The sequence below is a fragment of the Aulonocara stuartgranti genome (assembly GCF_965226115.1).
Source record: "Aulonocara stuartgranti genome assembly, chromosome: 19".
Classification (NCBI taxonomy): domain Eukaryota; kingdom Metazoa; phylum Chordata; class Actinopteri; order Cichliformes; family Cichlidae; genus Aulonocara; species Aulonocara stuartgranti.
The window spans coordinates 5,668,538-5,726,108 of record NC_138955.1 but is presented as its reverse complement, the minus strand read 5'-3'; the positions used below and the strand labels follow the sequence as shown (position 1 = coordinate 5,726,108).

General features: G+C 39.7%; 2 protein-coding genes and 1 long non-coding RNA gene across 4 annotated transcripts; 1 reads left to right on the top strand and 2 right to left on the bottom strand.

Moving 5' to 3' along the window:
- The first annotated feature begins 415 nt into the window (after positions 1–415).
- Positions 416–11,552, top strand: dlk1 (delta like non-canonical Notch ligand 1). 2 transcript variants are annotated; one of them, XM_082516939.1, is made up of 7 exons: positions 416–609; positions 737–751; positions 1,069–1,148; positions 1,360–1,423; positions 1,863–1,993; positions 2,757–2,898; positions 9,332–11,552. In XM_082516939.1, exons 3-7 carry the CDS (start codon positions 1,097–1,099, stop codon positions 10,116–10,118), a joined length of 1,176 nt encoding a protein of 391 aa, XP_082373065.1. In that variant the 5' UTR covers positions 416–609; positions 737–751; positions 1,069–1,096; the 3' UTR covers positions 10,119–11,552. The 2 variants fall into 2 exon arrangements, with proteins under 2 accessions (XP_082373065.1, XP_082373066.1); XM_082516940.1 differs by having other exon boundaries at positions 734–751.
- Positions 11,553–17,450: 5,898 nt separating this feature from the next.
- Positions 17,451–18,881, bottom strand: dio3a (iodothyronine deiodinase 3a). Its single transcript, XM_082515105.1, has one exon. It carries the CDS (start codon positions 18,772–18,774, stop codon positions 17,989–17,991), a length of 786 nt encoding a protein of 261 aa, XP_082371231.1. The 5' UTR covers positions 18,775–18,881; the 3' UTR covers positions 17,451–17,988.
- A 30,290-nt stretch (positions 18,882–49,171) lies between these two features.
- Positions 49,172–52,523, bottom strand: LOC309695444. The gene is made up of 3 exons (XR_014273149.1): positions 52,295–52,523; positions 50,109–50,258; positions 49,172–49,529 (listed from the first exon to the last, which is right to left on the bottom strand). It is a non-coding gene; the product is annotated as an uncharacterized lncRNA (long non-coding RNA).
- Between the last annotated feature and the right edge of the window lie 5,048 nt (positions 52,524–57,571).

The following is a 57,571-nucleotide window of genomic DNA, read 5'->3' as shown; positions in this document are numbered from 1 at the left end:
ATTTCAGATATACCCTTACTTTTAATATTTCAAATACACGGCCTAGTTATGTACCTAAGCCTTAACTGTTTCTCCCTGTCTGTGGGGCTCGTGCGTAATGGATACCTTTGAGAGAAGACGTATATACTTCAGGTGTGTCCAATTTCCAAAAATAAAGATGAAGAATCATGTGTACAAGAATCATGTGTCTCCATCACCTTTGAATAATTTATTATTGCGTGAAAAACAAACAAGATATCCGTAGACATAGGTTCGTTTGTTTTCTTTCTTGTTTTCTTCCTTTGTTTTGCCCAAAGTTAGACATAAAGTTAGACATTTGCAAACTAAAGTCAGCCAGCCAGCTAATGTGACTACTGTACAACTATTGCACTTCTCTTGGTGCACGCATTCTCCCTCAGAAGGTGGGAGGAGCATGCAGCACTGGGACGCTTCACGATGCAGCAGTCCCGTCAAAACCTTCAGGTCCACCTTCAGCAGCCAGACCACGAGTACACCTGTGGTATCACTTTCATTAGCACGTTGCTTGGATTAAAGGAAAGAAAGCAGAAAAAAGCAAACCTGTGAAATATGGTCGAAGTCACTTGGGAGCAGAACGACTGGGCAACATAGGTAAGGCAGTTCATTTAAGTCAGAGGTTTTTGTTTTTTATTAAAAAAAAAAGATGAAGATTGTGTTTAAATGAATGTCTTTTCTCATTTTCTGCGTGCTCGTGCGTAATGGATACCTTTGGGAGAAGACGCATACGGTTCAGGTGCGTCAGTTTCCAAAAATAAACAGGAATACAGTAAATCACCCCCAAATATATACATGCATATGCATTTATATTTATATTTAAAGTCAAGCTCAGTGTATTTTAAAAAAAATCTCGTACAGATATATTTTTAAAACTAAAAATCTAAAAGCGCTATGTAGATCTTTTTGTGTAGGATCCTCTTAATTGTGAACGAATCTTAACGTGGTTTTCTATTTTCAAAAATCAACTTTTAACTAGTGTCCTTTTTCTAGATGGAAGATGTCGCTTCTCCACGAAGCGAGAGCTCTTTATATCAGCTGCTTTGTATTTTGCAGGACAAAAGGGGTCTTCCTCGAAATTACGATGCATCTCACAGCTGTGGTCTTAATTCTCTCCGTGACAAACATCGTCAAAGGTAATCTTAGATTTCGATCAGCCGAGGCAGCTGACAGCGACACAAAGAGATTTGAGTCAGTTCATGAAAAAAGAAAAAAGAAACAACCCCAACTCCTTTTCTCCCTGCGTGGAAATAGAAGACCAGGGATTTAATATTTTATTGTTGTGAATCTTTCGTGTGTGTTTTTTATTTTGTGAAGCCAACATGCTGATGTCTTCCTTTCTCAAAGGTTGGGAATGCAGCACAGGGTGCAGCACAGAAAAGGGTTTTTGTGAGAAGCCCGGGAAGTGCAGGTACTGAACGACCTCAGATTTCTGTGTAGATTCTATTTTACCTCAGGAGAAGCAAATGGCTTTTGGAGAAATACAATAACAATTCAGCCAAGTGAATCTCTGTTTTTGGCGCTTGCATTATGTGTAAGTCAGCTGCCAAGTCTGTTCTTTGTTTAAACAGTAAAAAGCATTGTTATCCCGACAGATAATTTAAAAGGTTTCCTCATGTTTTTGTTTCTGGCAAAACCTTCTGAATCTACTCTTTAGCCAAAATGACTGTACCCTGTTGCTGTGGGTATTTAGAAAGATTAACCAATTACAGCAATCGTAAATCGCAGCATTTGATGTCACTTTAATTGTAAAAACATGCAGATAATATCGGACCAAGAGCAGGACTGCGAAGCTCATTGGGTGGTGTATTAATAGTTCAGATTTAATGCCTTTATTTAACCTCATTCAGGTGCAAACCAGGGTGGCAAGGAGACAACTGTGACCACTGTGTACCCTTCCCTGGCTGTCTGCACGGCACATGTGAGAAGGCATGGCAGTGTATCTGTGAGGAGGGCTGGGTGGGCAGCCTTTGTGACCAAGGTAAGTGTCATTAGGCTCCCCAGGCACTCCTATCTCAATCTGCCCCCAATACTGATATACAAGAGGTCAGGGTGAGTCACAGAGCTCTAGAGATACATGGGTCCAGAGAGATCAGGCTGGTCTCTATAATATAGTTAACTGTATTTTTCCCAAGGGCATAGTCGGAGCATAAATAATCTGACTATGGAAATCTGCCAACAACAAGGAAAGCTGAAACCCCTAATAAAACTGCCAACATCCTCATGATAAACTACCTTCCCTTGTGCCATTGAATAACGCATGCGTTATTAATTTATGAAAATACCCCGATGAAAATGTTATTGTTAAAGTCACATTAACATTTAATTAGATGCCCTATTTTAGTTTAAGGATTTTGATTATAATCATAGTATCTATAGTGGCCATTATCACACAAAAGGACTTGGAGACCCTGGAGCAAAGGAAGAAACAAAGGAAGAAACAAAGGAAGAAGAAGAGAGATTTTTTTCTGGCTTCCAGCTCAGTGTGACCTCTTTATCAGCACGCATAGTGCATCTTTTATTCTGTTGGAGCATATGAGCCACTTGCCTGTGTAACGCAGTTGGTTATGTTCTCAGTTTTGTTCTTGGTGACAAGATGCTGTGGTGGGGAGTGTAGTGTGAGAGTGGAAACAAAGACGAGAGGAAAAATCAGCCACAGAGACACAGGGAGAGAGAGAGAACCTACAAGATCTAAAAACAGCATACTTATTAGTATTTTTTTTTCCTTTCTCTTTTTACCACAGATATTCGCTTGTGTTCATCCAGGCCTTGTGCTATTAATGCCACTTGCATAGAGACCGGAGAGGGACGATACCTGTGTGTCTGCCCCCCTGGCTTCTCTGGAGAAAACTGCCACCGGAGGAGAGGACTTTGTCTTACAAATGGGTACAAAAAACTTTTGAGTTCATAAGCAGGGGAATACTTATTTTCAGTCTTATCCCCTATGTTCCCTCAAATATTTTATGGTTATTTTTTCCTAATTGCTCTATTGCTATTTAGTATGCGTGTAGGTAGGTATATCAGCCCTCAGACTATACTATACAATGTACAATACTATACAATAGAGCAACAAATCGTAAACATAACATAACAGTCACACCTTTTACCTCCTCGGCTGTAAAAGGGTGATGGGATATTATTATCACAACACTGGCTGGGTAGGTGAACATGTCAACTCTAGAACGAGGCGACGTAGGATTTTCAAATTCGTACCACAAGTGCATCTAGTAGGAGCCTGAGGGGAAGCACCGGCGGCCGCCAGTATTTTTATATCTGTCAGAAGTGTCATGGGAACGGGTTTGCAGTGAACAGAGTGTGGCTCTAGATGCAGGACTCAGCAGATTGTCGTAACTCAAAATCACAGCTTCATTTTAACGCTGACAAAAGGGCAAAAGAAACAAAAAACACAAACTGAGCTAAGCAGGAATAAACTGACTTGAGGCTACACAGGCAGACAACGAGTCACACACCATGAGGGAGGCAGTGAGTGGAAAAATAGAATCTAACTGACGAGACGGGGGATGCAAAACATGACGCGGGTGAGATGAAGGACTGTCGAGATAAAACAGGAAGTGATAAACAGAGAGACCGGGACTAACTTGCCAGAACAAACAGGGAAACCAGACAACAATGGAGACAAAACACTGAGGGACCAGAGAGACACGGGGACATGACTGGGAAAACAGAAAGGAAAAATAGAGAAACCTAAAAATCCCCAAACTTAAAAGCCCTGGTCCAAAACCCAGGAACCGTGACAAAAAGTGGCTTATTTGCAAACACTGGCTGTATATAATAGATCATCATAACCTTTTTGAAGCCTTGCCTTTAGCTTTCGGCTATTGCCAGCTTGTTTTTTTTAAACCAGATGTGATGCAAGAGGTGGAACAAACTGCACACTCATACATTAAATGACTTACCAATCAAAAGAGAGCCACAGACTAAAGCTTGCACTGATTTATCATCAGTTCCACTTTAAATGGGAACATAATGTACAACTTAAAGTTTATGCTGGACTAAATAACACTTGAAAATATTGATTAACACTATGAATCCATAAGAAAAGTATTTACTCAGGGCCATGAATAAAGTCAGTCCTTGACTTATATGCAATCAGAGCACTTCTTCCAATCAGAGCAACTGGCCCTCTTGAAGAGTAGAGATAATGCATATTGTGTTGGCTTAAGTTTAAGATCTAGATGCTATGCCCATATTCTGTATCAAATGTCCTTCTCCACTAACTTTAAACTGTTGGTCACTAACACGGTCAGCCATGAAGTAAATTGCAGCCAAATACCCCAGTGTCACATTCATACCATGCTTTGTACTCATTTGATCTTTGTTGTTTTTTTGCATGATGGAATCATGCTTTACTTTCAACCAGCAATTGTAAAACACTGCAATGTGTAAGATGATGAGGCTCACTTAGCCAAAACAAACACAAAATATGGCTTTGGGCAAACAATTCCCCTTCATGTCAAATCCAAGACAGCTCGGTTGTATAAAGAAAGAATTTCAGTAAATTTGTAGCCCTGCAGCTATGTTTATTGTGCTCCTCCCTAAAGTAGCTGACTGTGTGTACCAGGGCAGCATCATAAGCTGCATCCCACTTCAGAGGCTTCATCCTTTAAAGTCAAATTTTCAAGATCAAATACACCATAATTGCTTGTCACATTTCGGATGATCCATCACTCAGAATGTGACCAGTAATCCGCTCGTCCTTTGGCAGCTGGAGAACACAACTGATGCGCACTTAACATCCGTCTGTATCAAAGATGAATTTCAAGGCCTTTGGCAGATCGTTCAGAAATATCATATTACCGTAGCACAAGGGTCATCACTCGTTGATATGATTGTTCCAAAGGCCTAAATATTTGGACAGTTACATTTTGATGCTTTGTTGTGCGCTCTTCAGCACCATAAATTTAAAATAAAACAACTGATCTGATTCATTAATCTCTTAAGTCTGAGCTTTCATTTCAATGGATTTATTTCACTGTCTGTGAGTGTGTGTTGTCTCAGTGTTAGTCCAAGCACAACAGAGCTCACGCGTGGCTCCCAGCTGATTGCGAGTTGACTTTTAGATTTAGGTGGAGTTGAATGTCAACAAAGAGGGGAAGAGGTGGGGGTCAAAAAGATGACAGCAACAAAGCAGGCTTCTATCATAGAGATATCAGTGGTTCTCCAAAATCAGTTGGATAACAACAGGTGTGCACGAAAATGCACAGGCTGGAAATCATTTGCATAATGATGAAATCCGCGATTGCTTTCATGACAGCTGGCTGTACCGAAGCCCCGGGAGAGCATCGCCAGGAAAATTTTAGAGCATCTACTCATGTCTGTCAGGGGCCTCATTACCTGCAAAAAATAGTAACTGTTGTAAACCGACTCAAAATCAGAGTTTTGTCATTTTTAATGTAATATCCAATATTATCGATATATAAGATTCAACTTCTGATTGGAAAATATGCTGCAAAGAGCCCTGCCATGTTAACACAGAACTTATATTTGAACTTAGAGATAAGTTTCTCAGGTTAATCACATCTATTTGCTTTTACCACTACTTAAGCTGTTAGAGTCACATTCCTAAAAACGTTCCACTTTTACTGGCTTATGAGCAACATTTGAGTATTAATCTGGTCATCCGTTCAATGGTAGGTGATGCTTTTAAACACAAACCCTGCCTGGACATTTGAGATAATATCACAACAAAAACAGCCTTGCATCCCGTGCCTGCACACAGATGGGTTGCAGACAGAATTGGTCCCTGAAGGAATCTTCCTCCTGCCTGTCAAATGAATATAAAAGACTCTCTGGGGATTCAGTTGTCTGACACAGCCCTCCACACTCTGAACCACAGCATGTATTTTCCTCTGTCAGGCAGCCTTGTTGTTGACTTGAAATACACCTAAAATTCAATAGCTTACATAACATCGATAGAGAATTGTCAGCTCTCCTCTTATTTTCAAAAATAATTACCCATCCATTCATTTTCTTAATCGCTTATCCAATCCAGCCTTGGATAAGCTCCTCGCAGGTTGGGAGGCATCACTGTGCTGCCCTCAGCAGCAAATCCATCTCCACATCTTATGTCATACAGCTACAGTGGGGCAAAAAAGTATTTAGTCAGCCACCGATTGTGCAAGTTCCCCCACTTAAAATGATGACAGAGGTCAGTAATTTGCACCAGAGGTACACTTCAACTGTGAGAGACAGAATGTGAAAAAAAAATCCATGAATCCACATGGTAGGATTTGTAAAGAATTTATTCGTAAATCAGGGTGGAAAATAAGTATTTGGTCAATAACAAAAATACAACTCAATACTTTGTAACATAACCTTTGTTGGCAATAACAGAGGTCAAATGTTTACTATAGGTCTTTACCAGGTTTGCACACACAGTAGCTGGTATTTTGGCCCATTCCTCCATGCAGATCTTCTCGAGAGCAGTGATGTTTTGGGGCTGTCGCCGAGCAACACGGACTTTCAACTCCCGCCACAGATTTTCTATGGGGTTGAGGTCTGGAGACTGGCTAGGCCACTCCAGGACTTTCAAATGCTTCTTACGGAGCCACTCCTTTGTTGCCCGGGCGGTGTGTTTTGGATCATTGTCATGTTGGAAGACCCAGCCTCGTTTCATCTTCAAAGTTCTCACTGATGGAAGGAGGTTTTGGCTCAAAATCTCACGATACATGGCCCCATTCATTCTGTCCTTAACACGGATCAGTCGTCCTGTCCCCTTGGCAGAAAAACAGCCCCATAGCATGATGTTTCCACCCCCATGCTTCACAGTAGGTATGGTGTTCTTGGGATGCAACTCAGTATTCTTCTTCCTCCAAACACGACGAGTTGAGTTTATACCAAAAAGTTCTACTTTGGTTCCATCTGACCACATGACATTCTCCCAATCCTCTGCTGTATCATCCATGTGCTCTCTGGCAAACTTCAGACGGGCCTGGACATGCACTGGCTTCAGCAGCGGAACACGTCTGGCACTGCGGGATTTGATTCCCTGCCGTTGTAGTGTGTTACTGATGGTGACCTTTGTTACTTTGGTCCCAGCTCTCTGCAGGTCATTCACCAGGTCCCCCCGTGTGGTTCTGGGATCTTTGCTCACCGTTCTCATGATCATTTTGACCCCACGGGATGAGATCTTGCGTGGAGCCCCAGATCGTGGGAGATTATCAGTGGTCTTGTATGTCTTCCATTTTCTGATGATTGCTCCCACAGTTGATTTTTTCACACCAAGCTGCTTGCCTATTGTAGATTCACTCTTCCCAGTCTGGTGCAGGTCTACAATACTTTTCCTGGTGTCCTTCGAAAGCTCTTTGGTCTTGGCCATGGCGGAGTTTGGAGTCTGACTGTTTGAGGCTGTGGACAGGTGTCTTTTATACAGATGATGAGTTCAAACAGGTGCCATTCATACAGGTAACGAGTGGGGGACAGAAAAGCTTCTTACAGAAGACGTTACAGGTCTGTGAGAGCCAGAGATTTTCCATGTTTGAGGTGACCAAATACTTATTTTCCACCCTAATTTACGAATAAATTCTTTACAAATCCTACCATGTGAATTCATGGATTTTTTTTTCACATTCTGTCTCTCACAGTTGAAGTGTACCTCTGGTGCAAATTACTGACCTCTGTCATCATTTTAAGTGGGGGAACTTGCACAATCGGTGGCTGACTAAATACTTTTTTGCCCCACTGTAAGTGCATTGCTTGGACTTCTCTCAGTGGTTAATAATGCTATATCCAGGATTATTTTTTTGGCTTTGTTTCTGGTTAAAAAAATAATCATTTAATCCCAACAGTGAGACAACTGAACCTTGACTTGTATTCTGGGGGAATTCATCTCAATTAGAAACCCTGCACGAGGTTTCATTAATCAGCTCCTCTGCGAGGCACCAGAGGCTTCTAAAAAAGGATGGCGCTATTATTCTTTTGACTCACTGAGGCACAGTGTTAGAGACTTGTGTAATTACATGAAATACTCCTACAGATATTGATTACTTTATATAACAGGTTCTCATCATGCACTTTGTGAAGCATGGTTACATCGATCAGATCTGCTGCTTATACGGCTGCGAGAAGATTAGCAGATGCAGCGCTGAGGCGTCATCATGATACTCGTACAGATTTTTAATTTGCACAAAATAAGCCATTAGTGCTGAGAGAAATGACCGAAATCAATATCACAGTATTAATAAGCATTACGTGCAGTAGCAATTACAAGTTTTGACTTCGATTGATTCAGTAATTTTGCAGTTGTGTCTCAGTTTCAGCCTTTTGTTTGTGAAGGTCTGATGCTTTTTTTGGTCTAAATTGTCTAATAAACTGTGTGTTTTTGTAAAAAGACAGGAGCTTGGTCAAAATAAGCAGTTTCAAAAGGTGTATTGGGTATTTATCAATACAGCCTCATCTTTGCCCTTTTATTTTCCTGAAGAACAAGAAAATAATCATGAGTGTAACCCCCAGATTAATAAATAAATAATTGCTAGTAGCAGTTCATATTCATCACAGTGTTAGAGTCATTACTCAAAAAAAGTAATGTATTATACATTTCTCACTTCTTCAAAAACAAGTTATAAAACTTTCCTACTCTCTAGAAAGTAATTAGCTTGACTACTAGTTTATTACCTCAGTATTTATCTGCCATATTTGTCTTAAATCCACAGAAATGTGCATATCTGGAAATGCTGTGATCAACTCTATCATTTTCATCCTGCACAAACTGAGGTCAGGCAATTGTTGTGCAATTGTGCACGACAGAGCAGGACGGAAGCAAGGAAATGTTTGATAAGGAACTGTATTGTTATTTAGAAATGTAGTTAACACATAAAGCGCAACACAGCAGGCAACAGCATTTTCCTTACTTTGAATTTCATGTTTGTCGGAAGGAGCTGTTGCGTTTAACAACAACACTAATTTTGCTCATTGTTAATTACACTTTCCTTGAACTTTTACATTTTATGTAACATCAAATGCATCAAATCCTTAAATGAAAGGACAGCCATGTATGTACAATAAATGTTTATTCCAGCTTTGTGAAAACTCATATTTCTGGTAATTCAGTGAGATTTTTTTGTAGCTTTAAGATTAGAGGAATTTTCTCCCCTGTTGAGGAATATTGATTCCTTTATTATTCCTGTAAATTTGCCATTAACATCTCTACCTTGAAATCGACACGTATGATTAAACCAATTTCCCCCTGCTTATTGCTGTTTTATAACCACAGGCTAAAGCATGCACTGTACTGCTCTACATTTATGTAAATCACAGGACACTCTGTTTTCCTTTATGTCTCTTATGTCCTGTCCTCCAGCTCTCCTTGCCAGAACGGAGGCACATGTATGGATGCCGAGGGCTCAGCAGCCTTTTCTTCCTGCTTATGTCCCCCTGGATTTTCCGGAGACTTCTGTGAGATCGGCATTGACAGCTGCCAGCCTAACCCTTGCCTCAACGGTGGCAACTGTACAAACCATGGCCTGACTTTCACATGTGTCTGTCCACACGGCTTCACTGGTTTCACTTGTAATGACACCACCAGCCTCTCTCCCTGCGCCGGGCGGCCCTGTGCCAACGAGGGCACCTGTGTCGGTCAACCTGATGGAACCTTCCGGTGCATTTGCCAGAAATGGTTTACAGGTCCCACATGCTCCCTGCTGCACAGACCAAGAAACAGATCCAAGCCGGTTGCTGCCAAGCCTGTGGACAGAGTGTTTGCTCTGACTCCACAGCACTACTCCCTCCCCGCTCATGCCTTCCACAAATTGCTGAGACCACCTGAGAGAGATCTGCTCAAGATCACCCTGAAGGAGACGGTTCACTCGTCCGGTGTCCTCGTTACGCATGGTCAGCTTGTCTGCTTCAGCTTGCTAGCACTGCTCACCTGCCTGGTCATCTTGGGCACTACAGGCATTGTGTTTTTTGGCCGCTGTGAGACGTGGCTGGCGAATGCCAAGTACAGCCAGCTTGTCCGGCAGCAAAGGGAGCACCTGCTGAGAGAAGCTGGCAGCACAAGCCAGGAAGAGGCGGAACACTCGGTAAACATCATCCTGCCAGAGAAGATTAGACTCACCAGCTTTGGGAGGCACTACACCTCCATCTGATAATATCATCTCGTCCTCACCCACACTCCCCCTGGAAGAAGTTGAATGTGAATGTGTAAAAATAGCAGCGATTAAAAAGCTATGACTGTCGTGCAGTTGTGTTTAAAGTGTGTATAACCGAGAGCTGGTGGGCTATCCCGGTACATGTTTGAATGTAAAGTCTGCTGGACCAAATGGATATACATGACGCTGGTTTGTAAATGTATTTTTAATCCAAAATTACCATTAAAATGTATAATTATGTGAAACATGTTCTCTCACATAGCATGTTGTTAAAAATATGTCATTGCGTGGCCTCTTTCTATTTACTTCTTTCTCATGAGTTGATCTAATTAGGAAGTGGGGTTAATTAAGAAAATGAAAAATATATTTGAATTCATAATAGTCGGTACAAAGTGACTGAGCTGCTGACTTTTAGTTTGTACTTTCATGAGCACCATCAGAGCTGCAATCTCTCATTTCAAAGATAAGCCAATAAGACGTCATCGTTTATTGTAGCCCAAACCTCCTTCATACAGCATGTTGTAAATTTCCAGATTCTTTATAAATGCAAAAATACATATTGTGAGTGTTTTCAGTGCAAATAACACGTGGCTATAGATCGTGTTACATGCCACCCAAACAGCTGTGCAAATCCTGCAGGGATGAACTCTACAGAAAATGTTGTTTTTAATGTAATAAATGTATTTCAGATGTCTAAAAAGGTAATTTACTTTTTCATATACCACACAGCTGCTACCCACTGCATCATATCAGACATTAATTTGAAAGGTAAGTATAGATGTCGAGTCTGATATAATGACATTATTTGTTTTGCTAACTCGTTTTCACCTATTTATATCAATGATTAATCCCTGGTCGTTCTAAAACTCGTGTTCCATGAGCTTTTATAAGATTTTCCACTAGTGCGTCTTACTGTCAGTGTTATTATGCATATCAATGAGCTCTGAAATTGGTACTGCAACACCTGTTTCAGTGTTATTAGTTTGCTTCACGCATGAGATGGCCATCCACTCTAAATGGAGGAAACGTGATTCCCATGAAAACCTAATATATGTCAAAATATTGAAAATACACGTCTGTTACACAGGAAATATGCAGACTGATGTGAATAGTACTGTGTGTAAAGCATCACTGCTGATATGAGGATTGCTGGGATTTCAAGGTTAAAGATTCTGTCGCTTTCTCAGTAAGTCCCCTTCAGCCTCCTTATTGTTTATCATAACTCTCTAATAGGCTGGTTATCTACATTTCATTTTCTGACATGCAGAAGTAAAACATAATGATGTACAAGTGGTTTATCTAGCAGGAGGTTGCAATTACAGTCATTTAGGACTTGTATTATTCTGAGATAATTCACTGTTGTACTTTGAAAACGTTTGCTTGTCTATCGCTTTTAATAAAATACGCCACAATGTGTCCGCCTAACTAAAATGCTTGCAGTGTCACATGCTTGTACACAAAGGTGACTTTAGTCTTGTATTTGACTTGATTTCCACCTTAGTTGGTCATTGGTCTTGATTTTATTGCTTTTAGCTGCTGTTTTCTTCACACAACAGACAGTTGGAGACAAGATCAGATCCTCCCCAAGGCTCATACAGTGCGTCAGCTGTTTAACAGTGCAAAGTCCAACTGATACACATGCTGCGAGTGCACCACCACCACCTGTTCTAAAATCATACAAACATCTGCTCTCCTGCTCTGATCTCCTTCATAAATTTTTCCCCAAGGCCGTCTTGATGGTTCTCAGCAGAGTGATAATAAAGGCTCTGTCCACACGCCTCCACTGGCTGTAAAGGTTTCAGATAACAGTCTGTGTCTCCATCTTCTGGTACAGTTATACATTACTCCTCTACGGCACCATTCCAGACAGCCATGTCAAATCTGGCAGGTCAACCCCTCGTAAAAGCCTAAAATGTTCTACAAATTGTAATAAAGATGTTTTTATAAGTTCTTTTTTATGATACATTGTTTCTCTGTTAGATCTTTGGATTTGATCATGTGTTTGCTATTTTTTATACTATCAACCATGGCTGGAAAAGATAGCAAGTGCAGTGTATGTTGGAGACTGTAGCAAAGGACAGTAAACAGGAAAAAGACAGTTTCAAATTGTTTCAGTCAAATTGTGTTTATGTGCCCGGTTAGTTTAAGGTGAAATTACAGTTTCTTCAAACTGTGTGTTAATGAGAATAATAAGTTAGTAGTAGAGTAGTAGATCCTGCCTCTCTTGTTTCATGTCGAGTTCATTTTGACTTAATTTTGATATAATAGTGTAACTCTCAATTTGCATTTATTACCATTTTAAAGAATAGAAGCAGAACAGATAGCAGGAAAGTGCCAGGCTGAAGTGATTGTAGTGACTAGAAGCTTGTTCCAAGTTACAACCTCTCAAACTTGCTGTTTGATCCACCGTGTGTACATTTCAGACTGTAAACTATAAACAGTGTATAACCGGATGAAGTTTTCCTAATCTAATGTCTGCAATTCAATCCAGTTTTATTCACATAACATACATTTACAACAAGACTCATCAAGGAGATTTATATTATAAAATAAAGACCCTATAATATTAGAATACTCAAGAATCAGACTACTCCCTAGAGCAAGCACTTTGTGACAGTGGGAAGGAAAAACTGATTTTTAACAGGAAGAACCCTCCAGCAGAACCAGGCTGAGGGAGGAGCGGCCATCTGCAGCTACTGACTGGGGGTGGGGGGAGATTGAACAATATTGATGTATAAACATATCAAGAGTGAAAGAAGAAAGGCTTAGCATGATGGGAAGCCACAGAAATCTAAGCTTACTGCAGCATAACGAAGTATAACATGCTAACAATGAGGTCATTAAGATATGACGAGGCCCGACTACACATGATTTTGTAGGTGAGGAGAAATTGTGAATTTGACAGGTGCAACAAAACCAAGCGCAGGGAGTGTGCAGATTTTTATGGAGCACTTCTACATTCCTAAATTGTCCCCAGAAAAGGCCCAAAGAGGTGCGTAAGTGAAAACACTTGTATAAGTGGAGAATAATTGTGCACAGGCTTTAACATCTAAATATTTAAAACAGTTTCCTCTAACTGCCATCGTGGGCCAGAGACATGGCAAATTTCCTTTGAACATTAAAAGCTCATCACATAGAACTTTATTATAACATCTAAAGAATCCAGCACTAAACATTCAATTAAAGCGTTGTTCATTTCAATATCAGAATGATAAACACATCGTCAGTTCTTCAAGTAGGACTGACATTTCTTTAACAATATAGTCGGAGGCTTTCTGTTTTCCATTAAGGCTCTCCAACATCAAAATAAGAGTTCAGCTGTGTTCCACTCACTGTGCTTCAGTCTGCTCTAAAAAAAAGCTATGCAGTCACCAAGTATGGCCACAGGGTGTCATCCATCTAAAGAAAGAGGAAAGGCTATAGCCACAAGCTGGACACCGAGTGCAGCATTTCAATGCACTGAGAACACTGCATTTTGCTTTCATCAGTTAATTATAAGTTATACACAGTTTTTATACATCTGGAAACAAGACAGCTGCCACTATATCATTTAAATCTATACAAAACCATTATTTTTTAAATGTTTTGCTTGATTAGTATTTTAATATTTCCTATATATAATATATACTTGTAATGTATGGAAACTGCATACTTGGTAAGATTGTAAAAATATGTAGGTTATGTTTTGCAGCTTCCATTCCGCTGCTCTTGTTCTGCACAATAATGCAAGCCATCACAAGACTCGGGGATGAGTGCTGCCTGTCCCACATAACAGCTCATTTTCCACTTTGTTGCCAGGCCATTTCAGTTCACGATTGGGGTGACAATCAGTGTTTTTTCCAAGTTACACCCAGCCATTTTTCACTGCTGACTGAGCTTCATTGGAAAATGTTTCAGGGACTCCTGCTGTGTTCCTGCATATCCCTCATCTGACACACACACTCACACAAACACACACATACTAAACCTATCCTTAAACAGAAAATTGAAATATCTTTTAGCATCTGTACTGCAAAAATAAAACATGAAACGAGTTCATGTTAATAATGCAACACTTCTTATTTCCATATAGTGCCTCTATTTCCAATTTCGTTGTACTCTGTACAATGACAATAAAGGCTATTCTATTCTATTCTATTCTATTTGTGTGTTTCACTTCAGAATTTGGATTTCTTTTTGACCATTATAAAATAGATGGTTTAAAAGCTGGTTAAGTAGTAACACGCTAGTTTCCCTGAAACCTTTTTGTGTGTGCTGAGGCCCCCCTCGCTCCCCACCACCAGACATTCATTTGTGGAGTTATGACCCTGGGGAGAGAGGGGCCCTCACCTTCAAAGCTGACCAGGGAAGCAGAAAAAAACCACCTCAGCAGACCCAGTCTGCTCCCTTCAAGTCATAAAACAAAACAGAGCAGCAAAAGTTAAATCTCACCACATAGCCGGAGACCCTTAACCCTTTGTTCCTGTCTGCCTCTCCGCAGAGAGATGAGACTCAGCATATGGAAAATCACACATGGAAAGAATCCAAATCTAAAGCATTCCAGTTGGGGTCTCTTTTGAGGGGTGCACACTGGATACACTGAAAGTTATATTTCACTCAGGCAGGTACCCCTCTGTCAGCTGTCAGCTCCGCATAAATACTGTGTGTTTGTGTGTTAAATGTGTTCCAGATGAGCCGTAAAGTCGGGTCACTGGTAAACCTCTGTAGTCAGACCAGCAACATGTTCTTTAACAGTGCTGGAGTTAATTCTCCTCTCTGTTACTCTGGCGCCAAATGTTTTGGGCTTGTGAGTTCCTAAAACAAAAAGATGTCTGCTATAAACTATTGTCAGGTCAACCAAGGTGGGTTCCATTTTATCTGTGCAATATTTATGCTCTTGTGATGCTCAACAACATTTTTTTAGTACATTTCTTTATTATGGGAGACTAATGTGGGGTGAGCGTGTCAATTGGCTGCTGAGTGTCTAATCCTGGGACCACAGACACTGAAAAAGGTCTGGTGGCCAGATACTTTAAACTGCAAGGGCATTGTCTGTTTTACTGCCGTGATTGATTGGTATTGATTGATTGGTAATTTATTTCAACATGTGAACAATATACAAGTACATTTAGAAAAGAAATGAGAGAGAAAAAATATACTATACAAATTACATACAAAAAAACATTCTGATTAATTTACATGTTGAAAGGGAGTGGGAAGAAGTATACACTTATTTAATCCCACCCCTGTCCCATAAATTATCAGTGAATATTTAGTCAGCTTCCTTACTGATATAATTTGTAATAAAAATAGTGAACAGATTTCTGATATACTATATACTATAATATCACATCATGAATTTTTTGTTTGTTTGTTTTTAAATAGAGACATTCACTTAATTTAAATATTTTCCTTTTCTTTATAGATCGAGAAGATCATATTTTTATAACTCTTTTTGAACAGTTTTATGTTTGGACATTGCTTTAATTCCATATTCAGTTTGTTCCATAGTTTCACTCCTTGAACAGAAACACAAAAGCCTTTTCTTGTAGTACGTACCTTCATTGTTTTGAAGTTACAAAAACCCCTTAAATTATAACTTCCTTCTTTCAAAAAAAACATACTCTGAATATTAACTGGCAGTTCTTTGTTTTTTGCTTTGAATAGAATTTGTGCTGTTTGGAATTTCACTATATCGTCAATTTTCAATATTTCAGACTGTAAAAATAGTGAGTTTGTATGTTCCCTATAACCTGCATTGTGGATGATTCGAATTGCTTTCTTTTGAAGAGTAAAAAGTGAATGTAATGTGGTTTTATAGTTATTGCCCCAGACCTCTGCACAATAGCTTAAGTATGGTGAAACCAGTGAACAGTAGAGAATATGAAGTGATGTTCTGTCGAATACCTGTTTTGCCTTGTTTAGTACTGCAATGCTTCGTGATACTTTGGAATGAATATATCTTACGTGAGCTCTCCAGTTAAGTTTTTCATCTATTATTACCCCCAGAAATTTATTTTCACTGACTCTTTCAATATCAACACCATTTATTTGAATCTTTGCATTTGTATTTAAACTACTATTTCCAAATAACATAAGTTTAGATTTATTCAAATTTAATGATAATTTGTTGGATAAAAGAGAAATCAGAGCGATGTAGTTTTCCTGAACCATAACAAAAGCCTCCTTTCATTTCCATCAACTCCACCCACTTATCTCACAGACCAAGTGATATTTAGAGCAAACTCTGATTCATTTCAAAGCAGTGATTCATAAGAACCGTTTTCTGACAAAGGAAAAAAAAAACCCACTTTGACAACAAAGAGCATCCTTGTGTCGTCAATACATTTACATTTCTAAAAGCTTGTTGTGTTGTGTCTACAGTGATTTGTGCCCCTGGTTGTGACTCCTTGCTGGAGGTAAGGACTCTGTATCCCAAAGCTGACTATGAATAATAACGACACAGGGAACCAAATCATCTGACAAGATGTTGCTCCATGTAAGGGCTGTGTCACAGTTATTATATGGTTTCCTGAGTCATCTGTGTCCAAGCCATTGCCCACTGTTGTGTCTTCATTGCGTTGTGACCTGTGTCTGAAGCATCAGAAGAGCTCTTTCTTCAGCTTTATACTTTTTACGCTGCATGGCTGAATTAAATCACATTAGATCATTACAAATCATTATGCATGTTTTTAGACCGGGTGATGCCACGGCATTGATATTCAGTATTAGCTGCAGACGTCTGACGTTTTGAAGGACTCTGTTCTGATGTGGGATTGGTTTGCTAACCCTGAAAACATAGTGTATTTAGACCCTTGCAGGTGGAAGTATCACTTAGCATAATAGGATAAACTCTGATGATCCTCATTTAATTGTAAGAGGTCAAAGGTTTAGGAAGGTGGGGGTGTGGAGAACAATGGATTTTTTCTCTCTCTCTCTTTTTTTCCTAGAGCCATCCCACCATAACCAACTGTATAGTTTAAGTGGTTGACCACTAATTACAAATGCAATATTTCACCATTTTTGCAAAGAGAAAACTTGCTTGCAGCAAATGGCTGATTTTAGAGAAAAAATATTGAAATTGATTCAATTTAAACAAAATTACCGTTATGCTCTTGAGAAAGATTTAATCTAAAACATCTTTCAGATGAGCAATCGTCTTTCACTTCTACGAGACCGAATGGCAGTTAAATCTGTACACAGCATGCTTCATTGTAAAAACAAAATATAAAGACACACACGCGCGCGCGCGCATGCCATAACCCTGGCTTGCATGCAGGCACCAATAATTTAACTTGTCCACTTTAAGTATTGTGCTTACAACAAACAAATAAACAAAAAAGGCCAAAAGAAGGAGTAAACCAAAGAATTTATTGGATACAATAAAATGCCATCCATAAAACGGAACATTTACAAAGTCTTTTTGCGCCACGCAAGGCAGAGAGAACCATCTTCACTCTTCTCACTAGTATGGAAAACATCAATATCGGTTCTCTGGATTTATCCCATTTAAAAACCGAACTTCATAACAATACTGGTGAGCAAAGTGATGCGCACATCTCTAAGTCCCGAGTGGGGGAAAAAAATCATAGAGGCGCATTTCCACGAGGAGAAAAAAGAACGTATACAGACATATACAAAGTGCATGTGTTCGGCACCAAAGTCCAAACAAACTAACCTTTTGTAGGTGGGTCCTAAGAGGATGTATAGATGTCCAGTATTAAAGGAAGGAGGACACCCTATACAGCACCTTTCTTTAATTCAGTCCCTTATGAAAAAATAAATACACCATTAATGAAAATCTATCTAAGGGTAGTTACAATACTGAAAAAATGCAGCATATGTTGTTTTATTTTTAAGTAGCAGCTCTAAAAGTGTGAAAATTAATCTACACGTGTATAACTTGGTTATTGGATCTGTCCAGCCCGTCTCTATATCGATTCAGCCAGTCTCTGAGCTCTGAGATCCGATACCCCTCAGGTCCTCTACCACCCTGGTAAACTATCTTTCCCTCCTGCAGGATATAAAGTCTGTCAAAATAAGCTCCGTATGCAGCGTTGGAGGAGTTTTCCATGCTGTCAACCACGACCAGGCTGCCGGGCACTTCCAGATGCATCAGCTGCGCAGCGTTCAGCCTGTCCTCCAGACACCGGTGTTTGGGGATCTGATATGGCGCGTCGGTGCTCATCCAGCCGTCGGAGGGGTGTGCTTCCTCGATGTATACAACTAAAGAGTCTGCTATGTCTGCATTCTCCCTCACAACCTCCTGGAAAGCCTTCAGACGTGCCATGAACGGTGGTCAGGTGCAGCTGCCAAAATTGAGGATAAGCGGTCTCTTGTCCTGTGCGTAGTCGAGGATACGGCTGCGCCGCTGATCCTCCAGCTGGACAACTTCGGTGTTGGGCGCTACCTGTCCAAGATGCGCTGCTTTCAGGAAGTCCAGTTTGTGTCCGTGCCAGACTGCCTTAAGGGACTCAAGGCTGAAGAGCCGATTGGAGTCCGATATGCACAGAGGAGGATCAATGGCATCGCCCTCCTGCTCCTTCATCCTGAAGAACACTCTTTTTCTTATGCATAAAAAGTCAAGCAGCCAAAACATGACAGCTGCCACCAAAAAACGAGGCAACAGGACTAAACAAACTATTGCATTTTTAATAGTTTTAAGAGTATTCATTATCACCTCTAATAACAACCCGATTTGTCTAGCGTTATGCCACGATCTTGTGGGTTGAAGTTGGGTTACTTGCAACTTCCCCTCTTTTTATAGCACTGGCAGATTTGAATGAATCACACCCCGCCTCCAAACCGGGGTCGAGGCCTCACATGGCGGGGATTACCTTCTGTCAATTCCGCAGCTTGTAGTCACAGCCAAAAGCCAACGGTGCTGGATAGGGTGCACCAAAGCGCTGCGTTATGGGCAGTCTCTCATATATAATTTGTTTTTGTTTTTAATCATCAGAATATCAAAAGAGATGTTAAAAGCAAGTCTTAGGTACAACTGTGGGAGAAATATAAGGATATGCAAAATCATTAATGTGACATTGGGGGGGGGGGGGAGCAGTTACATTTGAGGAAATTTTTATCATAAAAAATCTGAGCTTAAAAGGCTGACTCTGGAAAACAAAAAAGACAATTTTTAAAAAACAAAACAAACAAACACTTTTTTTAAAAAGAAAAAAAAAGCTTTTATTTCTCATAATTCTTAACTTAAACTCAGAAGAAAAACAAAGTCAAACTAGTAACACATTCCTGCTGTGAATTGTGAGGTCTTACATTTCAAATCACTCTCAGCCAAAATTGTTTTTCATGCGTCCCAAATCCTTTTCTTTTGTCCTCCATCACAACACAAGTGGACACATCTGTTTGTTGAGTAAAAGGGTGCCAGTGCTCCTCGCCTCACTCAGACGTCTCCAAAAATGTGGAACACCTTTGGTTTGTTTTGATTTCTTCTTGTTGGTTTTTGTTTTGATTTTTTTCTTTCCTGGTGTAAGGACTGAGGTCTCCACTGTTTTTGTGCCAGTTGTCTGATACAAAAAACAAAAATATCTGCCACATGTAAAAAGACTGTGCGGCATTGTCGGGCGGACTGTACCACAAAACAAGATTAGGCAGGCCATGTGCACACTGTTAAACGCAGACAGCCAATAATGGCCTAGTTCAAAGTAGACTTCAGACTATCTAAACTACATCACAATTTTTAATACTCATAATCAGATAACAACAATTTAGGGGGGGAAAAGTCATTTAGTTGAATAGATAACATACACTGACATCATTTCTGAAAAAGAAAATACACTTTTTTTGAGCCTGAGATAATCGGATGGGCATGGCTGACTGAACTCAAAAAATTAAATGCCATCGATACAGAAAATTAAACTCACTGATTCACTGCTTTGCCTGCAACACCCTCTCACCATGTATGCTTTATACCAATCACCTCTAAATTTCATTGATATTCCATTTATCCTGTTGTATTGTCAGACCACATGGTTGAGCAAAGCTGGTAGGCAACCATCAAGAGGGGAAAACCACACAGAGGAAAGGATGGTTTAAGCTTCATTTGTACTCTATTGAATCTTTACACAGCTTAGATTGTGGCCTCCACAACCAGCTGATGTCGTTTTAGGGCTAGGCTGTGTTTAGTTTCTTCATGTGCTTCCAACAATAGCATGTTAAGATAGGGAGACCATGCTGGAGTTATCTACTGAATCTATGCACAGACTGAAAGATAAAATGCCGTAGGTCTACACTGGTCATTCGTGTAGCATTGTGAACAGGCAAGATACATTTACAGCCTTATTTTGTTTCAGAGGTTTTATTCTAATCAGTGTACTGATTTTGCAATGCCTGTTCCCAAGAAGAACAATGACAGATGTTGTTTTACTGAAGAGGTGCTCATCAGACTTTGGTTTAGGGTTTCTGTCCCGCCCAGAGTTTAGCTAGGTGCCAGTTAGCTATTTTTTTTGTCTATACAGACTCAATTCATATGACAATAAAGGTTCAAATAATGAATAGTTATGGTGTTGGAATTCACACCTCGTCTTGTCTGATTATCAAATCATTGCACTAAACAGCTGAAGTCTGCCACACATGCACAAAACAAATTTAAAAAACAGCTGCAGGTAGAAACTGAGGCTACAAAGCTACAAGCTCACCTGCTGATCGCTGTGTTTGTTACCTGCTGAAAATCAACCTTTGGCTGCTTGAATGAACTCAGTATGCACTCAGCTTCAGGTTCTTTGCTGCTAGCTTAGTGTTAGCACATTGTCTTTGCAGATGCTTGGAAAAAGTTGATGTCATGTTAGCAGCAATGCAGACTTGTCTCTGGCCTTTGTGTAATTTGCACGTTGCCATCATGTTTTTGTCCTTTTCTTTAATATAACTGAAAGTCATGTTCATATTTTTACTAGTGAAATGCTGCAAATGCTCTCCCGCCACAGGAATTAAGTACACTGCCAGTAGCAAAACGATGCAGGGAAAGGGCCCCTCTTTTTGTTATCCACACATCATGCAAGTAGTTGAAAGACTAATGGAAATTAAATAAATAATTTCAGTAACTGTAATGTGATTACTGAATTTCATCACAGAAAAATGTAATGTGACTACTTCTCTACATCATCTACTAACCTGCAACCTATCCCCGTTTTTAACACTGCAGTGGAGACAGTTTCCTCGAGTGTTTTGACTCCTTGATTTCATCACCCTGTTGTTGCTGTCATCTGTCTGCCAGATATCGCGATCTCATCAACCTTACAACATGTTGCACAGACCCACTGTCTGTGTCTCTAAGCTGTATACCGGAATATCAATAAACACCCCATTAAAGCAAACACTGGAACAAGACTTTGGGGGATTTCTTCAACAATACATCCAAAATCCTTCCAAACCTTCTCACCACAGCTGTTAGAGACTTTCACAAAAATAAACCTTTAGAAGAAGCCTTAGAAATTGAAAGACAAATTATAAAGAACACAAGTTAAAGGAGGTATCGGAAACTTTTAAAAGACTTTTAATAAAGTGGCATTCTCACCGGGGAAGGACAATAAAACACCAGTGAGATTTCACCCATCGAAATAAACAGCCACACGTGCGACACGTATATAAAAAAGACACCAACTCGTTTCCAGAGGGAAGGATGATACTACGACTAAAGGCAGGTTCTCGGAGTAATGTTGCATGTTATGGATTTTTTTAAAAACCCAAACAGCCTGTGGATTAAGCTAAAGCAGAGCTGACACATCGGACAGTTAACAGACACTAGATGTGTAGCTTCTGTCAAAAACACAAGCAAACAGTTAACGGTTATGAAAATACAAGTTGGTTAGATTGTTTTAGAAGTGTCATATTTTCCTTTAGAGCCTGTCTAGTTTGATTATCAGGAAACACTGCAGCATAACATTGTCAAATAATATAATCAGTTCATAAGTTTGTACAAACTTCTTTCACATTCTGGCAATAAAAAACTGAAGTTTCTTTACAGTAGTTGCTATATGTTTTGTACCATGTATGTGTTTAATGTGTTTTCAAATTCTTATTTAAAATTTCATAAGGTATGAGTAGGAACAGAATCACCACGCGAAGAAGAAGACATGTGCATGTTTTATTTCCTCTGTAATTTGAAGCATCCCAGGTGAAGGTGTAGCAATATTTTGCATGTGTTATGTGACAACTGGGAATAAAATAAAAATATCTTCTCACGGGAAGTAATGCTTCATTTGTTGCATCAACGCTAAAACAAATGTACAAATTAAGCAACTCCGGAAGGAAAGCAGTAACTTTCATTTCTTCTTGTATGTATGCTGCTAATCACATGGGATTTTTTATAGAATGACAGACAAAGAAAAATGATTTTAACCCAACTTACACCTTAATAAAAGCAACTGAATGACATCATTTTAAGCCAGAGATTCTCACCCCTCTGATGCAGAGCAGATATTATTACACATGAGATGATTAGACATAGGAAGTACATATATCCTCATCAGATCCATGTCCATTAATCTGTGGGATCAATGTTAATGACTCAGTAACCGACCGTGCTTTTTGAAGGGTGTTCTGTTTAAAATCTTTTTGTGCTCCACAGGGATTTAACATCTGGTCATACATATTAGCCATTATAGACTAAAATGCCATTTACCGGTCTGGTGTGCTTATTTAACAAAAGCATTCCTGGTCTAGAGATCACATGGTATATCGGTTAAGCCCTAATCTCCTGTTACGGTAAATCCATGTCATGTATGACTGCAAGACGTCTGTAAACCACACAAGTAAAGATGTCATTTGTCTGTGGGTCACAGTCATTCTGATGAGTCAGACAGCAGATGGAGGGAAGAGAAACTGTAAGTTGATATCGCTGTCCAATTTTTGTGTGTGTGTGCGGTTCATCAGCTTAACAAAAGGATTTTTCTCAAGATCATATATCAGTTATTATGTAATCCGACAGAGACACATATGGGTTTTTCAGAAATCCTCAAACCATTTTGCTAAGATTGTGTATCTGTGTTTTGACTCCACAGTCAGTCATCACTTTATCATGACAATTACAATGTTTAGCTTTGTTCAAACTGTTTCAGGCAGGTGTTGATGGTGAGGTTTCATGATGCTATTTACACCAATCAGCCACAAAATTAAAACCACCGACAGCAGAAGTAAATAACATTGATCATCATGTTGTATCTCGTAAATACTATACTCAGCTGGGAATTTTTGGATCCTGGGATCCGTGTGGACGTTATTTACTGGTACCACCCACCTAAATATTGTTGCGAATCAAATGCGCACCCCCAAGGCAATGGCAGCCCCTGACAGCAGGGACCACCAGCAGCAGAGCAACATGTCCCACCGCAATACTAAAACTTCCCAAGAGTGGTTTGAGGTAATCAACAAAAAAGCAAGAAGCATGACCTGACCCCACATCAGGTCACAAAATCTTATTATTATTATCAATTGAGCACCTGCAGGATGCACTAGAAGAGCCTAAACCCCAGAGAAGCCTTTCGACAGTCTGCGAATTCAAAAGCTTCACTGCCAATGTCTCAGTGCCAAATGCCGCAAGAGTCCCTGCAGAGGATTCATTCTGATGCGTAAATGGGTCCGAGTTGTTTCTGAGACATGTGTGGGAACCACACGATATTCGACAGGCTGTTTTAATGTTGAAGATACAATAAATACCATCTTAATATATTTTAACATCAAACATTTTAACCTTTATGAATACAGGATTTATTGTCAGGCTGTAGTATTAGACTAATTTTATTTCATTTGGTATACTGTCTTATTTTGGCCTTTTTCCTTTTTCTATCTGACTTTGTTTCTTTGGAAATTTTAAACTCACGAAATACTAGTATGTGTTACTGTATCTACATATTTTCTGCATCATGCTTTTTCCTTAAATATTAAACACCACTTGATCTAACACCTAAAACTGAATGTTTCTTAAGCTCAAGTATAACCTGATAAATTTTTGGCATCTTAATTTGTTTGATTATAGGCTGAGCAAAAACAACCAATTCAATGACCTGAACAAAGGCAGACATTTCAAAAAATTAATAACAGGAAACATCGGCGTTGTTAATGTAATCGTAACATTATCGATAGCGTGTTGTACCTACAAATTAAATCCTGTTAGATGTGTTTAAAAGTGTTCAAATATGCGTGGACAGTGGCATCTGATCAGACTTCATATTGCACAGACCTGATGTTTGACTTAAAGAGAATAAATGGGACGTTTGCTTATAATGTGCCTGGTATGTTTCACTGCTACAAGAGATGCGTGTGATGACAGGCTGCTTCTTTATTGGGCGTCTCATTTAGACTGGGAAGCAGAAACATGACTGTAATGAATTCAGCAGCTGACTCACCATTCCTCAATCTGCCGTTCTCTTTTTTGGGAGACATTTTAACATATCTGCCGTCGTTTAATCCTCCAGCTCTTTCACTTCGGAGCCGTTTTCTCCCTCCGCCAACCTTCCTACTCCTTCCCCCTTTGCTTCCTCCCCACGCTGAAACTGTATTAACACTCTATTATCTAAACCTTCTTTACTTTCTCACAGCGCGAAAACAGAAGTGTGCTGGTGGAAAAAAGGCTCACCTACTGTGCCTAAATTTGCTTTGAGGAATTACTCTTTTGTTCTTGCTGCTGAAAACCAGAGATGTATTCTAACCTACTTACTTTTACCTCCTATAAACTTTGCTGGATTCTTGGCAGTGGCTCCAGGTTCATCTGAGGACAATGCAGATCTGGGAAAACAGCCCTTTTCTGCTGCTTACTTGTTGAGTTGGCGAAACTCCAGAAACCACAACTGATGAAATATCATAAAGACTAACCCACAAAACAGATTTATGATAAGTTTCAATGCTTGCTCCTTCTCTTTCAAGTCACTGATATCTCTCTCTCATTGCACTGAATTGAATAGAGGATAAAAAATCTACCTCTTCCCCATCCTCTGCTTCACCTTCCCTGACCCCGTCTAAATCAAAGAGAACTAGTGTTCACGCTCAACTTGAATGAACTGCTGTTGCTTGTCCCATGGGCTGTTTGTATCTCAGCAACTGGCGAGCCAATGAGGAGTGAACCAACGTGTTATAATAATCTGTTTCATCTTGCTGGTCACATCGCTCACGAGACGATTCAAGTAGTCCTTCAGTTTAAGCACGCCAGAAAAGAAGTCTTTGAAGAAACAGCGTTTTAACAATTTACTTTCTTTCTTTCTTTCTTTTTTCTAAACCTACTTTTACCTTTTCTGAAAGAATAAGAAATGCTTGATGTTTTTGAAATCCTCGTCTTCTGTGAGACTGTCAAGGTGTCACCGATACTGTCACTCTATACAGTCTTTAACTTTGATGGCATTGTGATGTCTCTGCAGTATACCTTTAGGGTCTGTGCTAGTGTTTCAAAAATACAACCTGTTGAAGTTTAGATGGTTTAGCTGATATTAGTTTCTGTCTCTCTTTGTCTGGCGTTAAACAAAACAACGCATTTCCACGCCAGATCTCAAGAGAAGTGCTGACATCTGAGCTGCTGTGGGCATTGTCTGTGGATAGAGGACAACATTTCATCAGGTAAACGATTTAATAACTCCATTAGGACGCAGCTAGTTTGAGCAAATGAAATTGCACTTGTGGATTTAAACTGCGAGTAGGAAAAAAAGACAAAAATATATAAGAAGCGGCACAAAAGAAGGAGCCGTTAGGGCTGCTGTGTTGACGTCGTAAATTTAAATGCAGTGGAAAGTCAATGAAAAGGTGAGAACTTACTGATGCATAGTTGCTCTGAGTGGTGCGAGCTGAGGCTAAGACAATATTTGGAACTATTTTTCAGCTTTTTGCTCACTGCGGGGCGGTTAAAGCTCCAGAGATGAAAGAATAAAGAAGCAAAACAGCAGAAAGAACAGCAGTGTCGGAGCCTGTGCTGAACACACTCTAGACATACAGTCATTTACATTTCGTACATTTACTGCTCAGGGCAAAAATGGCCAGACTGCATGGCGCGTTCAGCATGCAAATCTTCTCGACTGAAACAAGGTGAAAACGCGCTCCGTGCTTGTCTGAACACACTGTAACGCGCACTGCCTGCAGGTGGCACAAGTGCCAGAAGTGCAGGAACTTTCGCTTTCTCCACCAATAGATGATGCACGTCTGAATGGTGCAGTCCTGCAATTTTAAAGCCAATTTCATTTTCTTTTCATGTGCAGCTCGCGTAGTTCTGCAGTTGCGGCTGCAGTTGAATGAGTCTATACTTGGCCTAGATTTGGCCAGTTTACGTCACTACCTCTGCCCGTCTGTGTTGCAGCATCACAAGTCTACACTTATTTTCATATCCTCGTAACAGTCCGCTTTCAGCACAACATTTAAAAAGTAAGCCTAAATGTATGTGTATCTTCTTTAATATTTCTTGGGGGGAGGGGTGAAAAAAGTGCTTCTGATTGACCTACTTAACAAAGGTTTTATTACAATTTACTTTTCATTTGTAGCAAAATCCTTTTACTGTGTGTTAATATACTTTCAAAGCTATTTACAAAAAACCTTGAGAGCAACTTTGCTTGTTTCTCACAGATATTTTATCTGTAGTCTGAGGGGTTTCTGGCAGGTCTCCACACAGGCTAGAGTCTTTAGTGTTCCCTGGCCTTATTTGCACTCTCCAAGTAATGATGATGGTGTGCATGTCGCACGATGTCCTCATGTGGCTTCTTTCACTGCTGTTTGAGCTTATTAGTGAGTTCCCTTCTGTGCACTGTAACACTGATGCCAGTCCTCAGGACAGATGGTGGCAAGACAGGGTGAGTGAGAAAACCTCTGACATACACTCCCGCTCTCTCTCTCTGTCTGTCTTTCTCTGTCTCGATGTCTCTCGCCCCCTGAGGCGCACTCACAGCTGCTGTAAACAATTTTCTTTATGTTCTCTTGTGTGATGTTGGTCCATTTATGAATTGTTATTTTTGATGAAATGGGATCAGATGTTTCTTTTTTTGAAAATCAGCCATGTACGACATTTTGGTGCAGTACAAAGCATTTAGTGTGACTCAGTTTTCACAGTTTGGGAAAGAATGTTGAATCCTGGTTTTCCATCCACAAACGATGTGTCCTTTCAGTTTTAAATAAGCCAGAATTAGCTGCTTTTGAAGAGTGGAAAAGGTTAATGCGAGGTTTATGTGTTTACCAAAAACCAAATCCCTGGAGAATTAAAGCACTGCTGTCCTCATAAGGTCATTGTGCACTCAACAGTGTTTAACAGGATGTGTTTTCTGCCCTGAGTTGTCTCTGCGGGATACCGCTAAAGCAGTGGGACAAACATCAACTGGCAGCATTTATGATGCTGGACAGGAAGGTGAAGCAAAACACTGATTTTCAGGCAAGCTGAGGGCAGACTAGGTTAACAAACTGAGGCGCAGACATTAACTGGGATGACCTGTGAAACGTGATTGCTCATGGAGGTTTTACCTATTTACTTAATTATCCCCCCCCCCCCCCCCCCCCAGGTAATTTAAACAGTTTCAAATTGTTTACTCAACATTATCCTGTTTTGTGAAAAACAGTCAAATTGCTTTTCCTACATTATTTTTAGTAGTTAAAATTCTGTCATTTAATGATCCAGTTGAATCTGAAATATAAGTCTTTCATTTTCTCACTCATCTCCATCAAATCAGGATCAGTTTTCTGTAGACTTTAGGAGACGTTCAACTTTTGATTTTATAGCTCAAGCCACAAACTCACTAATCTCTTCGTATGCATGAAATCCCTGCACCAACAATTCCTCCCTCTTTTAAAGGTAGTCATGTTTAAATCACTATTATAACTATTATTTCACAGATTTCTCCCTCAGTGTGAAACAAGTTAATTTTAGTCAGTTAAATGCAGTGTTGGGCAAGTTACTTTGAAAAAGTAATTAATTACAGTTACTAGTTACTTCTTCAAAAAAGTAACTGAGTTAGTAACTGAGTTACAAGATTCTAAAAGTAATTAATTACTTTAAAAGTAACTATTGCGTTACTTTAAAAAAAAAGTTTAACCCTCTGGGGTCCAGAGTATAATTGGCCATTTTTAGCTACTTTTGATTTTCCCTCCACATTTCACCTTTAAGGGCCTCCAGCTCGCACTGGAACGGTTCGCAGCCGAGTGTGAAGCAGCGGGAATGAGGATCAGCACCTCCAAATCTGAGGCCATGGTTCTCAGCCGGAAAAGGGTGGAGTGCCCACTCCGGGTCAGGGATGAGTTCCTGCCCCAAGTGGAGGAGTTCAAGTATCTCGGGGTCTTGTTCGCGAGTGATGGGAGAAGGGAGCTGGAGATCGACAGACGGATTGGGGTTGCAGCTGCAGTGATGCGGACGCTGCACCGGTCCGTTGTGGTGAAGAGGGAGCTGAGTGTAAAAGCGAAGCTCTCAATTTACCAGTCGATCTACGTCCCTACCCTCACCTATGGCCACGAGCTGTGGGTAGTGACCGAAAGAACGAGATCGCGGATACAAGCGGCAGAAATGAGCTTCCTCCGAAGGGTGGCTGGCCTCTCCCTTAGAGATAGGGTGAGAAGTTCGGCCATCCGGGAGGGGCTCAGAGTAGAGCCGCTGCTGCTCCACATCGAAAGGAGCCAGCTGAGGTAAAATGGTAAATGGCCTGCATCTGTATAGCGCTTTTCTAGTCCATAGGACCCCAAAGCGCTTTACACTACATTCAGTCATTCACCCATTCACACACACTGGCGATAGCAAGCTACATTGTAGCCACAGCTGCCCTGGGGCGCACTGACAGAGGCGAGGCTGCCAGACACTGGCGCCACCGGGCCCTCTGACAACCACCAGTAGGCAAACATGGGGTTAGTATCTTGCCCAAGGATATTTGGCATGCAGCCAGGATGCAGCCTGGGATCAAACCACCGACCTTCTGATTAGTGGCTGACCTGCTCTGCCACCTGAGCTACAGCCACCAGAGGTGGTTCAGGCATCTGACAAGGATGCCCCCTGGGCGCCTCCTGGGTGAGGTGTTCCACGCATGTTCCACCGGGAGGAGGCCCCAGGGCAGACCCAGGACACGTTGGAGAGATTATATCTCTCGGCTGGCCTGGGAACGCCTTGGTGTTCCCCCGGATAAGCTGGAGGAGGTGGCTGGGGAGAGGGAGGTCTGGGCCTCTTTGCTTAGGCTGCTGCCCCCGCGACCCGGCCTCGGATAAAGCGGATGAGGATGGATGGATGGATTTCACCTTTAAAAACTATTTACTTTGACTTGTTTGGTATCATTCTTTTCAGCACAACCTCACGTGTCTGAAATTACAGTTATGTTTTCATTTTTACATACTGTATTAGCATAATTGATCTAAAATCAGACAAAAAACATAAAATCAGAGTAGAAAACGTTATATTTTTTACTGTAACAACCACAAACATGTTTATTTAATCATATTTCATAACTTTAAATGCAAATATAAATTGTCAATTTTAAAATCCTATGCACAAGTTTTGCAAACAACAAAGTTATTTGCAGCCATTTACCTTTGACCCTTTTTAAAATAACCACTTCAAACTATTTACATAACCATCAGCTGTTCTGCATTCAATAAGATGCCACACAAATTATTTGTGCCACTCCAAAAAAACCCTAAACAATTTCTGTCCACAATAAAGGAGAACATCACAGCCTGATACCTGCAGGTCTGACAGCAGCAGGTTTCTACCTGGAGACAGCAGTGGCCTCATTGTTCTGACACACAACACAAAACTATCCACAACACTACACACTAACTACACAAGACAACACATTAACTACACGCTCCAAACACACTAAAAGTCACAAATCTCTCACATCTCAAAACTCGCTCTCTCTCTTTTTCTGCTCTTTCTGTCTCTCTCTCTCGCAGTCACTCCTAAAACTTCCCCTCTTCCTAAACAACCACATGTCATGTTACTATATAATTTTTTGATTGGTCGACATGGTGCATTTTTCCACCAACACGAAAGGGCTGTTTTTTGGGAGGGGGGGGGGGCTTTTGGTCACAAGCAGAGAGTGCTTGCTAGCGCTGTCCTTAGACAATAACAAAACTATTGAGGAAAAAACACATGTATATATTGTTTATCATAACTCTGGTTTTACGTGGCCTATCAGCACAATTTAAAAACTGGTATATATCACCTTGTTGCTTTGTCATCTTGAAGTGGCCATGTGATTGGCTTACCACGACTACTTTATTCTTCCTCAGTCAAACTCATGCCATTGTTTTGCCCCCTTAGCTACAGGTGTTGTGCCAAAAAGTGATCGTCTGCCAGAAAGTGATTACCGTCCGCGGGAGCGCGCGCAGCTGCTTAAAGCTGTAGCGCCCAGATTACTTACGTGCAGTAAGCTGAACACAGCTTCAACCGTCTGTTTGTTAAAAAATAGTAACGCGACCGCAATTTCCTGTTAGTAACGTCGTTGTAAAGATAGAAATAGTAATTAGTCAGATTACTCGTTACTGGAAAAAGTAACACCGTTACTTGTAACGTCGTTATTCCCATCACTGGTTAAATGTAACTAGGAAAGCTACATAAAACCACAAAGGGCTCTGTTTGTCTCTTTTGTGCACGTCCAGACACATACCGCTATTTTATGCCCCAGAGGCATGGCGTTTTTGCACTCTGGACCCTGCTATAAGGACTTTATTGAAGATTTTGAGTTTTTTTGTTATTTTTTTCAAATGTTTCTGAATTTATTAAGTAAGCGCTTCATTGTCATGTATTCTTTTGCTCCTAATGGGCCTCTTTGAAACCAAAAACAGTGCTTTCAGCATTGAGCTAAACTTTTTTTCCTAACTTGAACTCCCAGAAAGCCTCAGATCAGCTGAAACACTCAGTTTATTTAAATCCAGGTTGAAGACTCACCTATTCTCAACTGTATTTGAATAAAACACCTAATCCACATGTTTAAGCTTAAATTTCAAAACTTACATTTTAACTACTGATTTTATCTACTGTTCTGATTTTATCTACTGTTTTTTTTAATCAATTTTAAATCATGCTTTTTATTTGTTTTTGTTTTTTAATGTCTCTGTAAAGCACTTTGAATCACCTTGTTGTTGAATTGTGCTATATAAATAAACTTGCTTTGCCTAAATTAAGCAGAAAAACGAAATTTGTGAAACTATTTTAACTACGTCGGCTTTTTGTCAAAAAGATCTGTGGCAACGTCGGGGAGAGATTGTGTGGCTGTATGTAGAAATGAATTGATCTGAATTGATCCAGTTGTGCAATACAAATTGTTTGAATTAAACATAATTTAAGAACAATAAATGTGAGTTATATGAGAAAATTTGAAAATAAGTGAGCTAAAAGATTACTGTCATTATTTAGATGAATTTCTTTCATTCACAGTAGAATAATATGTTCTGTTGCTTTACATTCTCCAACTGTACTAAGAAAAGAAACCGAGTCATAAAAAATCTGTGATTTTCAGAGCTGACTTTTTTTTACGGTGTGAAAATACACTGCTAAAAAATTTAAACAGAGGCTAAAGCACGCGTCTGTATGACTAATACGATGTCAAAAGCACATCTTAGTTCAAGCGTAAGCAAAATACAATTGAATAAATAAATAAAACATGCGTATTTACTTTCTGAACATCTTCTCTGCAAAACATTTTTTAGTGAAATATGCCCCTGATTGTTTTTGTGCCCTGCGTGAATTGTCGGCGGCCGTTCCAAAAATAATATTACATCAGAAATGCAGAATGCTATATAATGCCTGTGTGTCATCGGGGGGAGGTGTGCTTCAAATGTTTGACAGGCGATTAAAGTCTTACAAATATTTGGAATTCTCTGTCAGACTCTGTTCTCTAGTTTTCTTCTGAAGTTGATCAAAATAAGTGTGTTCAACAACCCAACAACAAAATGGGATAATTTACTGAGTCCAGCTGTGTTTGAATTTTCAGATCGCAGGTGTTTCATTCATATGTATTTATGTGCGGTGTGGACCGAGAGAAACTGTTTCCCCCACTTATTTCAAAAGATTTCATGCTCTTTTTAAAGGCTATAAAATAAAGCCAGTCTTTTAAAGGATTTTCACATTACAGACTGTTGTTGCACATTACTTCATTTGCCGTCATCTGCAGCTCTGATCTGCTTTTTTTCCCCTTCCTCTTTTTTCACACCATCTCCCTTCCATCTGTCTCGTTTTCCTTATTTTCCCTTCTCTCTCACCAATCTGCAACTACACCTCCTCCCTTCCCCGTAACCCTCCTCTCCTCTTTATTATTGCCTTGGCTTTGTAAGACCCCCTGGTGGATCCTGGCATCACACTCCCATTTCAAAGGAATGAAAATGCAGCACTGGTCTGTGCCATCGGTTTGCTTTGCTCCCCCTTTCATCTGCCTGGACATATTAAGACAAGAAGTGCGAAGCTCTGCAGCAGCTCCCACATGAATCAGTCTGAACCCCCCAGTGGGAACGTGTGCTGGTCACTTCAGGTCCCGTTTCAGACTGCAGAAAGAGACTGAGCGATTAAATTAGAGCGAGTATGAGAGACAAGGTAGTGACCGAGAAACCGCAAGTGACGCCAGTGATTTTTTTGAGGTCACTGTGTTTGCAGTGCATTTGTTGCTTTAGTGGCCTTGTTTTCTCAGGACACTCTGTGCCATAATCAGGTGTATGTGACTCACCACTTGAGAAAAGAAGAGGCTGATGAATCCAAGCATTCATGCATAACATAGAGGAAAAGTAACACAGAGGGAGTAGAAAGTTCAGGCCTGTTTGACAGGCTTTTTCTAGGATTTCTATCCCGAGCTCTGCCTGTGTTTGGTTTTAGGGAACGATGCACTTTTACTTAAGCTCAGGAAAAGATTGTACTTGTAGGTAAATGCTGATTGCGTCACTGCATTTTTAATTTTTTTTGTATTACACCAAGACAATAAACTTTTCTCTAACTCAATGCCCTCAGCTAATCTTAGGTAGCTCCCTAAATATTTAAAAGGGAAGAATGAATAAGAACCGGCGCCTGTATCAGCCAAAATACAAAATGCAAAATAAATAGAGCAATGCAGTTTAAGACTCTGGGCAACATGGGAGATCATTTTTGTTTCGCATTATGTATTGTAATCATGCAAAGGGCGAGGCGTTTTGGATAAGGGCTTTGGAGCAATAAAGTGGAGGTTAAAGAGATTTGAAAGGAGAGATAACTGGGAAAGAAACAAGCAAAGAGTGCACAAAAAGATGCCTGTATAGGCTGAAGGGAAGGTAGCCAACAGTGCTTAAAAAGCCCGGAGAAAATTAGCATGGCAAAGAAAGTGTCATTATACACAGTTAATTAAGACTGTGCCTGTATGCTGTTCAGTCGCATACAATGAAGAGTCAAAGATAGACACACTACTTAGGTGCATTTTAAATACCATCATGCATCAGATTAGAGAGGCTCTGAAAAACCTTTACCATTAAAAGCAAACATAATAGAATAAATAAAAACTTGCCACAGTCTGATTCTTTGAGATTGTTTTTCTCCTGAGCACGAACTTTCATTGTTGAAATAACCAGCCCTTACAAAAATGTAGATTTAGGTCATTCTAAAAGGGATTTCTAAGAAATTTCCCATGCGCGTAGCTGATGTGCACCAGGTGTCCATCAATCAGCTACAGCACATCGGTACATCAGTCTGGGTTACGCTCTCGCTCTCGCGCTCTCTCTCTCTCTCTCTCTCTCTCTCACACACACACACACACACACACACACACACACACACACACACACACACACACACACACACACACACACAGAGCTTGGCATTCTTGTGCTTTTTCCAAGTTTTCAGTGCTGGTAGAGACTGTTTACAGTGAAGATGCGCAAGTTGAAGTAAGATTAAGTTGTCTTCTCCGTTTCAGTAACATTAAATCTGTGTGCTTTCTCCTTGCCATGATTGCCACTGAATTTAATCTTTTAAGCAGAAGGATTTGATTTGACTGTAAGCAAGCAGCCTTACATCCCCAATATATCTAATGCTGCTACAATATACTGTACAGTGTATACAGTAGGTAGATTCTCCCTAACCCTTGTCCTGCCCATGTTTTTAAAGATACACCCAAAGGGAAATGAAAGAAAATTCAGTATTTTATCAACTGTATATAAATTCATAACAATTATTTCTGCAGTAAGACTTCACGAGAGAAAAAAAACCTTTTGCAAACATGAGTTTCTGTCTAGAAAAAGCTGTTGTTAATGTCCTTTTCCTCCTACACGGGGCTGAGAAACTTTTTGTTCAAATCACCATACCCATCATACGGTGGCATTACATAAGAAGCCCGCAAAGAGTCCACTTTCAATTTATGGTTCCATATTTAATGTGTTTGTGGGGGAAGTGAGAGGTTTTTCAAGGAGTAAACACCTACCTACGTAGCACCCAATGTGTTAGAGCCGTCTGGAAGGAGGGAAAAGGCCATAAGGAAACATGCAAACTCAGACGTTTTAAACAAACGAAACTACTGAACAATTTAGACTCTGCAAATTCATCTCTATTGACAATCAAACAGACTGACCTGCAGTATGAACTTATCACTCAGTTATTTAAAAATAATGTGTAAGCTTAAATCAGGTCTGGCCCTCCACAACATGCGGCCCCTTGGGAAAATTGATTGCACATCCGTATCTGAGACATTCCCACTCGTGGCATATTTCTACAGTAGAGTTGCTGTTGTGTTCTGGCGCCTTGATCTCACTATCCCATTTCAGCACATCTGCTCTACAAGTATTTTGCCCCAAGCACACCGACTATATGTGTAAAACAAAACAGCTATACTTTTCAAATGCATTTTTAAAGAATAACAGAGTGGGTAATATAAGGTCATTAACCCAAAATGTGCCCTGGCAAACTTCTGATGAGAACAAGATAATAGAAAAACCAGATTTGACCACATTCACGCCTGGTATTAAAGAACTATTTGAGTCTACATCTAAGAGTGATCGGTAAGTGGTTAGGCCAGCCAGACCTCCAGAGGTGGTTTGGCTCACAGTGTGATCAGATCTGTCTGCCAGGTGTAATTTAATGCAGTGCAATTCAGTGTGTTTCTTACATTTTTAACCGAGTAAGTAAGTAGATCGGTCATAACTCATTCTCATGTGTGTTTAAAAAAAAATCCCCACATACCATAATTTTTTTTCCCATAGTGATGGGGACACAGCTGTGGCAACAAATTACTTTTCATTGTTTCATTGTTTTTTTCTTCTGCAAAAGAGTCATTAAACCTGAGATCTAATGCCTCAAACTGAAAGAAAATACAGGCTATACAATGTCAACTGTAGGGACTAGCACGGCCTAAATTTACCCCCTCTGCTCTGGGCATTGTCACTGACACATTTTACAAGGTTTGGGGGGTTTTGTGGCATCTATTCATTAAGAGATTGTTTTTTGGAATATGTAGGAATTTCTGTGACAGCTTGCGCGGTGAACAGTAAATGGCAGATTAAAGACATTTCTGGCACTTCAAACTGAACGCTGACACAATTGAGACGATTCTTTGAGAAGCAGTTTGCTTGTAACAAACCACAAACAAATGAAAAGCAGCAGCTGCGGTTTAAGATCTTTATACACAAAGTACAAATGTAAAAACAAAACACTTGCCTCTTAATCCAGTCTTAGTTCAGTTTAGTATGCTATCTCAGCACCATTTTCTTGAATTGCTGGATGTGAAACACTCATGCTGCACTTTGTGGTGAAAACTGAGACGCGTAATGAGAGCGCTATTAATCGCTGTTTATTCCACTATCTAATGTGTTTGACGTCTTGTAAGCAACACTTGGCTTACAAGATAACTGATGAGCACTCAAAAAGCTGTTTTTCATAAGATACTCATCTGTGTTTTTGTCACTGGCGAATGTAGCACTCGTCCTAACTTGATAAAGATGTGTCGCAGTAAAACGATAGCTCAATTAGCAAAACTGTCAACCTCAAAGTGATTTCGAGCACTGTCCTGGGTGTGAAGTTTATCACTCTGAGTCTTGTCTAAGTAACTCTGTGTGTTTTCCCACACGCACTGGAAGCCTGACCTTTCCTAGACAGGCCTGGCAAGCCTGGCACATGGCCGCTAGCTTTCCTAAAGCAAAGTTTGTGGGATGTCCGATTACACCAGTGTGAAAACAGCGCAGGATATACTTCATGGTTGATGAACTAACAGGGTCCTGCTTCATGTATGCTCAAAGTGAGAAAGAAACGTCACTGAAAGAAGCATTTATGAGCTAGTTTTGAGTTTATTTTGCTTAAAAAAGTTTGAATGAAACGTCTAAAACCTTTTTCTTATTTTAAGAAATTTTACCCTGTGTTATCATCTTGCTACGCTGGCAGATTATAGTCTGGATCTTCGCAAAATTTTCTTCTTATATTTAGACTGCAGATTTTTTCCAGTCATCAAGACCAAATGCAATAGTGCGAATACTAGGCTACTTCCCATTGTGTAACTTTAGGCACTCTGCTGACATTGTCTGGAAAATGGCTTTAAATATTTGCTTTATTTGTCAAATTTTTCTTAAGTGAACAATGTAGCACACACTGCTACATATTTATTCATAGGGCAAAAGCAGTCTCTATAACATTACCATTTCGATTCTTACACAGTACAGCCGAGCCTTTTGTTGATAAATCCAAGAACTTCTCTGATCAAAGTCTTTAAGTTTATGGACAGATGGTGGAGAAACACTCTCCTTGCCATCCCATGCTGTTCATGAAGAACATCTGGACCACATTCAGGTCACTCCTAAATATTTACACAGCCAGGCTACAAACCACTGATGAGAAATATACACATCCTCTGTGAAACTATAGGTGCAAAGGATTATTTGGAGTTTGCTGGTAGGTTAAAAAGCCATGGGGTAAAAGAAAAAAGTCCTGTTATTGTACTGTTATTCTTGTGGTGGACTTTATTCAGCCGGAGTGGGAAGATATAATAAAGCTGGAGCTATGCAAGAACCAGTCACTCAGATTTTACACTGCGACGCAATGCAGTATTTTTTGTTTTTCCATCTTTCAGTTTCCCTGGTTGCCACAGAAATGAAGCTCCTTTTTTTTCTACACCCTTGTCATTGCTGTACTTTTCATTAGGATTTAGATAACTGGATAGCTTTGAATGTCATTTATGCATGGGCATCCATACGTATTTATTTGTCTGTGTGTGCATCTGCATACGTGCGCTTATCTCCTGATTAACGCTTTTAGTATCTCTTCCTTTGAATTCCAAATAGCATTCTTCTTATATATATTTAGACCTGACATGAGTCCAACTTGACACAGTCACATCTCAGATCTAACTTGTTGACATGCTGAGAGCAAGCGGGTGGCAATGGAGCAAAGCAAAGCTAATGCTGAGCAGAAAGAGAGAAAGAAAGGAAGAGAGAGTGAGAGAGAGGCTACGCAGCAGCAGGACTCAGCTGTGTGTTTGCCGTTTTATCCACCCCAAAGTTCAGACGAGGACAGACTCGTACACTCGCTGCCTTGAGATTAGCTAGTTTTGTTGTTTTTTGTTTTTTTTTTGGGGGGGGGGGGGGGGGGGTGCAACAGTCATGAGAAAGAACTGAACTTCAACCATGTAAAATGAATCCTATCTCTAAAATTAGGCATTTTTTGCCCTTTTCATGTGACGATGCACAAGCAAACTCTTTAATCCGGGTCATGTTTTTTTCGACCATCTTAGCCCTCAATGTATTAACAGTTTATGGTGAGTATATAGGCAGCACAGGGGGACAGTTAAGGCTAATCGAGGATCAGGGGAGGATCACATGTTGAGTTACACATCAGACCGGGCTGAAGAAGAAGTAGACATTCATGTGAGACAGAGATGCTTCTCCGTGGTAATTCAGTTGACACATAAATAGCTATAAGGCTATAGGCCTAGGGAAAGGATGGCCCAAACATAATGAGAAGCATGTAAGTGAGCTTAATGAGAAGCAGAGCGTATGTGGAGGGTACGTGCTCGGCATGTGTGAGAGCCAGCATATTTGTTAACTAGCTTATGTTAGACCTTGCTCTCTCCCCACAGATTAGCCTCTCAGTTTTCTTTGTGTTTATCAGATGATGCTCAAAGTGCACTTAATTTTCTCATTAATGTTGTCTTAAATGTTGGAGTTTGATGCAAATTGACAGAGAAAATTGCACATTCTGTGTCCTGGCCTATGCACTCTGTTGTTTTTCTTCCATTTACTGTGAACTATTCCCTGAGGTTTCCATAAACTATGCAGTGAGGCCCTCTTTCTATAGCCTACAATATGAAGCTTTCCAAGAATCTGGGGGGCTGTTAACCTAAAACAGCTTTCCCTTGCCAGAAAAAAAGAACTTTTGAATGTCAGCCCAACAGCTTGCCCTTGAAGAGATGGAGTGAATGAGAGACCATGGTTGATTTTCACATTAGCCAAAATGTTCAGGTTTGCGTTTGTGAGGTGAGTTTAAAAAACAACAAGACGGCCAGTGTGCACAGCTATAGTTACTTGCACAAATTCAAAGCTGTCTTGTACAACTTAATTGCTGTAAAAGACAGGAAGAGCAAGTAAATACCTCGAGATACTTAGTCACAGGGATCATTTTTGGTACAAAAAGCTGGATGGACCTTTTTCTTTCATTTTTAGTGTTTACTTGTGCAACATAAGGCTCTTTCATCACGATTTACAGGAAATTTTATTTTAAATGTCTGGCTCGTGACTACTTGTTTTCAGTGTCTGGGATAAGGTTTTCATGAAAACAGGCATGCTTTTGTGATGTGCTGTTGCATCAGAGTTGTCTCAACTTACACTGAAGTCATGCATTTCCAGTAGAGACGTGATGCAAAGATACTGTTACTGGAAGAATCGGCAAGTGGTTAACAAATGCAGTGACTCAGTTCAGCTATAACAACACTGGTTCCGGTATAACACCGTGGTTGCTTAAGAGTCAACCTGGTATTCGTTTTCTTTGACTCCAAGTTACTGAATTTGCATAAATTCTTCTAAAATTGATTTAATTTATTTTGGCAGCTGTAAGTGAAAAAAAAGAGGTTGTGGATTTGTTGATTTTGCAGAAAGAAATAGAACAAAGAAAGAAACAAAGATCATAAGTGTTTACCTGACTATGAGACTCAGCCCACACGTCATATAAAAGGTGTGAATAAAAAATTTACAAGAACAACAAAAAAACTCTAATTTAAATCTCCCCTTCAAGGCCATCTTCTCTGTTATGTCCAGACAGCTTCCAGTTCGGCTACATGGAGCGCTAACTTCTAGAGGGCTTAAACGTGAAACATTGGCTTCTCTTTAAACCAAATCATTTTTGAGTCGATTTCCACCTGCAACCTGTCACTTTTCACCATGTGCACCATAAACACAACAGTAAAACTGTCAATGTGGACTTTTCCTGTAATGTCCTAATTTAGCAAGATGCTAACGTGTATATTGCTAACGCGTGTAGGCACAGAGCCTACTGCATATGCCATCTTTGGTTTTCAATCTTTGGTTGCCACCTGCTCTATTTGGCCCAAATTGCCTGTCGAAAACAAAAGTCAAGCTTAAAGTTTTCTGTGGTGGCAGAGTGGAGAAGATCAAGCATTACAAGTAGGAGGGGACATAACAGGACTTCTAAAAATAACAGACAATGCAGTCACACTGTTTATGGGATGGTAGGAGATCAGCACAATTTAAATCTGACCAGGTTTTTTCATTGTAAGAGGCGCACCCCAGAATTGTTTGATCACGCTTTATGTGAAGATTAATGAAAGTCAAGGGTCGTGGTTGTATCATATGCAGAAGTGCACCATAGACAAAAATTAGACTTCCTATTCATAATCACCTGGGGCATGCCATATGGGCTGACAAGTCAGCCAGGCCTGCTTAACAAAATTAATGAAAGCATCCACCTTGATGACAAATCTAAATAATGTATAAAATGCACATCAACCTCTAGGATTGAAGAAAGAAATGCCTTTTTCTAACTAAACATAATCATTTAATCAATGTCAACATCCCAAAAAGCAAAACAAAAAACCCCCCAAAAGATGTTAACATAATAGAACTCCAGGTTTCAAAGCAGGATGATGTCACAGGGGTATTGCAAAGGCCTAGAGTGTGTAACTAAAATGGAACAAAAAGATGTGTGTGTGTCTACAGGGCTGTTATTATATTTTACAATTAATTTGCTGTCATGTAAATTGTTAAAGGCCCCAGCACTACATCTGCCAGTTGTCTGTGTATGAAAACTGCATTCTGTTCACAAAACGCGCTCTGGATCATTTCAGAAGTGAGAAAAAGGGAAAAAAGAATCCCTTCCAGCACCTGTTGCACAGGCTCCACTTTGTTTCAGCCCCAGCTAAAAGAGGTGAGATCAGGAAATTTATGGGATGACTTCATGATGCTGAGCTTCTCTGTTTAGATTGTGTGTAAAGGGGAGAAATACGGTTATAAACAAAATGACAGACCATCAGACAACTTGAGTAAGCCACTGATGCACACTTACATTTTCATATCACTTTTTCAGTGATCAGGGGCCAGCAGTAAACATCAAAAGTTACCATCATTAAAACCTTAAAGAAACAAAACTCAGTGTGGTCCATGTCTCCACCAATTCATTGCAGTCTAGCACAGCAACATCAGCGGCACACATCAAAATAGAAAACTCATAGTTAACCTACCAAGTTATGCTAAGAGCTAACAATCTAGCATAAATGTTCCTGTCCATGTGCTTACTGAAGCCTGGGTTCAAAGCAAGGGCTTAATGTAATTCTCTCGCACAACAGGATTTGTATTAGTTCGAAAAGGGTCAGTGGGGTTAAGAGCTGCTAAGTAGTAGTGTTTAAATCCTTCCTAAGCTCAGCCACCACAATGCAGGGCCCCCCACACTCTTCTGGACTTGTTTCACCTCAGGGTGTGGTTTAGACAACTGGAGAGGCAAAGGGGACAGTTATGGAAAAACAGATATGCAAGTCATTTCCCACATGTCCCAAAACCAGTAAGTGTGGTTGGTTTGGTTTTGGTACACTGGTTTTGACTTAATTGTTTAGTCAAACTTGTTTATTAGAGCTCCAGTTTGGAAGGGTCATCTCGGGTTATACGCACACTCTTGGGGCTTAAATGCTGTATAGTATCATTGGCTCATGTGACTTATCTATGCACTGATTGTCACTAATAACTGGTAGGACTCTCATCACCACCCTTCTGGATTTTCTTTTCCCTTAAAACGGTTGAGATTTGCATGGTCTTTATTATAATAAGAAGAAGTATGCACGCATTCAAATGAGCAACCCTCATGCACGTATCAACACTGAATCATCAGATGTTTGTCCTTAAAAAGTGACACCCTGTGCCACATTGCAAAGCTCACGTTTGCCGTAATTAAGGACAGATTAACGTGAGATTTTATTCCACTGCGACACTAGGCATTACAGGCCAAATCACCAGGGTCAGGAGGATTGTGACCTGGTTACAGATCAGGTCAGTGGACTAGGCATCCAGGGAATCCCTTAACAACATGACATAGTGCCCCATTATTACCTTCACAACAGCAGGAAATGAAATAGAAACACTCAGTGGTATGGTTGATAAATAACTCCTAAAAAAATGGAACTTTTAACTTGAACGTTACATTAATGTTGAAATCATTTGGGATTGGGCAAGGATGAGATTATCAACCAGTTGTGCTTTTTTATCAAACAACTTTGTCCAGAGAGAATTACCACAAAGGGATTGCTGTGAAGTTTTGTGATGATATGTTAACCACAATATCGCGATGCTTGTGAGGCTAAGGACTCATAAACTCATGGCAGTTGACAGGTATGCCTGGAATGAGTCAAATCTGAAATGTCCTCTCATCTGGCGCCATCCTAAGGTCACACTTTACAATGTGTTCCACTAATGGAAGGTTCAGTGCGTCATCAATATACTAATAATGACAGGGTACATCTCCAGTTCTGCGTGTTACTGTCAGGCGGGGTATTGAAGGCATGAGAATTACAGGTTGCGAAGCTACCATGTAAAGATGTCGACCTTTACTTGTCAGTGACATTCATACAACCAGCTGTAATTAAATGTTAGAAACATGTTTGAGGGGTCCATCTGCAGACAGAACACCTGTTTGTTCAAAAGAAGTTTTCAGAATCTGGTCTAAACTGCATCCACTGTGGTGGTGATTGTTCATCCGGTGCAGATTTACCTCGGATGAACCAGCATTTGGCTGCAGATAGACGTGGGCGAGAGGGAGAGAGAGAAAGAGAGACAGAGTGTAGGAGAGAGACTGAGAGGAAAAAAAGAGTGAGTGTCAGAGAGGAAGAGAGCAAGAACAGTGTGAGCAATCTGAGGAGACTAAGCAGGAGGTTGATTTATAATTAGAGTGAATGTCGGCTCGATACCCCTGCTGTTTGGGTGATGGCGCGGCTGCATAGAGAGGCAGCTTGGCTCCTGTGAACTTGATTTAAATTCTGAAGCACCAAACATCACCCAGCATTTATGGATAGTCTTGCATGTCTAAGGCTTTGACTTTTTGGTGTCCTGTCTTGGTTGTGACAGTCATGGGATCAATAAAAACAGACACTAAGATATAACCTCAGATTGGTGTTACAAAAACTCAAATAAGCCAGAGTTTTAGAAATGATAAGGATACAGCAAAAGGACACCATATGGTTGGGTATAATGAAAATAAGAGGAAAAAGTATTTAAGTGATCGTTGAAAAGATGTGCAAGTTACTCAAAATACTTAAAAGTGGGACAGTTAAAACAAAATTTGTGAGGCAACTCTTATCTATGACTAGCGTCAAAATGTAAAACCTTAATTTGTTTTTAAAGTCTAGAAAATAGTCATTAGAATCACTCACACAGTCTTCTTGTCTAATGTTGAATCAACAGATCTTTAAGTGAATTCTGAATTCAATCATATTGATGACAACTTATCAGTAGAGTTAACCAGCAAGTGTTGCATTGGGGCGACCGTGGCTCAGGGGGTTGGGAAGCGTATCTGTAACCGGAAGGTCGCCGGTTCGATCCCCGGGCTCTCTGTCCTGGTCGTTGTGTCCTTGGGCAAGACACTTTACCCTGCTGCCTACTGGTGTTGGCCAGAGGGGCCGATGGCGCGATATGGCAGCCTTGCTTCTGTCAGTCTGCCCCAGGGCAGCTGTGGCTACAACCGTAGCTTGCCTCCACCAGTGTATGAATGTGAGAGTGAATGAATAGTGGCATTGTAAAGCGCTTTGGGTGCCTTGAAAAGTGCTATATAAATCCAATCCATTATTATTAAGTGGAGCCATTGAACCCCCACACATGAAGATGAACACAGAAATACATGATCTGGCCACAAAATTCAAGCTCACTGTGAACTTCTGACTCGGTGTGCCACCTCTGTTTAATAATGCTACAATGGAAAAGCCACTGGACATAAAGATTCAGCTAACAAGGTTGTTGTTTTGCACAGTTGTCCTTTCTCACATGTTGCACACAGCAGGAAATAGTCTGTTTTAGACATGTTCACACTACTGGGAATACTTTGTGTGGGTTAGGTGTGGGAGCTGCCTGGAGCGTGCAGGAGGCAGCAAACAGAAAGCCTGCTAGTTAATGGTCAGTGCACAGAAAATCAGATGATCTGTTCTTACACGGCACAATCCACCATCACAGAGACTTTATACTAGTGAGTAGCAGGTTACGTTACTGGCTAATGTCTGGTCTGACTATGTTGGTGTGTGGCATGTGTGACAAGAAACCTACAATTTCTTCACATTTTCTTATTCTAAGCTGCTGCATATATGTATCTTCAAGACTGCTAAGATAATGAACCAATGCTGATGTTGTTATCAGCTTCCTGCAGTTTATACATAAGGTATCAATATTTGCACCAGATGATGGCGTGGATATTAAATGAGCACACCAGGAGACACTTTATAAGTATGCAGGTATTGGCTTGCACCATCATCTTCAACATCTGTCTAAGAAGAGAAAGCCGAATTTTATTGGGACTTTACTGGCAGTTGTGCTCATTAATTTGACATAAACATACGAAACACCAATGATTACATGTTATGTTTTAGCAGGTTTTCTGTCATGTGTTCTCAGAGTCTGTATACCACCCAAGAGGCTTGTTTGTCTGTTAAATGTTGCTTTTTTTTCTTTTCTAAAGAACTTCCAGTGATAGTTAATTGGTCATAATAGGTTTCTGTACGTTGATGTTTGCGTTGCTGCAAGATTTCAACTTTTAAAACACTAGAAATATATGTTCTCTGTCATTATGGATATGGGAGATTATTGCCAACTTTCTAGCAATTACTGATCTGTACTGTTTTCCCTTTAAAGCCCTGCCTCTTCAAAGAGGAATATAGACATCTAATAACTATACACAAGACTAAAAAAGATAGTTAAAGATGAATAAAGTTTTCATCCTTCCCATCACCAGGTGCCTTGAATCTGACTCAAATCTCCAGGATATTTGGCTCATAAAAGAAAATAGTACCCTTTCTCACCTAATAAAAGACATAAATGAACCCACATCCTCAGGTTATGGAAGGGCATCTAAAAAACTGAATGACTCCGACGTTCACTTCAGCTTCCCCAGCCAAACCTAAATTATCCGTATGTCACGTCATGTAGGATGTGGATGTATATAATTCTACAAACATGGTCATTACTGGAGTGTCAGTATGAACTGCTTACCTTTTCATCAACGTGATAATTATAGCTCAGCCCATTAACCTCCCGTAATCAAGACATATACATGAAGCAGTATGCATTTACATTGAATGTCTTCAGATGTTCGCCACAGATGCCTCGTAAAATTTGCGAGCCTTCATATGATTACAGATTGAAGCAGGCTTGATCAGTAGCTTTAAAATATGTTGTCCATTACCATTCTGTTTCATCTCTGACTGGAAAGTGATGGAGATGTGCGAGACATGGATGAGAACACAACATGTGCAGTAAGTCCAACATGTTAACCATATGGACGAATCAGCGGGAGATGTAAATGCAGAAGTAGAAAAAAATGTCAGAAAGGCAGCTTACGCACAGGAGGAGTGTGTTATAGACAGACACTGTTTTTTTTCCTCCATCACTGCTGCATTCAGCTTTTTTATTTGAAAGAGAAAAATCTGTTGTGATGCAACATTATTGTAATTATTTAACTCAGAATTAGTTGCATGGGAATGAAACCCGAGTCGCTGACAATATAGAAGGCATTTGAAGGTAACACGAGGCTACAGTAGAGCTAAATTTCCCAGGGATTCAGCAACCTGTGATTTTAGAATGACTGTAACTTTATAATGGAAATGATTTGATTTTAACAGTGTTTCCAGTTCTCTCATATCAGCAGGCCACACCTGTGGTTCTTTGCTTGTCAGTCTGAAGGAGTGTGGCGGGGCGAGCTGCCATTTATTTGAGTTGTTTTTCACCTGTTCGTGTTAGATAGAGAGCTAAGCTGTCATATTTCCATTTGTTTCTTTGGGTTATGTTGTTAGGCTATAGTTGTCATTCGATTTAACAAGTTGTTCTGTGGCTGCTTGAGACTTCGGGACTTTCATGTTCTGTCTCCTTAAATGAGTCAACAGAACAGTCATTAGGAAATTGTATGTAATGTAAATAGATAAGATCAATACTTTGGCTTTAACATGCCTGTACAGGATTCTGGATTACTGAATCTGTTGCTGAAGTTGTAAAAAAGAGACAATATTTGTTAGGCTGTCCGCTATGAGACTTTTTTTGATTTTAAAAAAAAACATACAAAAAAATGCATTTCTTTTTCCAGGGGCCTGTTCTTTCAGCTTATGTTATGCTACATGATCCCAGGATCATACAAGGACATAATACATTGTCACTATTACAACAGATTATACAGTAAAGCCACTGTTGGACGTAATCACTTTGTTAAACACACTATAATAGCAAATCTCAGTTTTCCGTCAGAACTCACTTATTTGGATGGAGTTCACTTAAAGGAATGGTCATTGTTAACTACTATGCTCACGCTCTGGTATTTGGATAATATACAAGTGCCACTAAAGATCTCACAGTGTGTCACAAAAGCTTTGCACTCTATTACAACACCAGCAGCTGCTGGTTAAGCCAAGGTTTGGATCAAATTCTGACCCTATCATCTGAGTGCCACAGCATAAATTAGACCAAGTAAAATTTGTAATGTTACATTTTTGCTTTGTCGAATTTTGTGTGATTTTGTCCCCACTTCCCAGAAGGGTGTGGTCTTCTGTTGCTCAACCCCACCTGCTTTAATGTTTTTGACATCCTCTGCATTTAGAGATGTTATCTTAAAAATGACAGTTTTTAATAGTTTATTTATAAAGAATATATAGAATTATAGAATCAAATCTGCCGTGTTCAAAGTCTTTGAACATAAACTTAGATAACTTTTAACTATGTTCAGTTGAACAAGTTTAAGGACGAACACTAATGTAACTGTTGAGCCATTTAAAATACACACTTGTGGATCTACCGGCCTTGACAGTAGATTCTCCAGTGCAACAAATAAAATATATAGCTCATAAATAAAAACGGGAGACGTGTAAGCTAAATAAAATTTAGTTAGCGTTGGCCAAACAATGCTTAATCCACACCACTGTGAATGTACTATGAGTGTTGTGGCTCCTCCAAAAATGTTGTAAACAACAAGCCATCAACCCAATACGGCTTTGAGATGTGTTTATCAGAGAAAATTGTTTGTCAGTGCACAACAATATACAAGTTTTAAATGCGGATTCTTTTAATTGGTGACTGTTAACTGAAATGTTTTCTTTTTATGTGCTTTTGTCATGGTCCTGGGTCGTTGACCCAGCTTTTTGTGTTTCCTTTTGGCTTCATCTTGAGTTTGGTATTTATTCTGATTTTGTATTAGTTCTTTGGGTTTGGTTGTCGTGTTTATCATCCCTACCTGTGTCTTCCCTCTGTGCTCTGCGTGTTTCCTGTTTTACTTTGTAGGTCTGCTTCTCGTTATGTCCATTAGTTTCAGTTGTGTCCATCCCTGCATGTCATCTCCTCATTACCTGGTGTGTATTTATAGTGTGTATTTGCCTCTGCTCGTCGTTGGATCGTCTGTGTTTCTTTGTGTAACTCCGCGTAAGTCAGTGTGTTCTACGTCTCTCTGCATCCTCTGTTCTCTGTCCCATGTTCAGGTCTGTTTTTTAGTTTCCTCCAGTTTAGGTCTCGGTTAGCTCCCCACCCTTCTTTGCCTGTTTTTGTCACTGCCACTTCTGTAAATAAACGTCACTCTCATCACCAGTCAACTGCCTGCATTTTGGGTCCTTTTCCTCCTACACCACACGGCTCGCCCCGGCAGCCGTGACAGCTTTGCTATAAAATAAGTTAGATCTGAAAACAAAGCAATTATAGAAATTGGCTTCTTAAGAATTTTCTGTTCATTTCTCAAGAAAATCCAATAATAATTCAGCTCTGGTGATATATCACAGTTAAACACTAATCACAGGTTGTTGTTTTTTTAATTTCTTTTAATGTTCGGTTTTTATATAAGAAAAAGTATTAAACAAGGACAAGATTGTATGTATAAGTTAACAAGAATCCAGTCTGTGTTTTGTCAAGAACACATAATAAACACAGTATTATACTTTTGTAATATTGTTTGCAATGCTAAAATAATAGCAGAAATTTTTAACTGTTAACAATTACAACTAGTTTTCTTATTCTTGATTATCTGGATAATCTTGTGTTTTTACACAACTTATAATAAAACCTTTCCATCTTTTAACAGCTGCAGAAAAAAAGGATGTAAGAAGATGTCAGTCATATAAATTCAGTGCACATGTCAGCAGCAATTTTGCAGCTGCTAAATTCTGCAACTAGCACTGAAATGTGGGTCTTAGAAATGTATGAAGAGGTCTGCTTTGGTGTTATACTCTTTAACTGCTTTGAGATGAACAGTAAAGTGGTTTATTGCTGGGAAGTAACTATGACAGCTTTAACAGCCGCACTCTTCAGTAGCCCATATGACATTTCTGGTGTAAAATAGTAGATAATGTCTTTATCCTGTGGGTCAGTCTTTCCCGCTGGGATTGTTCTGTCTACACAGTGTGGAGAAAGTGTTGAATCCTTTGTGGTAAATGCTGTCTCTTAAAGACTTTTCTAGATACTCTGATATATTATTTGGTAGAAGCTTGTATATGACCCATTCTCCAACCCGAAATTGTTACATGTACACTAAAACACACAGTATTGTCCTGACTCGCTATCAGCATTAAATTAAATTACCTTAATTCTGTGATTTTCGTGCCAGTAAATATCCTGAAACCTGTCTAGATTTCTAGACTTCCTGCAGGGGATACCCAGGCATGTTTATCTCTTGTTTTCATACCTTTACATAAGTATTTGAAGATAATGAAACGGAAAAGATCACTTAAAAAATGAAGAATAAGCTCATCTTATTTCCCAGAAAGTGTGTGAGAGATGGGGATAAGAGAGTCTCGGAAAAACCTGATTAGATTACCCTTCCAGACTGTGTTGAGGCTTCGGGCTGTGGCTTCCATCTCGCCATTCACCTCAGCTGCACTCTCCTCCCTCTTTCGTCTTTCTCTTCCTCCCTTCATCCAGGTGCTCCAGTACCTGTAGAGTAACAACTCCCCCTGTAGGATTAAGCCAGGAAAATCGCTGAGCTATCTGCAATTACTGGCTGCAGTTCATCGAGGCTTCACTGAGGCTTTTGAGGTAAGTAAAATGCTGCCGTGCATGTTTTCCATGGATTAGTATTCAATTTTCTTTCATTTGTCACGAATTAAGTTATCATGACGGTATTTTAAGGGTTATTGATGAGTAAACATTCCAATATTACAGCTTATTTGTGACATGACATTCAAATAATTTCAAGGTTTTCCTATCCACTTGAAATCCTGCATTTCTAATCAAGTCAAAATTCGACATGAGCATAATTTTTCTTCTCTCTGCTTCATTCATACGTTTTATTTTTTCTTTGTTTTTGTTTGTTTGTTTTTATTTATGCAAGCTGTCTGATACTTATGTGGGTCATCAAATGTGAAAGATCTATGTCAACTCAAAACATAATGACATGTAGATGAGATGTTATTGATCCCATCCTGGGGAAATGTACTGGTTACATCAGCTCAAAGCAAGAAAAATCGAAAAAGAATAAAAAAAAAACTACTGGTATCATGTGTGTCTGTGGGTGTACAGTATTGTATTGCTTTGCATTACACATGTTCAGAGAAATGTAGAGCACCAGATTATGGTACAGTGCATTATTGTAAGCCCCAGCGATAGCCTGGCAACATGTACAGGGTGTCCCCTGTTTCTCACCCTATGGTAGCTGGGATAGGCTCCAGCTCTCCCAGAAGAGAATAAATGGATGGACTCATGGCATTATTTTAATATTTGCTTATTCAGCCCCACAGCACTGTACCTTGTTTTTGAACCTTTTCTCGCTCCTGTAAAACATTTCAGCTTCACTGATATTTGGAGATTTTAGGATTGCATGTGTGCAGCCTTACACATGCAAACCATGTCATCTGCATAATAGCTCTTGTGTCTTCCTTTCACCTTTGAAACAAGCAAACATAAAAGAGTGCATATGAATTGTAATAGCTTGAATATGCTAATTTAAGTAAAAAGAAAAAAAGTGTCTCATCCCCAAGAGACAAGCAGAAGAAGATCCGTGGATATGACACTCTGTGGGTGGCTCCTATACAGTAGATATTCTATATTAGAAAAAAAAGTGTTGTTTACGCCAAAAAAGCATGCATAATAGCTTACACTGTAAGCCTGGAGTTCCTGGCAAACAAAAAGGGGACTGAAAAAGAAAATTATACATACTAACGAGGCACAAAATATGCGCATGGCAACTTGTGGCTTGAGAAAGAAATCATAACCAGCACTTCAGATCCCCTACAGTGTGTTTTCTGTCATAAGGTATTAGAAATATGTGCTTGTTTAAATGTACGGTATTCCCTTTAAGCTTTGCATTTTTTCCCTATGTGCATTTTTTCCATGTGTGTAAATGCCACATATATGTAGTAAATGCTACATATATGTGGCATTTACTTAACACTTTATCTTACATCAAATGGATTTTAATATCACTTCTTCCGTGTGGATAAAATAATAAAGAAATAGCTTTACTTTTAAAAGACGCATACTGGTCCACACACAATAGTACGTAAATGTAACTTTTGTCGGTGAGCTGGCTTCGGTTGTTTCTGGCAGGCTGTGATATTCCAGATGGTGGCTAGTTTCCCTTCCAGCAGTCTGTCAGGCTTGGCTCCGAGCCACCTGTGAGTAAGGTAGGGGCAGGTGAGGACAACTTGGCAGGAAAACACACTGCGATACACAATCCCAGGAGAAGCTGTGGGATTTGACAGAGGACCGGGATCAGTAAGAATTAATTTCAGCATTGGCTTTATTCCTGCAATACATTTTACAAACAAGAGTATCAGTTAGTGCAATGTTAAATTCCTTGAAAATATAAAGCAGTATTCCAGCCTTTTCCTTTTGTGAAGGTGTTCTGCTGCTTTTTTACTTCAATTTGGTTTTCACTCAATTTCTGCATTCATAGTCTGTACAAGGACTGGACCTAGAAGATTATAATCCCTATGGGCGAGTCTATGGAATGTTGGTCAAGTTAGAAATATAAACAGAGAAACCAAATGTGATGACATATAAAATGTATTGTGTTTCTAGCATATAATGTTGGGACCGTCAGTAAAACATCTTTGTCTTTAGCCCTCTCAGGCTCAAATTAAACTTTTTGTTGCTAATGCACAACTAAGTCCTGCAGCGGTACTTCTGAGTAAAAAGAACTCATAAAATATGTATGTGGGGTAATCAGGTTGTTAGTTTTTAACTGTTGTAAATCGGCAACGCCTGCCTTGAGAGGGTTAAGAAATTGATCAGTGATTGCACTTAAGGGGACATGGGGACTCTTGCAAGGAAGGTAAAATGTACAAATCCCCTCATAATCCTGACGTCTGTTTTCTAAATGCTTACTACTTTTGTATTCCTACATGCCATTTACCCTTTTTGCATTCTAAACCCTTTCAACCTAAAACACTTCAGAGGTAAGTGATAGTGATGGTTTTTTTTGGTACATGGTCCCTTTCTGTTACCATTCCTACAAAATTATATTTTTCGTCATGGTCCCCAGACCCCACTTTGAGAACTGGTGATATAAGCAAACCCTCGATGATCCCGCTGAATAAGCCCCGAGAAAAGAAGCAGGCTGACACCCAGACTGCAGGTTTTCATCAGGTCACAGTTAATATACAGAATCATTCACAGAAATTGAGCCGATAATCCTTCATTATAACTGCAGTCACAGTACATTAAGGCGTTCTGCTTAGAAGTGTTTGGCAGCTGCACTAAAACAACTGATTCTCCAGGCCAAATAAGGGCATCAGAGAAACACTAAAGCTCTCCTATTTATTTAGCTTTTTTACAGTTTGATGTTGACATGTGACAATTTAGATCTTCGCATTTCGGCTCGTGACTGCGTATCATCTGGATGTAATTGTAATCTTGCTGTTTTGGCTTAAATCTTCAATTTCCTGCAGTCTCCATCGGACGTAAAATAGGATTACAAGCAGCCGTGGGATGCTTTTATGTTTCAGCATGCATTTTTATGTACAAAACCTGAACATATAAGAAATATATTACATCTGTAATCTAACCTACCCTCATGTTTGTTCATGTATCTGCTTTTGTATCTTTTATATTATACTGTATAATATATTATACTGTCTACAGCTTTTACTGCTGCCTACTTGGTCACAAGTCCCTTGGAAATATCCTTAGTGGGTCTCATCTCATCAAATCTGGGCTAAACTGATTGGATAAAATGGAATACTGGTGGTTACCTTTAATAATAAAATGCAATACAATAATGCAGACATATGTATTGTAATGTGATGTTTATGTTTTACATTTGTCATACTTTTATTGTTGGACATGGGAAGTATTTATATCGCAGAGCTTGTAAAAGTGTGCCTGTGGCTCTTCGCAACCACAACAGAATAACGTCAAACATACTGTGAGAAGATGTAAACTGTCCAAGTCGATTGTTTTGGTAACTTTTAATGTAATAAAAATCTAATTTTACCTTATTATCCAATTGTTCTGGAGGTGCTGCAGTAATATAAACTGTGCATGACTGCGATCATGACCCATCAGATTGTAATCATATAAACGCATCAGTCACACAGAGACGACACACATAGGCTGATGATTATGTACCGATGGTTTTAGTGCTGCATCCTCAACAAGTAAAATGCTGAAGTACAATCAGCGCCCTGTTCGCTCTCTACCTAACTTACCTTCTATTAATGAAGTTAGTCTGAGTTTACAACATTGGACCCTCGGGCCAACTTTGTACTTCGGGGTTATTTTCATCAGCGGTGTCAGCTCAGGACAAGGCAGCAGATCCTTCCCGAAATGTCTCTGGGGAACAACCAATGTCTATTTTCCTTGAAATCATCCTCTTGCGAAAAACAAACAGACTTGTTTACACTTGGCCTTCCGCTCACCAATCCTTCGTGACTTCATCTTCACCTTTAGTAAGATCAAGATTTAATACTCTTTCTGCAAAGGGAGATAAGCTACTACAGCCAACTGTTACAGGAAGACAATGACATCAAAAACAAAACACTCATTACTAACAGGAAGTTTTCCAGAAAGCACGTGCAGTAATAAAAAAAGAGTGAGTCCCTATTTTCTCTCTCTATCTTTCCAAGTGAAGAGAATTTGCAGACAGACACACACACATACGTACACACCACTTTCTCAAATCCAATCTGTTCAGTGCAGAAGCATGAAGTCACTACACTGAATAACTGCATAACTAAAACTGGCAGATGAAATAAGATATAAATAATGAAATAAATCACATGTTGACTCTTTCTGCAAGATTTTCTTGATTTTTAGTTACAGAATTTCCAGTTAAATTTCGAGTATTAACCTACTTTTACACAATAAATTGTTTTTTATTACTAATAATATAGACAAATTTCATTTATATTCTTAAGTGTACATAACTTATACATTCTATATCCTAGAAGTGATTATTCTATTCTATTCTGTTCTATTAACAAAGATATTCATTTATTACTGTTTGATGTGATGCCACATATATTTAAGTAAAAAACAAGTATGATATCTACTTAATATAAATAGAAAATATTTAAAACTTGCCACCTAAATATGATAAATTCTCCCAATCTTGGGTATTCATTTACAGTGCTGTAAAAACTCACCCCTCATTTCTTTATGATATCATATTTTACCTGGAAAATGCAGTGATTTATTGGAAGATGTGTAAACAAATATGGAAATATAGCAGATAAGATACAATACCAGATGGTATCAACGGTGGATAAAAATCTGATACGTTTCTTTTTATGACCCCATCAAATTTGGGAATAACACCAACACCACTGGCTGAAGGGAGCCACAGATCATGATAGAGTCTCCACAGTGTTTTACAGATGGCTGTAGACACTCATTGCTTTACCTCTCTCGTGACCTCCACCATGATTTGAACTGTTGTCACTGGTTTTTCAGTCCAATTCTGGTATAAACTGGCCTTTGTATAATTCAGCCTTTTCTCCCTGATGATTTTTGATGAGGCTTTAGTTAACATTACTAGTACTAGTCTATATACTGTAGTTTCTTTTTAGGCCTGCCACTTCTTGTTTTGTTTCCTTCATTTTTTAATGACATACTGCACATCGTGCTGAAATATCCAAAGTTGTCAGCTAATAGCTTTTTGGAAATCACGTTGTTGGTGAAAAAAAAAAATCACACCTGTCAAACTTTTATAGTTGGCTTTTTTGTTTTTGTTTCAGCTAAAGAAATTGCAAAGTGGAAAATATGTGCGTTTGCAACACAGCCAACTGGCAAGGAAAAACAAACAATCTCCACATAATCAAGTCAGGTAATATATTGGTTCTCTTTTTGCAGTTTTTATATTGGAAAATAACAAAAACATCAATAAAAATAATAATGATAATAATGACAAACACTGATTGCAAACATGCTTCACAGTAAGCACTGATAAATTCGTCGTATTGCGGTGCTGCTGTTGTTTGAAGCAAGACCGACATTTTCTTTGCAATGTGTGTGTGAGGGATTGATTATGAGAAATTTCTATTTGGTTGAGATGTGAATGATATTGGCTTTTATTTACTGCGAATGCATCCAGACAGTCTGGATGGCCTGCACTTCTGCATCAGTGCTGAGATGCTTATAGTTTTAAGTGGTACTGCAGATGTTTCTGTGCATCTTCTTCGACTACAGCAAGCGATTTTCAGTGATCTACCTCCCCCTTGTGGCCAAAACAACGCTCTGCCAGAGGTTTTACTTGCCTGTTGACGTAAAAATTTAATCAACATGTTTTAAGTTGATGCTGGCTGTAATTTTGTCCCTTTTTGCTTTTAACCCTTGTATGGTGTTCGGGTCTGTGAGACCCGTTTTCAGTTTTTCTCAAAAGAAAAATTCAACAATTAATTATTTTTTCAACCTGAAATTCATTGGCTTTGGCTTATTTTCTGTGAAGAACATAAATCCGAACTAATTTTCAATGACCTCATACTGTACCTCCCCCCACGCATTTACATTACATACAAGGTGTTCGGGTCCACTGGACCCAGGTCTAATAAAAGTGTTGAAAGTGTATGTCCTGTGTTCCCACACTCTGTCTTCCTCCTTTCTGGTGCTGCTGATAGTGTTTTCTTCCCCTCCTGCTCCGCACAAAGTTGCAACATTGTTAAAAATTCAACTATCAACACCGTCTGCTCTGACATTCCCACACATTTTGCCCTCTTTCTTGAGGGATCCAAATTTTATTTTATCATTCCCTGTCCCTCCTGCAAATTAGGGGCATAATACTATAAATAAGACTTTGCCAGTGTGGTTCTTTATCACAACTGATCAAGATGGCAAAAGATTATCTGCTGCGAGGGCCATCCAATTAATTTTGGAAGAGAGAGGGGCTTCGGATGATGATGTTGACAAAGAGGTTTCAGAATATTTCACATTTCTGAAAATTCAGAGTCTTACAGTGATTTTGAAGAAGAGGATGAGGTTGAGCACCATTTAGTAACAAAACGAAGACGAGCACCCCATCTGCAGCCAGCTCCAGGACCAGAACAAGCCCACCAGACAGCAAGTGAAGAAATATGGACGTCAATAACTGGTGAAACTGAATGGTCTTCTTGCCCAAGAAATGAGCCACCCTGCAGAGCTGTTACTGTGATAAGCCAGGGCCAACACGGCTGACAGTTACTCATGTGCAGGACATCAAGTCTTCATTTTAGCTTTTCATCCCAGATTCCATCCAGAAAATTATTCTAGATTCCAGTAATCTAGAAGGAAGGTGTGTTTTTGGAGAGAGGTGGAAGGAGATCTAAGAACCCCAAAGGCCTACTTTGGGGTTCTTATCCTTGCAGGAGTTTTCAGGTCCAAAGGGGAATCCACAGAATCCCTGTGGGATGCAGAAACCGGCAAGAACCTTTCCGTGCATCAATGTTTCTGGAAAACTTCCACAAAATTTCCAGGATTATCCGTTTTGATAACTGAGACGACAGACCAGCTCAACGGCAGAGAGACAAGCTAGCTGCCATCAGGACAGTGTGGGATAAGTGTGTGCACCACCTCCCCCTGTCTTACAAACCTGGGCCTAATGTCACCATTGATGAGCAGCTGATCCCATTTAGTTGTGAAACATATTGCTTCACGTGTAAATGTGTTGTGTCTTTCCACTCACTCCACTTGATTATAACTGATTTATTTTTTTTATAACATTTTATAAAAAAAACCCAAAAAACGAGAAGCACATTGATTCATAAATGTGATCTAACAAAGGTAAAGGGAAAAAATTAACCATGTTTGCTGTTCATATGGCTTGTAATTGGGATGAAGTAAACATCTGTTGAGTAATTTAACATAAAATTGTTTGATAGTGTTAATTTGGAAAGCCAAAACTCTAGCGGGTCCACCAGACCCATGAACACTGGCTGAGTAACAAAAATATGAACACCACACAAGGGTTAAATAGAACATGCAGGAAAATTAAAGACAGCTATATGCCATTTGACCAGTGTTGGGTAAGTTACTTTAAATTAGTAACTTAGTTACATTACTAGTTACTTCTATCAAAAGTAACTCAGTTACTTCAAGTTACTCGTTACTTTCAGAGTAACTAGTTACTAGGGAAAGTAACTTTGGTTTTACTCAGAATTCTCTTGTTAATGTGTTGCTTCTGTAACTGGATACCCAGCAAGATTGACAGTCTTCTAACTTGCTTACTTGCCACAAGTGCACTGTGCCACCTACCAATAGAAAGGAAAAAATAATGTGCACATTTCCACGAGAGAAATCCCACGTCTGATTCTATCCTAGCCTGCTTTGTACATCCAACACAAAAACTGCAGTCGTGGTGCTTTCGATTGTACTCAGAACTTGGAAATCCTGCCTTCTGAATAGGAAGATGTAAGTAACAGACAACTGCAGATGAGCTGCTTACAGGGCTGGACTGGGACAAAAAAATCGTCCTGGGCATTTTGACTAGAGACCGGCCACCATTATAGGAAAAAGCATAAAGCCTGTTGTGACAGTGATGTACACTGTTCTGATGGTATATATGTATCAATCTATCAATTGTTTGTTGCAAGACTCAGATAATTATTTTTTTAAAAGTGAGACATTTTAAATGAGAATAAGAAAGTATTTCCTTGTGCCCCCCTTCCCCTTTTAATGCCCTACATGGACCCCTGGCAACACTTTGCTAGATCCGCCCCTGCACAGTTACCAGCTGTCAGCTAAGTAAAAAAAGGATCCTGGGGTTATTTGTCTCTCAGAAACAGTTCATAACTTCCCTTCAACTCATTCATGTCACCTAAAAGGTAAACCTGTTTCTCCATCACCTCTTCAGCTCTGATGATTCAGTAAGGACATCTCCTGGTTTCATCTTCATGTTTCCCTCTCACTACATAACCAAACCGACATCATGACCAGCAGCTTTACAGCTGTGGCTCCAGCAAACATCAGCTGATACTAGAAATTAATATTAAATAAATTCTAACAACAGCTGATCAAGCTTAAAAGTGCTGCTGTTGTTTAGCGCGACATCCACTGGTTTCCTCTTTCTGGCGCAAAGTGGGCGATAAATAAACAAGAGAGAAAAGCCGATCAGCTGATCATTGATCAGTTTCATGATTGAAGTAGAAACAGGAGAGGGAGGGAGAGAATGAGAGGAGAAGAGGCAGCTGTGCAGCGTAAACACAGAATAACTCCAGCTTTGTGCCTTTTCAATTGTAGCTGAAGTCCGGGACAAACTGTTCCTTTTCACCTCAATAAGAAACACGTGATATTTTCTCTGAATACGAGACGATTCCGTTTTTTACGGGAGGGTTGGCAACTCTAATAATTAACCGTATGAACAAAATAAAGTTCAACATCAGTAACATAGCACCCACCCAGCTGTATAGAAACTCCGTCATGCTAGCTAGCACGCAGTACGAAAAAGTCAGCATAACGAAAATAAACTCCACCTAAACTTGGTTTATATGTGACTCAGATGGACTGCAGGTCATAAC

Bases quoted from the DNA above. Each gene is read 5' to 3' on its own strand.
- dlk1 (XM_082516939.1), top strand. From the start codon at position 1,097: ATGCATCTCACAGCTGTGGTCTTAATTCTCTCCGTGACAAACATCGTC. The intron at 1,994-2,756 runs GTAAGTGTCATT...TTTTTACCACAG, and splicing joins GGGCAGCCTTTGTGACCAAG to ATATTCGCTTGTGTTCATCC. The intron at 2,899-9,331 runs GTACAAAAAACT...CCTGTCCTCCAG, and splicing joins GGACTTTGTCTTACAAATGG to CTCTCCTTGCCAGAACGGAG.